Consider the following 72,089-nt stretch of genomic DNA (forward strand, 5'->3'; position numbering starts at 1 on the left):
CTCGATGGGAGCGGAATCGGTCAGTGAGGAGACGGGGTGAAATTCCACCCACTGGGATTCTTGCATCGTCATCATCGTGGGGGGCATGGCAAACAGATCCAGTTCCGTCTTGGAACAAGCGCAAGATTCTCGGTGTATCATTTTTTTTTGGTCTCTTTTCTCAATAATCGAAAACGTCTAAGTCTCGAACGGTTCTTCTTTTCTTGGCCTTTCTCGCTTGAAGTCTGGTGAAAGGGTGTTTTCTTCGTCGTCTCTTTCTGCCTTGTCCTTGCTGAATGCCTGACTCGGTAGCGTGCAGGGCATTTATAGGTGTTTCTCGTTGGCCTAAAATGTCTTTGCCCGTTTGCAGCAAGACATTTTTGCCTGCCCTCATGAAGGCTTCTTTAGGGTTTTGTTTTTCGATGATGACATTTTGGAGAAATTCTTTGCCTTGCGTCAGTGCCGCATCTTTCAAGGCGTGCAATCCGCGTGTCACCATCGGTTTCAACACCGGGGCCACCGAACGAAAGGCCGATTTTAACATATCTCCTAAACCGTGTCCTCGCTGTCGAGCAACCCCTCGGTACACTGGATACATGACTTACTTACAAATCGTGAGAAAACCGTTTTCGAAAATGGAGTTTCACCGTGACTTTTCCTTTGGTGAATGGAATATTTTGTCCCAAATCTCCTTTTATAGTAATGTTGACCGTGTCCAAATACGACTTACTGACAGGCAAATAGTGAGGATGTACAAATTCGCGGTGGACGTGGTAAGTGTTTCCACCTTCCTCGTCAGTGTTCGTGGCAGAATCCACTTTGAAAGGAATGACACGCAGTAACGGTACGGAGGTGTGTCCCACCACGTTATACTCCACCACATCGGAGTACACAAACATCAAATTCAGTCCTTGGTTCAGTTCTACCGGGGCACGAAATAACTTGCTAAAGACTCGTTGTCGTAAACGATGGGTAATTCGCTTTTCTTCATCATGCTCATTCTCAGGTTCATGTCTCCGCCCAACATGTCATACAATTCAGGACAAAATAAAATGGACAGGATTTTACTCCGTTCAAATTTCATCAAGAAGCGACGAGCTGTTTTGTGGTACTCCATGGTGACACTTTTGTTAACATGCTCCAAAGCTTTCAGAAACACGGCATTAAACCTGGAGGCTATGGTGCTGACCAAATGTTGACCACTAAAATAATAGCCTGGGGAAATGAACAAGTGATAGGTGGTGTACTTTTGTGTACGGGTTTTCTTGTCATATTTGACATTGCTATCCATCCACTGTTGCAATTGTTCGTCATGAACTTCCACATCAAAAAAGTTTTGATTGGGAAGGACATTGAGGACTTGGGTCGGGTGAATCATTTCTACTAAAGCCACTTCCCAATGGGCTTCGTGATCTAAGGGGATGGCTTGAGGTAATTTGGCCGTGTAACAACACAACGTGTTCTTGGGAAACACCTCCATGGAACTGTCACTGGGTAAGGTTAAGTAAAATTGGTTTTGGTGACTCATAATTCCAGAGTTCTGTGGCTGTCCGAGGGGTTATTGGACGTCAGAGGCGTGTCTCCTTCTAAAATGGGGTTCTGGTTGTGATTGAAGTGGTGACTGGCACTGGCACTGGACACAAGGTTCCCGCGGTTCCCGTTCGAGGTGAATTTCAGGGAGGGATTAGGAAGCAGGTAACCGATGCAACTGCTCAATAAAATGGTCCACAATTGCTTGTCTCCTTGTTGCAAACTCAAATTGGCGATGGCTGCCCCGATGACACAATACACCACGAAGATTTGGCAGAAAAAGACGATTTGCGTTTTAGGCACACGTTCTCCACACCACACCCACAAGGGTTGTTTTTGTAAATCTTGCACAGAAGAACTAGGGGAAGGAGGAGTGGTCGACGTAGCTGCGTCTGCTGTGTGAAAGGGCATGATGGTCACTTCTTTTTATAGTCGATGACTTGCGAAGCGTCGATCCAAGAATCGAAACTGGGGTGGATATCCTTTCCAACGTACTTTGACTTCTTTGACACGTCGTTTGCCCACTTTACGGGTTCTGCGTTCGAGAATGCTTTCGATGTCGTACACGTCGTCTTCTTTTTTGGTGACACGTTGTAACTCGGGTAAATAAAACGTTCCTTTGAGCACTTCTCCGTTCATGTCTTCCAATTTATAGACGGCAGGATGACGGCCATGCACTCGTCCAGTGACGCGAAACAATTCGGTCGTCCAGTTAGGTAAGTAACCTTTGTCGAAAGTGCGTTTGGTTTTGCCAATGCGCACCCAATCTCCTACGGCCAACATTCCACTTTTCTCGGGGACAGCCCTCGTCGGGGACGTACCAAACAGGCGCTCAAACACCAACACTTCGTTGTCGGGAGTCACGTCTTGCGGGGCACATCCGATGCTTCGATGGTAAGATTGGTTGTACGCTTGCACCAGGTGCGGTGAGATGTCGATGTACTTCAGAGTGTGGTGATGCGTAAAATATTTCCACATGCGTTCTTTCAAAGTGCGTTGAAAACGTTCCACGATGCTGGCTTGGTTTCGGGATTCTCGGTGGTAAAAAAATGAATGTCACGTTTCTTTAATTCTTTTTGGAAAGCTTGGTTCAGAAATTCGGTGCCTTTGTCCGTTTGCCATCGAGGAGGGTGACGACCGCTTTGTTTCAACACCCGTTGCAGGGCTCGCACTAACTCGCTGCTCGATTTGGAAGTCAAGGGTACGACCCAGGCAAATTTGGAAAAGACGTCGATGACACAAAACAAATATTTGTAGCCACGATTGTAGCTGACCAAATGAGAGACATCGGCTAAATCGGCTTGCCATTGATGATCGATGCCTTCCACTCGGGTGCGACTTCTGGCAAACTTGCGTCGAATGGGTTTGTGTAAAGTGTAGGTAGCTTGTTCTTGTAACCATCGTTGCACTTGAGGTAAACGGAGACTTTTCAGTCGCGTTTTGGCAGCACGATACAATTTTTGAACTCCTGCGTAACCTGCAGGATGGGAGGGATCGTAGTAAATGCTGGCTAAGACTTTTTCCATTTTTTGTGTTGGTTGGTGTGTTAATAAGACACCCACTCTTGGAGGATGCTACTCTTTTTCTCTTGGGGTATTTTCTTGGATTGCAATGCTTTGCGTGTGCGGCCAGAAATAGGTGTCGAAGAGGAGAAGGATGTCTGAGCGGGGGATATCGGTTCTTGTTTCACTTCTGTCTTCACTTCTGTCTTCACTTTCTTTTTCTCTTGTGATGAAGAAGGGGTGGCCATCATCTTTTTAATCCATCCAATTCTTTAGGTAGGTGGTGTCATTAACTTGCGTACTTTTTCTGGTGGAGTTTGAAACCCTTCCTCTTCTTCTCCTTTTTCTGTCTTGGTCAAGGGTACTGGTGGTACTGGTACTGGTACTGGTACTGGTGATGGTGCTGGACTTTTCATCAAGGTCTTAAAATCTTTCAGAGTGGGTAGAGCTGTTTCGTCTAAAGCTTTCTGGTGAAAGAGTTGCAGTCGTTGCAAGAGTTGACCGTACTTTTGCGATTTTTCTGTTTCGGACAAATCTTGGCGATCCATTAAGGACTGCAATTCGTGTTGTACCTGGGACATCTCGCTCAAATGGGGATTGGGAGGTAAATGCGGGGTGTGTTGTTCTTGCCACCGATGGTATTCCATCCATCGTTTGTAAGGCACTAAAGCTAGTTTTCGTCCTTCCATGGGGTTGTCAGGGGTCGATTCTGAGATCTTGGAACTTCCGAGGCCTTTTTATCTTGCTCCCACCAGTCCTCCCAACATGGTTCCCAAGACTCCTTTCAGTATGGGGCCTAACAAGAGAGGTAAAATACCTCCACGTTGCACTAACATCTTCTTTTTTTGACGAATGGGAATTTTCTTTTGAACCATTTGGCGAAGAACGTGACGATGTTTGCCTAAGCATTGTTTCTGGTGTTTGGACAAAGGGATCGTGCCTTTCAAAACGTTCAAACAACATTCGCACACGGTATCGATGACCTCTTTGGAGGCTGTTTGAATGAGTTTTTTTCGTAGGGGTGGAGAAGCTTTGGACAGGACAGATAACATGTCCCCATGTTTGGCTAAACGTGGTGGCAGTCCTTTCCTTTTCTTTCCTTGGGGTTTTCTGGAGGGTGACATCTTTGAGTCTTCAGGAGTACCAAAAAAACACTGATTCCCGACTTGGTCACAGGCCTTTTTTATACTGGAACGCGTCGCCACTGATTGTCTTTACGTCGTATCAGTTTGAGGACAGGCATGACACGTCGTGCAGGGGTACGTAACGGACTAAATCGAGCCAGTTCTTGCTTGGACAAATCCAGCAAACTTTGTAACATGCCCGATCTTTCTTGAACTTTGATTTTGGGAGAAGGTACTTTGTGAGCAGCAGCCACTGCCACTAAATTGGAAGGTCCTGCCACTGGGGAAGTTCTTTTGGGGGTCATCAACGGAGAAGTTCTTGGTGTGATCAACGTCTCCAAGTACTCTTGAGTTCTGGGTGTCATTAACGGAGAAGTGGACAAACGTGAAGCTGCCGGAGACGCAGTCACCGCCGTGGCAGGTCGTGGATTGCAAGTGTAAGGTTGCGTCCTGGCCGAAGTGCCTCTCTTGCGACTAGTTTTCTGTGGACTTTTCTTTTTCTGGGGGCTTCTTTTCTTTTTCCGGGGTGGTGGTGGTGTCTGGTCAGAGGAGGGTCCTGCCACTGGAGAAGTTCTCCTTGGGGACCTGGTCTTTTTCTTCTTGGGGCTTCGTTGGACTTTTGTCTTGGGGATAACTTTGGGGGCATTAGGATCCCATCTTAAGAGTGAGCGAATGATGACCCCTCCTAGAGTACCGCTCCCTCCAGGTTTCAAAATGATTTGTTTTTTGGTTTGAGTGTCGATGCGGGGATCGGCCAGTTGGACCAAAGCGACTTTGTTTCGATCGAAAAAGCGTTTGGTTTGATGAGGAATCTGAATGATTCCTTGGAGTAATTGACGTGCCGTCACCGTGAACCATCGTAAGACTTCTTTGAGACTAGCTTCTAAGACACGAGCTCGTGTTTGTGGATCTTTTTCTCGACTGATGCCATACAAGGCACGAATCAATTTGACGGGAAGATGCGACTGAAGGGACGTCATGTTCGCACTGAGAGTGAGACAGACGATAAAGGGTCTGAGGTTTTTATAGATTTTTTTATGGGGAGTGAAATGAAGTCGAGGACGGAGACGTGTACAGGACAGGCCCTCCGTCTTGGCACCAGTGGTGAAACAAGTGGGTACGAAATCGCAAATCCTCGGGAGTCGTAGGTTTCAAATCGACGAGTAAATAGGCGTGTGGCGTTTGAGTGGCATCGTCGTACGCCTGAGCCAGCCAAGGCGTTCCTAACTGTTTGGCTAAGACTTGCACTTGCGATTTATCTCGAGGGCTTTTAAACAAGACCACGTAATGCACATTGAGACTGATGGTGCGATGGGCTTTACTTTGTTGAAACAAATTTTGGGTGATGTAAACGACACTGGCATTACGGTGATGCCCTTTGCGCGTGAACCACAGTTTAATTTCTTCTTCGTCTTCTCCTAACATGTCGTCGAAAATGACCAAATGGGTTTGACGGGAGTCAGAGACGATGCCATCGTCTTCTTTAGGAATGCCTTCCACAAACACGATGGAATAGCCTTGACTTTCTCGTAAGAGGCTGTACGCCGATTGCCACTCTTTGTAACACCACACGATTCGTTGAGGGGGTCGATCGATCAAATGATGTTTATGTTCGATCAAACGTTTGACGAATTCGGTTTTGCCTGAACCGCTAGGTCCAGCAATGAGCATGTTAAAGGGATGGCGAAGATACAAAGCCTCCCAACTGGCACGATCTAAGTGTTCGTCGATGACTTTGACAGTAGAGGAAGAGGGAGCAGAGACAGCAGAGGTAGCCATGGTGTGAGAAATGTCACTTGTGACACGAAAAACAAACAAGACAAGAGTTTATATACTTTTTCAGAACACGTTTATTGAATGTTTCAAACATGAATACGAAAGACAAAAGTGCATAAAAGCCAAAGGCTTAAGTACAAGAATAAAAGGCACATGATAACCATGAACGTGGAATAAACACAAGTGTCTGTACAACATGTTTTGGGTAAAGTTCTAACCAGTTCTATAGTAGGGGTAAGGTCACACAAGTGTCCTCCCGAAAGGGTCTTTCAGGCCTGTCCACGACAGTCCTGTCCTGGGTGACGGGTTCTTCTGGCACCGTCACTAACACAGGTTGAAAAGTAACTTTTTTCCTTGAATAACTCTCGTGCATACTGGGCCACCTCTTGTGTCCAAGCCTCAAAACCCTGGTCTCGGTGATGTCCAACATTTGACTCCTAACCAATCTGGTTTCTTCTTCGTCAACGACATGGTAAGTTACTTCAATGAACAATGAACTATCGATCTTGCCTAGGGTTCCTTTTCATATACAGACCAATACCAACGTGAACGTACGGTAAGGTGAAGTGATTGGGAAGTCGCACTCGCTTCTGGTATACAATTTGATGGACTTTTTCCAAGGGTCGACTGACGATGTGGTGAGTGGGTAAACGTACAATCTTGTTCGGTTGATAGGTGGTCACTTTAAAGTTTCCATCCTCTCCCGATTGCAAGGCTTCTTTCAATACCCCAAAGTTGACCACTCGACTGGTACGATGATTCAGAGTCAGTCCTTTCACTTTGCACGTCGTGTGCACTTCTCCTTGTTTGTCCCGGTATTCGTAGCCGTAATTTTTGGGACCACCACTGACGAAACTTAGAATCTTGTCGTCCGGATGCTCGTCTGTCCAGGCTCCTAAACGGTCTCCTTCGATGTCAGTGTGCTGTTGAATCGGGTGATGGATGTAAATGCAACTGTCCGTGTCAAAGTACAGGACGCGTTCTTCTAACAGTTCTAAAGCTTCGTACAATTTTAAGCGAGCATGGGCTGTCACGTAAGCCGCAATGATGACGTTTCCAAAAGGGTCGTCTTGTACAAAGTCCAGATCTTCTTCGTAATTGACCAAGATCAAATCCTCTCGAACGACGTCCACGTGTTTCATGTATTTGGTTTTGTCGTCAATCATCTGGAAGTAGCGGGAAGGTTCTGTCAAATATTCCGTCTTGGGTAAACACGGTCGTTGTGCCATTTTACCCCACAAGCAATTTAACATCACTTTGGCAAACGATCGCCTACCTTCGTTTTTTTCGATGTGGTCTAAAGAGATGCCTTCTTGTGCGTAGTATTTCTCTTTGAATTGTATTTGGTCTTCGGGAGTGTGACACCAGGAAGGATAGCCGCTGGCTTCTTGTTTCAGTTTCAAAAAGGCATCCACGTAGTCAGCGAAAATGCCTTTCTGAGTAGGGTCACCCTTGTGGTACTGTTGTGTCTTGGGAAAGTGGCAAATTTCGTACACTTCTAACAGTTGGTATCCCATGTCCAGAGCTTTGAACAATTCCACGCTGACCCAGGTTCCCGTCAAGGCACGTTCTTCCTGGCTGTGATGGCAAGGTTGGTCCTGGTTGCACGTTTCGGCACAAGTACGGCACAAGGGAAACATCAGTTTGCCTTGACAATGGTGAGGTAAGACGGGATGGTATAGGTTCGTGGGAGGCAAAACTTTACACTTGATCAAGCCTTCATATTGTCGAATGTTTTTCAGGTCGATGTGTTCCGTGAACAATTGCGGGTGCCCTACAGGAAAGCGACAATATTTGCACACGTAGGGATACAGCGAACACACGTCCAAGTATTTGATTTCTTCTCCTTTCTCTTCGTCGGCTTGGTACAGCAAACAGGTGGCATTGGTCCTTCCTCCGTACAAACTATCCCTCGGGTTCAGCGGGTCCATGAACTGGTAACTTTCCACGAGGCGTTTAAACTCGGGATCGGTTTTCAAACGGTGATCGTACTCGTGTTCCCACATTTCCACCACTTGGTATCCTTGCTGTTCTAACTTTAGGCGTCGCTGACAAGTGTCCTGGTACAAGTCTTCCATGGTTCGTTGCAAAAACTGATTTTTAGTGCCACGGTCAGGGTAACAGACGGGACATCCGTGAAATAAGCAACCGTTAAACTCGTACACGATCTTGGGGTTTTCTAAGTCCCAGCCATCGACCGAATACGTTCCGATGGTCTTTGCGCCTCCTCCGTTGCGGGCATGCTGAATCCATTTGTCTTCCTTGTCGCACAAGTAATGTAACCAACGTAGGGCTTTGACCGAGTATTGACGCTTGACATAGTGGGTCGTTTGAGGGCTGATGACAGCCACGGTGTTTTCAGGCATGAATCGTTGGCGGTACACTAAGGAACACGCTTTGGCAATGGTGCAAGCTTCTTTCAAAGGATCAACCCCTCCGTGTTCCATGAACAGTTCTCGAAATTTTCCACAGCAACGCCGTAAAATGTCCACGTCGGAACGACAATACTTTAACATTTCTTCCTGAAAGTCGAAAGGGTCCGAGGCGTGAGCCTGGTACCAAGCGTAGAAAGCTTCTCGTTGTTCGGTACGCATGTTGTCGGGGTCGTAATAGTGAGCCTCAGGCAAATGGGGTAGAACAGCATGTTGATTGGCTTCTGTATTGAAAAAGTGTGGAAAGTACCCTTTAGCCATTTCTGTCATTCCAAACGTTTTAGGCATTCGGCTCAAAGGCATGGCCAAGTAACTCATCGAATCTTTAAACTGTACTTATCCCACTTGCATGAAAATGATTTTGGCTCCGTTCAAAATCACTTTAGGACGTTCGGTGCCATGTTCCGTATAGTACCTCAAAAGAAACTGTCCATCGTATCCGGAGAGATTGTGAGCCATCACCGTGGCATGACGATGACAATCTCCGTAACGTTCGATGTCCTCTTGGCTCCACGTCTTGTCGATGGGGTCTAAGACCCATTGGGCAAAATCGGCTAACGTGTTTGGTCCCCGAAAGATTTTTTCACGCCCCCCAGGAATCTTGCTGCAGTGAGGGCAATGACTGAAGATAGGTTCTTGAATGCACTTCTCGCACGCTCGATGAGCCACGCAGAAATTAGGGATGTGAATGCCAGTCTCTTGCATGCATTCGAAATCGAAAAAGATGAAATTGCCTTTCTTCTTGTGACCGTCCTCTTTCTCTGGTGGGGGTTGGTATTTTTGCACGTAGCATTCGTGTTCCAAGTCCACGATGTGGTGACAAATGTGACATTTTTTCTTTCCTCGACATACGTGTACCTTGGCATTGTTGGTAAGTATGCCTTGTCCACAGGTAGGGCACAATCTCAAGAGTTGACAAGCACATTTCTGCTGTGAACCTTGCGTCTTCAGATGTTGCTGGTAACAGGCAGGGCTGACAAACGTACGCAGACAAGTTGAACAAGGCACTGGTTCTTCGCTCAGACAGGGTGGAGAGGCCAAACATCCTGGGCATTTCAATCCACAATGCTTGTGTTGCTCTCGATTGTTATAACCATAATCACATTTCTCACAATAATAACCGTATCCCAGGAATCCAGTGATAGTGGTAATGGTATCGAAATGGTCATCGTGATGATAGACATGAATGTATTTTCCGTCCTTAAAGTCTTGGCCTCGAAACAACAGAGACCCGCGCATTTCTTGAGGGTGCACTTTCAAGGTGTAGCGTGGAGCTAGGGCATCTTGCAATTTTTGCATCTCAGGAATGCCACAGGGTGTGTCTTTGGACAGGCCAGCTTGTTGCAACAGGAGTTCTGCTTCGTTTCGTTGTTTGGTTCGGTTCGATTTTCGAATGTTCTCCCAGGTTCTTTTCCATTCTACCGTGTCGTTCTTGTTGGCATAGGTTCGTCCCACCACGATGGCACGGGCTAAGCACATCTGGTCTTGAGGGTTGTTAATTCGGACAAGACTACGCTTAATGTTGCGATGGTCGTCCACCAATAACATCTTTTTGCGTCCTGTCCCTTGAGGAAGAGAGACGTGAGCCATTTTCAGTGTGGCTTTACCATCGGTGATGTCAAACTGGTCATTAGATTGTTGTACGTGTTGAATCAAGTCCATGACTTTGGAAGGGGTTAGTTCTGCGGGTCTGCTAAACTCGATCCAAACAGGGGATTTCAAACCGTCGTGATCTATGGATAGTGTCAAGCGATCGTCTTCTTTGGGTTGACATTGTCGCTTGAGTGCAGTGAGCAAAGAATCCCACATCTCGGTGATAAACCCTTCTGCTTTCTCCAAGGGTACGTCAGCCTTGAAATCTTTAAACTTCACCGTGTAGGTGTAAGCCGTGGTTCTAAATTTTCTAGAGGAGCGCTTTTCCGTCTCTCGAATGGAATAGTACTTTTCAGGGTTGACTAAGGGTGGTGAACTTGGTTTAGAGGGTTCGGATTCTGGTTCACTCATGTCCTCTTCAAAATCACTGGCATGAATTTGTGCCAAGATTTCAGCCCTGGTACGAGGCGATAGATAACGTTTCTGCCTCTTACTTTCTTCTTCTTCTTTCTTCTCAAATGAATGGGATCGTTTCATCTTGAGTGCAAAACGTCAAATGACTCAAGTTTAAACACCACAGACTAATTTATAGTCTTGGCAAACCAGCGTATATAAGAAGGGTGTGTGTTTTGTCCTTTCACTATTCATTTCACTCTCAAGCTGAGCACAACGATGGAAGAGACTACCCAGATGGAACGTTTCGTCAGAGCTTTGCGAGGGGTCATTAGAAAATTCTCTTCAGACCAGCCGACGGACTACTCTCCTTCCTTTCGAGATAAAAGTCAAGATACTTGCTATATCTGTCAGAAGAAAGGGCATTGGTCTTCAGAGTGTCCAGACCGTCAAAAAAGAACAAAAACAGGGACTAAAAGAGACAAAAGTCAAGATACCTGTTATTATTGTAAAGAAAAAGGACATTGGTCTCCAGATTGCCCAGAAAAGAAACAAGAGGAGTCAGAAGAAAAGAAGGATTCTTCAAAAGAAGAGAGGGATTCTTCGGAAGAAGAGAGGGATTCTTCAGAGGAAGAAGAGGAAGAAAGAAGACAATTCTATTTAAAAGAAGCAAAGAAACAGGAGAAGAAAAGAAGAAGGGAAGAAAATGAGGTAAAAACGGTGAAGAAATTCAAAAAACAGAGAGTCTAAACAAGGAGAAAGAAGAAGTCAATGAACTTTTAATTAAAGTGTTCTGTGGTGAATTGTGAATTGGATTGTAAAAAAATGGATAAAAGAATACATGAATGATATAAGGTAAGTGTCTTTGAGTTTTGATTTTAAAATAAGAAGCTACACTCACGCACTCATACACAGACACGTACTATAAGGGTAAAATGGGTGGGGTTTATTTTTGAGTTATTGGCAAATTGAAATTGTATTTCTTTTCGAGAAATGTGGGTGGCCCTGAAAAGGGCCTTTTTATTTTGGTGTAGGAGTGAGTTTAACCAATCAACTTTAACTGCCTTAAGCCTTTGCCACGGCCAAGGCCTACTTCTGATGACTGGGTTGAAATCACTAAGGGTGGTACGACAGGCTTAGTCACAGGGTTGGCGTGTTTAGCTCGGGAAGGTCGTATTCTCTTCGGTCGTGATAAAGAAGTCTGATACATTTGTTTCAGACTTCTTAACTCCGCTAAAATGTCCAACAGTACCGTAGCCGTTTGATTTTCACCCTCTTGTTTCTTTGCTGCTACTTCTTCTTGCTGTTGTTGCTGTTGTTTTTTTCTTACCTCTTCTTGTTGCTGTTGCTGTTGCTGTAGGAGAAAAGCTTGTTCCGCTTCCTTTTGTCGTTGCATAAATTTCTCCAATTCTTCTTTCTGTCTCTGTCTAAAATTCTCCACTTGCGGTAATGAAGAAGGTAACGAAGGTTCTGGAACAAATTCTTGCGAGGTAAGAAAATCCACAAAATCCCAGTGTACCTCTTCTGAAAGTAAGTCCGGGTTCCCTTGGGCAGTCTCCCCTGCTGGTGCACCCCAATGGATCGTTTTCTGAGTTTCCGTCATGTTGAATCACTGTCGCATAGATTGACTGCACACAAGCGCTAACGAATCTATATAGACCACGTGACGTCACAGACTGCTCTCTTCGGATTGGATGCGAGCTGACTGAATTTTGTAACGCGTGTTCGGATTGGTGAATGAATTCAATCCGTTTCAATCCTTCCTGTACCTATAAATAAGCACAGCTCACTGCATTGATTCACCTATTCTCGTCGCTTCAAGATGTGGACCACAGTTGAGTCATCCACCCTTGTGTCTTCCATTATGTTTAGGACGGACATGCTCATGTATGTCAGGTCCAAGTGGACTGTTGTTGATAGGACAGATACTAGTCAATGGATGAGGAGAGTTTACATAGAAAGACAAGGATGTCTCAAGAGGGTATTTGTGTATGGACCGGTAGTTAGAAGGAGTTTAAGAAGAAGAAGAAGAAGATGTGACAGATGCCATCTATGTTAATATTAATATTAACATAAACCCAAAGGCCCTTTTCAGGGCCAGCCATATTTCTCGAAAAGAGATAGCCTTTCCATTGCTTACCCCTTTTCTAAATTTAAATTTAAATTTAAATTTAAAAAAAACTTTTAAAAAAAAAAAAAATCCCATATTCAATTCCCCTTGTCCCTAGACAAACCCAAACTCTATTCCCATGTTAATTTCCCTTGTCCCTAGACAGACCCAAACTCTATGTTAAATTCCCATTGTCCCTAAAGTGACCCACGATTTTTCTCCATGTTAAATTTCCATTGTCCCTAAAGTGTCCCAGGGGTCTTTTTAATGCTAAGTCCCATTGTCCCTATAGTATCCCACTTAACTACTTGCACCCCTCTATGCCTTGGATAGTAGCCTCAACTTCATTTGGGCAGGTAGATTTGTATATTTGACAGTCACCAGTTTACAAATTTGGGCTTCCCCAGAAATCAATTCATGACCCTTGCGAGCGGATGAGTGTACAGGATGAAGAGAACAGGGCCGAGAAAGAAAGTCTTGTGGAATACCAAAACAGATCAAGTGGGCTGGAATGTTTTCCATACATGGACACAAACTATGTCCTGCTGACTAATTAGGACATGAGCCATAGTAAGGCTGTGGTGTGAATACATGCTGCAGGTGGCGAAGTAATATAACATAGTCTATTGTGCTGCAGACAATTCAAGGAGGATGAGGGCAGTAATTTTTCCACTATCCAGAACAGAGAGAAGGTCATTAACTACTATCACAGGTGAAGTGTCAGTACTATCGTGAGAGCAATATGCAGACTGATCATTGATAAAAAGACTGTCTGCAGTCAGAAGAGATACAAGTTGGGATGAAACAAATAGGACATTGACCTGGCAATAATATTTAAAAAAAAAGCTTTCTGCAAAAGTTTGAATTGAATGACTTGGTCTAAAATTCTTCAAAATGACAAGAATACATTAATCTCAAGTACTGTCCGAGTCAATCTGGTTTAATGATAATATCATAATTGATTATGCTAATTCAAATGAGATGCATGCTGGGATAGAATACCTTTTTCTGTGATTTTTTACATGAATGACAGGTTAAAAACCGGGTGGTTGTTCTTTAAATCATAAGGGTCAAGTGTTATTTTAACAGATGTTTTACAATGGGAGTTCTGAAAAGGAATGAGAATTTCCTGGATGCGAGAGAAGTATTGTTAGCAGCCGTTAGTGAAGGCAATTTTGAAATCTAAGCACTCAAACATCAGTGATGTCTGATTAAGTTCACATGACTTTGGGTCACTCTTCATCACAACGATTTGGGGTGCTCCTCATCGCAAGTCAAGAAATAAATATATGTGTTTTCTGTCGGTTGACTGTCTCTGTTAGTCATTGCTGACACTAGCGCTTCCATCCTCACATCCACTAGGGTCAAAAGAAAGTTTCCCGAAATTGATTTGTGCATCTAATTAAGCTGGTTTGTCCCAATACATGAAGTACTTAGAATATTATATATAGTAATCATTATATTAGAAACAAACTTATAAAAAGATAAATTCGCAAAACTGAATTGTGTATCTAATTGAAGTGGGTTAGCCCAATACTTGATGTGCTTAGTACATTATATATACTAATCATTACACACACACACACACACACACATACATACATATATATATATATATATATATATATATATATATATATATATATATATATATATATATATATATATATATATATATATATATAATGAAATGAACTTTGTCAAGAATGAAATGTGCTAACATGTCCCGAAGGTCGACCAGAGAGAAGGTTGATGAAAGTGGTGTACATTTATTCATTGACATAATCTCGATGCATACAACGCATTTGTTTATAACTTCATTTTGATAAGTATTGTTAATAATAAGCTTCAATAATTTGTTAAGGCACGTTTTTGGTGGTTTTGGATAAGGGATGTTGTGGGGTTCATTGTTTCAGTGTCATATAAGGTGTAAAACCTGATTCTAATTTTTCTGGTATTTTTCACTGAAAACAGAGCATTATTACAAAGAAGTTTTGAGATTAACAATGTAGAAATGCTACCAAGTAATATTATGGCATAGCAGTAAATTTTGGACTTGTAGTAATACATGTAGTAAAAACTTATGGTTTTGAAGATCAAAACAACAGTACTGAACTATTACGTTGGAAATAGGGTAATATTACTGCAAGTGTTTGATATTAATAAAGTAATAAAGCATTATCAGCAAGAAATATCACTACCAGATGGGTTTTATGAGTAATGATGTGATCATGTTACTATATTAAGAAAAAAATATTAATGCATACTATTAAACTTCATCCTTGTAGCAAACTTACACCATCAGGTTTTTGAGAAGACAAAATAAGTGACCTGCTCTCGCATGGAAAATTATTGGATCATGCTACTATATGGATTTGTGGTAGTATTGTTACATCAAGTTTTGGAGATCACGAAACCTCTGTGATTGGAAAAAGGATAATGTTACTACATGGGTTTTGAATTACCAATGTAGCATCGTTACAAGTACAATTCCTTTAAAAGGACAATTAAAGCAAGCAATTCACTTTCTATTCTGACAGCCATTTAATGTAGTTGCGATATCGCCACTGACATCTTGTTAAACCGGACTCTGCACCTGAGCTTACTGGAAAGAAGCAATGTACCGTTGAACGATGGAATCCATTTGTAAAATCATTTAATTCATCAGCGAACGGAAGAAGGCCTAACTGTACGGAGAAAATATTTTGCACTGTACACTCCTTAACCAGTGATGCAATTAAAAATCTGCAACGTGTGCAACAGGAACAACAAATAAATTGCAAAAACAACACTCAGCAGGTGTTCCACAAATATCTGCACCCACACAGCCAAAGAAAACCAAAGAATTACGAAAACAGCCAAAACAAAGATGTGCTGCACCCATACCAGAGTAACAACAACGTAAAGTAAATGGTCTAACTAAATCTACAAAGGAAAAACAACTGAAAAGAAAGAAATTCATCGCCATTGCCAGATGAAGAAGAACCAAATAGGTGGTATCAGCAACATCCAATACGTATCCCAACTCCATCCTCGCTGAAAGATGAACATTACACGGGGTAGGAGATACGCCAATTCGAATTTAAAGAGTAGCTGGAGTGATGAGAACGTTTATCATCTGCATTCAGGCTGAAGGAAATATCCAAATAGTATAAAGATCAAATAAAAATGTTGCGTCAGCAAGACAAACAAAGGCAGGAGTGGATTGAGAGATTAACAAACGAAGGAAAATTCCTTGGTGGACTGTGTGGCCCTAACGACTTTAATGATCGATTGGAAATACTTGTTCGTGCGGGCAACAGCCCACTCAGAGTCATTAATGAGGCCACATCGATTTGTCGGCGGCTTGTCACCAATGATATCATGGACAGAAAAGGATATTGCGCGCTCATGCATGAACGTGTTCAAGATATAAATGATGTATACGGCAAATTCGTACTCCGAAGATGGTTTCTGAAAGAACTGAGACGCTCCGCGTCATACGTTACATCTATTCTGCCATGCAACAAGCTGTTGTTGCAAACACAGCCCAGAGTGTTACCTTGATGATTACAATCTCAAGAACGAAACCTTTGACCTTTTCTGCACCTGTTACAGCTGGCTCATCACGAACTCTCGCAATCGTACTTGCATCGCTGCAAGTTCATTACATTTGGCCTAACATTCCATCAAAATTGACCGGAAATGTCCATGTGTAGTTGATTTAAAGACAGCTCAGCTTATTGCGGTCAAACAAAACAATACTTCGGAGACATTAAACTTATTCAAATGTGAAATGACACAAATACAAAATACCGGTGACATATTTATGTTTCTCGCAGCGATTCCAGCATTGATCGCTGCACAGTCACCAGCGGTATGCAGAAGTTGACACAATAACGACTGTCGGAACTGTAACAGGAATGCCGCTGAAAAGGCAGTTGGCGGTCGTATAAAAAGGAAAAGACCTTCGATTACCAGGAATAAGTTGTCGAGTAACATAGGGCAGAAGTCTTCAATTACCCGGTTGCAGAAGATCTCGCCGTTGATCCGTCCACTGACCCATCTTGATTTACCTGCGAAGGAAAAATCAGTCAAATATTTTCGTGGTGCCGTTTTGCGAAATGAACTAGAATATATGGTGCCGAGAACATATTGTCATCCTGGATTTGATAACGTGGGAACACCTAGACATCTCGTGTATTTGGGCTCGTATAGACTTGTGCCACAAAGTGAAGGTTTAATTATTTAGCGAAGAACGATAAACAACCACTGTTTTATTTAATTGTCCCATGAAAAACACGGCTGGACAGACCAATATGCGGCCATCTTGTTGTTGAAGCGTTGCGTGGTCTTGAGCGTTCACCAACTCCGCAAACACTAATTGATTTCACATTAAAGTACGTTCATTACTATATAAAATGTCTACTAATATGTATGTACGCTGCTAGTCTCGACGACACCGTGATGATGTGGATCTGAGCAGATTTGTCACCAAAACGGGTTTGTCTGAGCTTACTGTTCATGTAGTTTTTAGTGTTGATTCAGGTGAGCTTGTGATTTTTTGAAGATTAAACTGGGAAGCTTAAAACATCTAATGGTGACATTCAATATTAGTACTGTTAAGCTCAAAGCCGTGTTTGTAGCAAAGAACGTTGTTGAAGTCGTTGAAAAGGCGGGGATCAAAGACTCTGGTGCGTTTATATAACAATTATATTGATATAGCCGAGGCTGTGGTAAAACAACATATTGGCGTGAAGATCGCTGAGTTGCCCCTGCCACCGTGCGTAATAACTTCATAGTACCAAAGTCGAGGAATAACAGCAAATCAGGAGAGAATACAGTTGAAAAGTCCTATCAAATGGCCGATATCTTTCACTTCTGATGCAAATGGCTTGATAGACCTAAACCTCATGTTTTAAGATTGCGCCAGTCTTGATAATACTTGTTTCTCATAACTGGAACTCAAAGTGCGTGGGGCCAAATGGCCATGTTGATAAATGATAAGCATCATCATGGTTTGAGTTTTGCACCATTAATATCAACATTTAACAGACCGAGTAGTACTGGTATCGAATCATACACAGTTGTATTAACAGTATCATTACTAACCTGAGATAAAATTCAGTTCGAAGGACACAGCGTTTATCTGTACGGATACTTAACCGTCTTTGGCATTTGGGTTAAATATTCTGAACGCGGTGATGAGGTTGTGGAGTATACCGACGGGGTATTGGATCAACTAGCAGCGGATGCTAACATCGATAATAATTTCGTTCCATTTGTCGACGAATATCTGCTTTCAAGGTGGTGTTACTACACCTTCGTATGAACTGTCATACAATTGTGTCAATGGTAAAGTGAAAATTGGTGGTTGGAACCACCATGATGCGCTACAACCAAGCTGTAATATTTTTAAACGAAAATCTAAGTATCTTTGTCTAATGTATGACTAATATCTTCATTTTATAGCAAAGAATATGATATTAATATTCTATCAATAAGCAACACGTATTTATTGGGTGCAGGTTATACACGACTCAAGAAGAATAATTACCCAATGGGAGATGGAAACAGCATTTTAAAGCTTATATTATTTAACATATGTTTATAGATGTTGCAAGTGCAAAGTTAAATGAAACATTTCACAAAATCCTCAAAGTCGTTTTCCACATTTCGTGCGCGGCTTGTCACCCTGTGATTTGGAAGTTCTGACTTTCGAAATATTTTGAAAGAGTGATCTAATCCAGTAACTCGCTTTATTGTCCGCCAATGTGGATATTTATACTTGTCTATTTAAGGATAATGACTATCTCAAATTGTAATCTCCTGAGTTTCTTTATCGGTGATTGGTCTTGATAGTTTTGTATCGTTGAGTTTTTCGGCTCTACCGTGGCCTTAGTGGCTAGAGCGTCCGCCTCAGATGCAGAAGAGAATGTTAAAAATGGTATTAGCAATGGCCTAACTTGGCTATCTGCATTCAGAGATTAAAGCTAGGACTGATCGGCCTGGTGTCAGGATAACGTGTCAGGGTGGGACATGATGATACATGTCTGCGGCATGATGCCCCAGTACTAGACATCGCTATAAACTGCCACACTGCAGACATGGTAGCACTTTTTACTGAAGAAATGGTATAGCTACGTTACAAATCCAAATCACACACACACACACACACACACACACACTTCAAGCTTTTGAATGAATTCATATACAGAAGGACCAAATTGTGAAGACCGGAGCGGTGGCCTAGCGGTTAAAGATTCCGCCTCGGATACGGGAGGTCGTGGGTTCGATCCCTAACCGAGTTATACCAAAGACTGATAAAATGGTACTAACAATTGCTTCGCTTGGCGCTCAGCAATAAGAGGTTAGTGTTATGACTGGTCGGCCTCGTGTCAGGATAATGTGCCTGGGTTGGACGTCATGCTACATGTCTGCGGCATGATGTCCCAGTGTTAGACATCACTATAAACTGTCACAATGCAGAAGTCGTAGCGATATGACCGAATTGTGTTAAAGCGACGTCAAAAATCCAAATCACACGCACACACACACACACCACTTGTGAAGTTGACTGCTTTCTTTACTCTAGTTCATCTTTATTTGTGGTTCTGAGTTTCGCTTGTTTTTCTACAGGTAATTCCTCCAGACCGACGTCATTAGGATCCTCTTTCCACTAGTTGTCATACATAAAGTAATTAATGGTGATCCTGATATAGTAAATATGAATATTTTAAACCTATTTAGAGGTGATCAGACTTGCAGCATGATATGCTAAGCACAGTCCAAAAGAGAATATGCAGAATTATATTCCCGAGTGGAAACGTTGAAATTGATCTTTCAGCGTATCTTGCTCTTCCAACATACGCTATATGGACTTCCCAAGTTCTGCGAACGAATCATCCAATGCATTTCATATACTACATTACAGATTGGGCAGTTGTATGACTCATGACGTTTAAGTTTCATTGTGTTAGAATACCATGACAAATTTCAACAGTAGATAAAGGGTTCTGTCCGCTTTGAACATGACGAGCTTTCTTTTGTCTTGTACTTTTGTCATAACAATGTATTGCGAACAGTCTAAAATATATATTGTCTAGTCATTATTTAGGCCTCGGGTGTAGCATATTAGATGGTTTTGAACCACTAAAGTTTTTCTAAATTTATTAAGCACCACAATCTAGCGCGGTAAGCTAAAATATCCTTTTCTTTTAATTTGTGACGGAACTGTCTCATTCCTCCAACTATAATCATAATTTGTGACACCACACTAGGGTTTTTGGAGGACTGCTTTTCTAGATGATCGCAACTGCACAGAACAGATAAGCTGCTTTTTCTTTGCTTTGTTGATTTTAACGACACTTGTAACACGGTATTGTTTATATCATTCGGAGGGAATGAGACGTAAATGCCTTGAGCAAAGACACATTCAGGTAGCCACCCTGACTAGACTTGACAGGTAACGATCCCGCTATCCTAGGATTACGAGACCGACGTTCTAACGTCTGAGCAGCAGCGGCTCCCTTGAATAGATGGAAAGATACTTGGTCTGTACTGAAGACAATAAGAAACATTTGTATATGACTGTATATGACATGGTGATTTTATCTTGCAAATTGATATATGGTATAAAACAGTCAAGGATTTGATCTTTGCTTCTCTCTCATTCTCTTGTTTGCTATCGGTCAGACTCAATTTCCCGGTGTTCATTATATTCTGAGTAATTTGCGACTAACTTATGTAGAATGACGTTTGTATTTCCTGGTCCAATCAGTAGGATTGACACATGACAAGACAATGCCAGAGATCGAGCAAGCAAGTCCAAATATATTAAATTAGCTCTTCTGTACTTTTAAATCCATTCGGAAGAGTATCTGCATGTATGCCTTGGTGATTTTGGAGGTGTATCTGTTCTTTATACAATTTCTGGGTCTCAGATATGACAAACAGTCTAAATGAGATCCATCATTTTTGTAAATATGCAAAGTTGTGCGAAAGTTTGCAGAAAGAAAATGACTCAGATTCATATGGAGAGGCAGGTGCTATGTTATATTCTGCACATGAAGTATTAAAATGCAGCGTGCCGTGCATCCTACTTGCTGATTATATTTGGCCATATATTTGCTAGGTTACTATTTATATCGTTGTTGCCCACATATAACCATTTGCTATGAAACTGTCATCTCTACGAATAATTGCAGTTTTATGGGTGTGCTTTGATCTCATAAAATTGACTGAAATCGAATACCTTTCCACTGTATTTAATACTTTAACCTCAGTCTAAAGCTATATAACGAGTGAAAACTGTTATTTTCGTGCTAGTGTTCATACTTTAAGTAGGCATTAAATAAACTATAAAAAGATTATCTCATTATGACTAGATTATCTAGTGCAAAAATCTAATCTTTAACTATAGCTATATTCAAGCATTTAAGACATACAGACATGAAAGGACGGGTAATGCCGAAACCAGTTATGAACACTGTAAGCAGATACCTTCATTGGCCTCAATACAATTACTCCTGACAATGTATGAACTATACATGTACACAACGATAATGTTAACTTACCGTGTAACCCTGGCACATTGCCAAATACGCTGTTTGAAAAACAGTTCTAGTAATCGTTTCGATTGATAATATGTGCATATACTTTAAACTAGTTCTGATACCCATAAAATCGTTTTCGTTTGGATTATGAAATGTTTAAGATGAGATACATGGTAAGTAATGTCACCGGAAATATATATTTGAAGAACATTTTAACATACATATGCATTAGACATTGGAATTTTCAAGTGTTTGACGAATAGCATACATGTGACGTAAGCTCTCTGTCGGTTCATGAACTTCAAGCATAAGTTTTAGTCATGTATACCTGATACTTATTTTGGGACTGAGTCGCATTTAGAATCAAGTTATCATCATAGATGTAAATATAAACGAATTAAAATAAGCTCTATACAGACATATTGGAATAACCTTTCTACATCAAGTAAATGTCTTAGTAATCATGAAAATTTTGAAGTATTGGCTTCATTATTATCTAACTAGTTTATTATGTGTAAAGCTTTATTAATTTTGATTTTGGACTTTTGCTTGCTTTTCCTGAAATACTCACAAGTACATTTCACAGCGAATTTAGTTGCAATGTGCTGATCGAATCGTTATTTAATGTAAATTACATATCAGCAAAGTACTTAACAATACAGTGACAGAGGAAACGTTTGGTAGGAACTACTCGTGCGATATACATGTCGAACAGTTTTACAATATTTTTGACGGCTGAGACTTACGTTGATATGGAAAAGTACATGTAGGTAAACCAAGGACTGAGCGATGCGGGATCGTCAAATTCATTATTGCTACCTAATTATATAGATAAATAAATATAAGGACGGATCCAGCTCTGTATGAGATACATACCAGTTTACCAGAAAGCAAATAACTTATAGATGACACTTTAAAAATACTTGTCATATACAAGTTTGAAACGTTTCAATAAAAACTTAAGCAAAAACATTAGCGCCGTTTGCTCATGCCATATGCATGTCCCAACACCACTTGACCGCACCCAGAAGTAATTGCCCCATATCCGGTACACATATGATGTTTCCCCCGATATGTGTCCTCGTATAAAGTTGATCAAACGAGTTTAAAGTGATATTAAGTAAACATTTGAGTTTAGTTCACCTTTAGCTCCCTCTCACAGATCAAATATTCATTCACACGCCGTAAATACCTAACGAACACATTGCATTATACTGTATTTATAAAAATAAATAATTCAGACACTTTCGTTTAACTAACATCCGTAAAAACATACTAACATGTTATGCCAATTGCAGAAATTATATACTCCGATATATAAGATTAAAATATGATTGTTACGTTTTATCTTCATTAAAAATACAGAGCCTTAATTCCAGTTATTTAGGTTAAATAAAAATGATAAAGCTCTATTAGTTTGATTTTCATGTAGATTCCTGCCCTTAAAACATTGTTGTTGTTGTTGGGTTTAACGCCACTTTTCAGCACACAATAGGCCATACATGGCGGCCAGTATTAATGGTGGAGGAAGAACCCGGGAAAACCCCGGAAAGAACCACCGACCCACGAGAAGCTACTGGCAAGTTTTCTCACATACCCACATTGGCCGAATCCGAGACTCGAACCCACGCAGACAGAGGTGAGATGGCAGTGATCCGTAACGGAGAGCGCTTTAGACCACTCGGCCACTCGGGGCCCCTTAAAACATTGTGTTTACATCTTCTAAGAAGACTTAAAACTGAGCTTTTAAGTTTATATTTGTAGTCGACAATAAAAAATAAATGCATATACGTTTTAATTGTTTAGACATTTGTATTGCAAGTAATAAACTCCAAAATAAACAGATATTAAGTTCATTAATTAAATTATAAAGTTCAGAATAAAGGGGATATTTTTTTTTTATATTAAAAAACGATTTGGAGTGAGACTTTAAATTATGCAAGATAGTTCTGAAGGTCTTCCATAATAAGATAATACAGAATTATGACACCATAAAGAAGCATATTTAGGTAATACTTCAAGTAGAATTATATAGCAAGTGAGACTTACATGCGTGTATAATTTCATACATTACTCCAATTCAGGTGTTTGCATCTGTCTGACGCTGAAAAACGTTTTGACAGATGCTTTTTTCATGAAGTTAAAACATACTAGTCTAGTTATTTAGTTTCATGTTCAAACATATCTTCGGAAATAGACACATAGCTCCTAAATCATTTTCTGAGTAGCTCAACTGTATCAATTTTCAAAACTAGTAATTAATATAACTATGGTCCCAAATGCATGAAACGAAATATACATCTTGCATTGATTTTTCAGGGTTTGAAATGAAGAGAAAGGTAGGTTTATATATATATATATATATATATATATACATATATATATATATATATATATATATATATATATATATATATATATATATATATATATATATATATATGGGTGTGTGTGTGTGTAGCATGTGTTGTTAAATTAGTTGTTATCTGACTGTTTACTTTTTGTAGTATCACACAATATTTTATACTAAGTGATGTGTGTTCTAACACTGACAACATAATGGGCTACTTTAATGTTGGACCATATGTTACCTGTACTTGTCCTTTTGGTTTACCATACACATTTCAACGAGAATAGCTACCCAGCATAATTCGACCAGAATAAGTCATCACTCTCAGACAACTGGGGACATTTACATTGCTTCTTAATCTATCAGTTGATCCATCCATCCGTCCATCCCCATGGATTTGGTCTTAGGGTCTTACCTTAGAAACTATTGAGATTCCCACCCCAAAATTGTGTACATATATAATAAGCAACTGGTATTGATCCTGGAGTCAATCTTAGTCACAACAGACTTAGCCCCTGGGTAATGTATTAGACCTTCTCCAGATACCCACCATGTAACTATTTACATATTTAATGATCACGAAAAGACGTATTCAATTGTCATTTTCCCTGGAGCAGTCTTTGCCCCCAGAGACCTTTACAAAGACCTCCGAAAGGGAACCAAGAGGCGGAAACTTTATAGGTGTGATCAGAATGGTTAAGCAGGTGTATGCGTTTTCTTGAAAACATATTAATCGCTCTTTTGATAAATTGATGAATATAGAGGGACCACGTGGATGGGAATGGAATGGTTTGATGGAAATAGGTGTCCCAGTTATACCCTCATTTTCATTACAGAGAACAAGCTTGATGAAATAATTTAGAAACAAATTGTGAAAAAGTTAGGAACAAATTTGTCAAGATATTAGTCTTTATACCAAACAAAATCTAGGGGTACGTTTGTTGTTCAACCATCGCTACTTTAGCGAGGAAGATCAGGCTTCAAAGCCTACCTAGTAAACGTAGTAGCATTAGTTGCTGTTGCTGTTCTTTTACTACTTCTGCCACAACCAGTATCTCAACTACTACTCTTACTGGTATAATTGTTGTTATTGTAGCTGCTTTATATGCTTGTACCAGTTACTAGATGAGGATAGTTTAGTTGTGTTTTTTATGCGTACAAAACAAGACACATAATAAACATATTCCTGTTTTACGAAAAATTTGATCTGTTCTAGTATGTTAATACTATATTTTGTTGTCAGGGATCGTATTTGTCTGAAGTGTCACAGGTATAATGTAAAATGTGCAGACTACCTTGCTGATAGGTAAGTGTGTGCAGGTTTTACCTGTGTGAGATCTATTTATAAATAACTGATTTAGTTTCGTCGGATCATCGTGATGCATAACTGTATTCAATTACAATAACTTACAAGTGCAAAGTGTTGGGAGTAAGAATTATCTTATCGCGTGTTTCCGTCCATAGTTTCACCCACTTGAACACACACACACACACACACACACACACACACATTTATACCGGTCTAGGTACATTGTTGCCTTGACACGACGTATCTCGTTTACGATAATTCTCCTGGAGATGTGTTTCTTTCCTTCTGTTACTCCATAGCGTCAAAATTCACGTCCGTTACATAGCACACTAAAATGACTTCATGTCCGTTATTTTAAAGGCGTTGTTCCATATCCTCATTAATGCTATTTGAAAAGTAAAATATCGTAAGTTCATATCTGCATATAATTTATATGAACAGTACAATATCATAATTTTATATCTTTGGAATTGCTTCGAACGGGCTGAACTTTCTGCAATGGGTATAATCGGTTACGTGATAATCGATATGAAATTGTTCACACATTGGTAGTTTATATTTTATTTTAGGTCTAGCTTTGTCCATGACAGCGCTTTGTACCTTAATAATAACAGATCACAAACCTCTCCTACGTGACAAGAGATCCCCATTTGCAATTCCAGACAAAACAGTTGTTTGGACATTCAAACAATGTTATCGCACAGTTCTTTTTGTCTGGAACACTCACCGCATTAGCCAAACAAAGCATACGCCAGACATTATGAGTCACTCTACATGCATAAATTACCTCAGTTTAGCTTCGACTGTATGTTTCACCAGCTGGTTTTGAAGGTCACGGCCATACCAAGTATGAGCAGGGGATCGCACCTAAAATGAACACGGTTTTGGTTCTAAAACATTGACATGAGTAGAAATCATGAACGACAAAATGCTACTGGAAGCGCACATAGTATCGAAAAGAAGTAATAGCCTGGTAAGCAACGAAATATCATAACGGCGTGACAGAATTTCCTCAGATCGCTGCTCTTATTCGCTAGGACACCTTAATATCAAATGCTATATAAAACTTGACAACCGTTAGCTAGCCAAGACGAGGCTAGATATTCTGACACGTTGTGAAGAGGATGTGTTAGCAAACTTTTGTAATATGTCGAATGTTTTGTTGATCAGATCAATTGCCTTTACGACAGAGAGGATGAAAATTGGAATAATAAGAATTCAGTCATATAGTGAGAAGTTATTGAAATTTAATATTTTACCCAATTGCTCACACAGTTGACATAAAATCCTTCAGATTTTATTTATTTTATGATCTACTTTATTGAGCGAAAAACAATAAGTTTTGTAAAATTCAAAATTCGATTTATTTCTATAAAATTCAAAGTGGAAAATTTAAAAAACTTACATTATAATGAATAAAATCCTAAATAGATCTAAAATTCTATCACAAGTCCAAATTGCCGCTCAATCCTAAGGAGTTCTAGTTTTGTCAGAATGAAGTTCATTCTATTGTGCTGACATAGTCTTGATGAATCACACTGGTATTATCTAATTTTTATAATCAATTCACAGTAATTCGAATAGGGTACTAAATCCTAACGTCTGAGCACACTCCAATGGATAATTTAAATAAAAATTACCTCTTTTTAAATTTCATACCCTAAATCATAGCGAAAATTAGTATTTAATATGTTATTTGCGGAATGACCCTTAACAATCTCTAATCTGGGAAATTAACAAACATAATATAAATATACATTACATGATTTTTACAAAATATTATATGAAATGTAACCTGCCGTAGCAGACAGCTCATATAGAAGGCACCGTCGCATATTATACGTAGCTAATGCCAAAATTGATAGATCTTCTCATTCACCAATACTTCAGTTGATGAAGGTTCTTGACGCGTCAGGTTTCTACTAATTCTCATGAGATCCCGCTCCTTTAGGTCTCTCCTCCGCTTCATATGGTACTTGACCCCAAATCGATAGAAAAGGTCTCTCTGCATAAGTTCCCTAATGTGGGGATATGTTTTCTTCTCCTTCTCCTTGCAAGGAAAGACCGACTATCTGCCACTTTTCTTCTTGTTTCATGGATGATACCTGTTTTAAAGAGCATTTTTGTCTCAACATATGCTCTGTTATCCTCATGGTAAAACATATTGATTTTTCACCCAATTTTAGATCCGTATGATCAGTTATCTAAAGAGGAGTTGTTGCGGGGTTGTTCTGGTTCTTAACGGTTATATTTCTTTCTCCAGAGCACTACTTGACACAAGATACATTTTCGCCCATCTCTTTAGAAGGAACCATATCTTCGTGAATGGGAATTAGCTAGTAATCATCATAATGACAGCGTTTTTCCTACAACTGAAAAAAGTCCATGAGTCCCAGATATCCTTATATACGTCCCTCTTGTTTTAAAAGTACTATACAAATAGTATTAGATCTAATTATTTTACTTGCGTTGTCAAAAATAAAACACATACCAAATAGAATGATAACAATACTAATTTCAAGATTTTTATGCTTTAAAATAGTAAGATACCTTATCACAAATGTCGAAATGTGTGTCGACTGTTGCAAAATGATTTATACCTAATACAAAGTTTTCATTACGTATACAGATGATCTCAAATGGGTAATGATTTAATATTGAATCAATGAAACACCTTTTCCGAGCCTTAATATAATATTAAATCATTATCCATTTGAGATTATGCTATCGCATGGAGTTTATATTGTAACTGAAATAGGTACTAAGAAGAAATAATTTCATTCAGTCTCATTCAGACGATGTACCTTTCATTTGTTGCATGTAAAAAAAAATCCCAATCTATTGTCAATTTTTGGCAGTTTTATAACCAATAACATTTTTAAACATATTTTCTTTTACAAATTAAAATTAAAGGAGTAATTGTCCACCAGAACGAATAGAACAAATGACTCAGAGAGCATCGTTTCTCAACACAGAATGTGTATGGAAGTTCCGTGTGATGTCACTTAGTTTGATTCATTGAGGTTAGACGATCAATGTACCAATGTTGATACCTAAGGTATGTCACTTTCAGTACTGGAAGTTGTTTGATTTTCATGTGAAAGGAGTATTACTTGATGAAGTAATTCTATATTTTCTGTAATGTATCTGTGACCGGATATATGCACTAGCTGATTTGGAACAGGAGACAGCGGGAATTAATTCACATAATAGACATTAGATCGTTTGAGCTATTCTATTACGTAAAACTACTGTAGTTTGATGGGCCTAAAGTTCTGTCAGTTGAGCGACCGGCATATGTCTACATTCTTCAATGAATGAAGGCGAGCATATTTGCTTTTGGAAGATAACATTTAAACCACTCTTTTATGTAGTGCTAATTTCTTGTTACAGGAATACGGCCCACAGCTCTCCTTGTATACGTTATCAAAGGACCAATACCCTTAATTTTATTTGTTGTCGTTGTTGTTCGGGGTTTAACGTCATTTTTTCAGAGCATGATAATACCCATAATTCAATGAAAGTGACCTTTTTCACAATATCCCTTGGTCAGTCGATTCGAAACATGGCCGCCAAAATATTCATATTATTAGTAAAAGGAGAAAATTCCATAAGACGGGGTAAAGAAAATTGTCTCACGATCGCAGCCAATCAGTAAAGAGAATACTGTGCAAGAATTTCATGGGCTTATTTGGACCAATCAGAATCACATAAAGTGATATGATAACCTATGGTAATTGTATAGACTAGGTCATATATATATATATATATATATATATATATATATATATATATATATATATATATATTTCAATGCCTTGATGTCCAAGTAGAGATATAATGTGCAAGCAATATATGAAAGTATTTCTGTGCTGGTTTAGGGTGTAGGGAGTAAAAAGGTACAATATCTCTCCTTGTTTGTTTCTCAGTAACCTCCTCCACTATGGATATTGTGATCCAAAGCAGGTAGCTCATTCCTGTTCACAGGAGGACTGTGTAAAAATCTCTTGGCATAGTACATCAGAATGTGCAGATTGAAAAAACAAAGCCCATCAGTGTTTTTGTAATTATCAAGAACATTTATCTTGATATCATGTGTTATTAGTAAACTGCTAACGTATTAATACAACCATTACATAATCATTTCTGTTCGTAAAATTGGCATACATAATATCTTTCTGTGGTGTTTATTGATACAGAGTGTCATGGAATTGTTTACGCTTAATGTGTATGTATTCTACCTGAACTTACCAAAGTCTTGAGAAGGATAATCATTGCTTCATATATCGTGCACACACATCTACTGAATGCATACTTATTCAGAGCTTGAAAAGGTACAAATATGCAGTAAATTATGGGTAATTTAAGAAGTAATACATTTAAAGCAGTGGATTAATGTTTTCGTTTTAAATACCATACAATTGTTAAATCCTGAAGTGGCTTACCTGAATTTCAAATTATGCTCTGTTATGCTTAGGAGCCTTTTGTCCAACAGAACCTGTGCCAAGGTTTTCAGCACTTTGGCATCGTTTTGGGGATCAAGCCAGGGCTTTGTCTGCTCTTCATTCTTAGACACGGGTTCAATGACGCATTTAATAATGCATTGGCCATGTGAGATGATCCATTCAGGTATGTTTGCAACGTGACGTAAGACACTACTCCAGATAATCTCAAAGAATACTACAATCTGTTTTTTCTGTCACAGTGACTTTGAAATGTCCTTTCAATACATGTAAGACAGCTAATTTTACATCATGAAGGCAAAGCTACATAGCTACATTCTAAAACTGGCTAATGAAACATGGAGTGGATTACAATTTTGCACAGGACCAATGTTTCTGTCAATATTCTACATTACTGTGATATTTCAAGTAAATACCTTCTTATACACAAAGTACCTACAAGATAGGGTGATGGATAATGGTGATGCCTATTCATGGAATACTTGGATATTAACATAAATCAGAAAATACGTATTATGCATTATAACTTAGATTTAAAAAAAATATTACATCATTGTACAGAAGCAAACGTTTAAATATATATGTTCAAAATACAAGGACAGAAATATCACCACAAATTGCACATAGCTGCTGGCAGTTTTGCATGAAAATCAAAATCGATTGTTGATGTCTTTTGAACATTATAACATTTTCATTTTTGGCAACCTTGTAATGAAGGTAGATCAGATTAAACAAACGGATCTTGAATAGAAATCATGTAAACAGAAACCGTCTTCCAGTTACAAAAGCTTTGCAACAGGAATGACTACTTGCCATTCTATAAAACTACTCTTTTATTGTGTTTATCAAAGCCTACAATAGTTGCCAGATATGATCGTAAGGTTGATAAGGATAAAAGAAAGATAATATTCAACTAAGAATGCTCTTTCTTGTGTTTAGTCTCCTTGATCTCGTTTATTGTATTTCTTCTTTGCACTGACATAATGCTATGTACTGCTACTGAGTAATAGATGGAATTGACATGATTGTTAAATTCACTGTTTTATAAGTTGGTTTTGCAACATGTCATATATCACGGGAGTGTTGATGGTGGTTTAGGAAATTTCTGAGATAAAATATATGAACACAATAAGAAAATGCAATGACTAGGGATGAACACAAGTATTTTTTATTTTTATTTGCTTGTCCATAGTTTGCAGTGTATTTTCACAACACTTTCAGCACTTTATTGGCTCTGTCATCCCGAACAAATCAAATTTAAGTGATTTCCACAAGGAGACACAAATGCGGCTGATCATGGCTGGCCATGGGTGGGTGGGGTATCAAACCTACAGCCCTTTTAACATGAGTTAAATTTACTTGCTCTTAAAAGATGTTAAGGACTTAGTTCGAAACGTTTAAAAACTGTACAAGTTTACATTGTATTCTAAGTGATAAACGGACATACAATAATTTCCAGGTATACTGAACACCTATTCATTCCAAGAACAGAATTTATATGAACAAGGATATAACACTCGTGACAGTGAGGCATAACATTCACAATGACATCCATTTTTATGTCCATTGAAATAAATTAATGGATTTTAAAAATTGTTAAAAATTTATATTTAATTATACTTAACGATTGTCATCGAAATTACTACTATCAGTTCTCATCATTTCTATATCAGACAAACGGAGCCCACTGCAAACATACAATACATATCCTTTTAATAGATACAGTTAATATTATTTATAATAAAATGACAATTCTTTGTTACATTAATATTTTTTAAAAACAATATTGTTTCTTATATTTTTCATCATTAGCTGAGTGGATAGATGAGAGGAGAGTGTTAACAGGAATTACATGTGCCACATAGCTATAAACGGAAAACTACGTAGATAAAGCATATGGGGTACGTAAAAGCAATTTTATTATATACTGTCATCACTGTTCCTCTAAGTATTGATTTACTAGTAGATACACATGTGGGTTAATTAGAGGGTGAGGTAAAAGAGAGCCTCGAAGACCAGTTTAGCCTGCACATTATACTTGAACTTATTTGCCTAAGCAAAATAATTCAGTAAAACTTACACCTTTTGTCCATGCAGCAGGTAGCATACTTGAGGTCCCCTACCCCACTTTCGAAAAAACAAATTTCGTGGTAGTTTTGGTCTTCTTCTAACCCAAACAATAAAAAGGAAAATATATAGTGACTTACATTTTACTAGCATTATTTGTTTTAAAAATATACCTTATCAGCAACATATTTATTACATGAAACTTTTCAGTGGAATAACAGTGTTAGAAAACCACACCCAATGAAATGTTACAAGACACTACAATGTAACAAGTCAGGAAGACTGCTATACCCCACACTTCAGATGCTAATGGTGTCTTCTTTTTCTCTGCATATCGAAAAAGGACTGATCCAGGTGTTGATGTGAAGCATATTAATGTACTGGCCATTGGTTCTGCACGTTTATAAACATCTTTTGCTACCTTCTTTGTAACTTCGTAACTGAAGAAAATGTAAAACAATTCAATTTGTATCATTATTTATATTTTAAATCTGCTTATTTTGATGAATAAGGCAAGTGAAAACGTAGAACTGAAATACTTAGTTTAAGCATGAGTACATTTTGGAAACAGATCTGAAATTTTGTCTCATAAATAAAACTACATTGAATGGCAGCTTAAAACAATAGCTAATAACATAAAAATGGTAACCTGCCAGCCATTATACAATGTAAGTCAATGGGGTTATGTATGCGTATTTATTCAAATTGAATTAAAGATTATCTATCACTCAAAAAGTTAATGCTAAAATAGTTTAACCATCAATTCAGTCTGATCATGAAATGCTCTGCTTTATAAATGCGATCCAGAAAGAAACTTCAAGAAAATTATTGATCGCTATGAACTTTTACAACGGTAGCCAGAGACTAAACTGCGTTAGCCAGAGACTAAACTGGGTCATGGAAAGAGGACATCGACTTTTCGTGATAGATAACATGACAGTGTGAATTTGATTTGAACACACGCTGCTTTCATTGTGACATTACAGCAGACGAGATTCAGTCTGGTTTGTGTTGGATACTCCTTTAGGCAGACCTCGTTCAAAAATGTCCAAGCAATCTAACTTTGATTTTGCTGTATGTCTTTCTCGGGGAGGGTAAACAATTATTTTCTAAATGAATATGGGCAAAGTAAATAACTACCATTTAAAGGTATATGTAATGAAATTCTAAAAGATGACACACATTATTGATATAGCTGGTTCTGAACGCCTACATGACATATGTTATTTCTTTTTCCTATCATGACGAGTGATCCTTTTGTGATTATCGTCATTTCAATGCTTTATAATGAATTTCCTAGTAGATGAAATGTGTTCAATAAATTGTAGAAACCAGTCCATCATAAGTATGAGAGATGAGTCATTTACTGGACAGTTCCAGTGTCAGATCTAGAACAAAAGCCATATGAATGTTCAACATCATATATTTGTTATTTGTTCTACACAATTATATTCAAATGTTATTAAGCTTATGTGCAAGTAATGTACTTGTGAGATAGAGTCCATAGTGAGAACTGTTGTATGTATATCTATGTTCTCTATCGTAATATAAAGAACTTGTTTCACGAAGGTAATGGTTAAGTATACAAATGATCTTTCTGAGGACGCTGTTAGATACCCCCTCCACCCCTTCTCCAACACACAATGAAATCACTGCGTGAAATATCAACCAGCTGATCATATATAATTTTGGAATCCTAGGAAGCAAATCTGTTCCTTGCCCAATGATAATAACAATAGAACAACATGCTTTCAAACATGGCAACAAAACATATGACAAGTGGAGAACATCTTTACGTAGACATTGTCCTACCAGTCCAACAAAATCTTCGCCATTTCAGTGTCCGATGGCAGGTCGAACTCCTCCAGCAATGGTCGCCATCGACGAAATTTGTCTCCCATGATAAGCTCTGTTAGGTTCTTCGACAGATCTACGACGTTTCTTCTAGGAAAAGGTCTAAAGCTGTCGATCTTTATATTTTGTTTTTGTTCTCTTGTGAGTCCTCCATTTATATTTATAGCAGATATTTTAATTATAACCACCTAACTCATAACCCGCCCATTGGACAAAGATGACACAGCCGTTTATGTGGTAACGTGAGGGTTTCTCAGCAGTTCGTGACCTATAAGTTTCAATGATAGCTACCCATTAAATGTATTTCCTCTTGTTTATTTAAGAAAATAACTGATTGAATCATCACAAACCATAGGGTATGGTGCATTTTTTCAATTTATAATTTCACACGTTATATAAGATTCATGATCTTTAGAACACATATAATTAAAGAGACTCTTCACTAGTATGCCTTTAAAATATTATAGCTTCCGACGTTAAATAATTCTCTAAATTAGCGAGCTTTGAACTTAATACAGATAAAACTGTGATGGATATTACATATTCAGCATGAAACGTTATCATAGGTGATAGAAACTCAGAGCAGGTAGGTGTAAAAAATTACTTGTGCAATACATATGCTTCAAGTATAGTATTCAAAAGAATCCAAGTATTGATTTATAATTAACTTACTCATGTTCGTAAGTCATGAATTGTCTATTGTCTTGTTTTCATGTATGTTATTGCATTTCATTAAAATGGAGAATCAAAGAATGTTAATTATAATCTCTCTCTCTCTCTCTCTCTCTCTCTCTCTCTCTCTCTCTATATATATATATATATATATATATATATATATATATATATATATATATATATATATATATATATATATATATATATATATATATACACATATCGATTATCTCCTTCATATAAAATGATGTCCAAGGTATCCCCCGTACCCCGCCAATCATAAAACACAAACACACACACATATCATATCGTTATATCAAAATTTTGGTACAGCCGAGTTAAAGTATTATAACAAAAGGTTTAAAGTAACCATGCATGGTGATTCGTAATACCGGGAGTAGTACCTATCTATCAGCAGCAGTTGAGTACTCACCTTAACGAATGTGAATAACTTTGTACACTTATGAATTTCATACTGAAACCTTGTGTTATCATATTTCTGATACCATAACCATAAAAGTATTCTTTATGTACTGTTATACATGTACACACAAGCACGTACACACACACGCACACACATATAAAGCTTTCACTTGAGTTGCATATATAAACTGAAACTCAACTTTGACAAAATGTATCGATACATCTTAATTATACTACCAGTTCCTTGACGGACTCTGTAATTAATATTGATCAGTATATACGTATGATGACTGTAAAATAATTATATGCAGCATCATACATTTAAGACCAGTTAGCACAATATTGCTTAGCGAATGACCAACCTGATTATCAGTTCGATTCATGGTAAATTGTTTCAGATCATTTGGAGAATATTCCCATTATACTGAAGTTTGTATGTAACACAACAATTATCATTGTTTGTTTTATTTTTAACTCAACAAAATAATCTCCGTCAAGATCAAGCTAATGTTTACTAAGTCACCGCGTCGGTAGGACGACAATTAATTTTTGTGATTGACATGCTCACTCGCAGTACTCGATTTTGTTTTGTTTGAATACTAGTAAAAATAAAACTGCTCTGGACAATTGGGACATATATTCAACTTGTGATACAACTAAATATGTTAAATTTGAACGTTCTACACGATCGTCAACGAAATAGACTTTCTTTAGATGTGATATTCTGCACCACAGTGACTAATGGATCGTGATTGCATATCCAAGCATCCAGCAAAATGGTTTTCCATCGCGCAGTGCTAGAGTTCGTTCAGTTTTACTGATAGATTTGTTGGGTATCAATATTTGCTTTCCAGCTGTTGCAAAACAATTCTTGATTATATTGCTAATAACCGACGAATCGGCGGTGTATTTATCAGCGATCGATCTTAACTGATCATGAAACTCCTCACTTCGATAGCAATCTCCAGACAGTAACACAAACTAATCAAAATCAGACTTTCCGGTGCTGCTGAATAACCACTTTCTACTGGATCGTGTTTTACAATATCGTATATTGCCCGATAAATGTTACCGCGATAAAATCTATCATTTCGTTGAGCTCGAAATTTTAAGTCCCCCTACCACGCATGAGCGTTATGTTCGATGAATTTAGTAATACCTTATTTGTCAGGCTCATTTAACACATAAAGCACATACATGACCGCGAGTACCTTTTATGAATTATCATAATAAGATTTAACTATTCCAGTTAACATACCTGGTAACGGTGTTTTTAAGAGCACAACGATGTGCTGACCTCGTCGCCGCTCCTCGCGTATTGGATCAAATTTACCTTGGATCAACCACTCTTCAAACTAACATTATTCTGTGATGAATGTAATACAAGATCTATCTTTTCGGTCAAGCAAACTATTTGTCATATTTTCCTCACGAGTATCGATCATGGACGTATCAATGGACTAGCCATATGGAATGAATGTGTGCAGCACCAGCATCAGAAATTCATACTTGTTGTCGTTGATATCTCTTTGTACCAATAATCTATGTGAAAGATTAACATCCACCTGAACTAGCTGATCAAGACCAAACAGCACAATTTCGGGTTCAATTGTTCCCAAACGAGCACGTTCTTCAATTAAATCAATTTCGGCAGTCAACCATTTTATCTGCTTGTCAGACCACGTCCAATCAATAGTGACACCAGTCAACGCAGTATATCATTCAATACTTTCTTTCCCTGGCGTGCCGTTGCCGTTCGCGTATCATCATGATGTGAATATATATAAACTGAAACTCAACTGAAACACACAAACGGCGACCTATGCAGATGCAGTAAAAAATGGGGCGAAGAAAACTACACAAGAATCCAACAGAACGGTTATAGCAACAATACAAAGTCTAATGGAAACCCTCAAGGATCTGTTGAAAACTACACAAACAGAAGAAAGAATAGGAGATTCATTAGAATACAAAACAAGAACAGATGGAGGAAAGAAAAGAAAAGAATAAAGGAAATCGAAAGAGGAAAAGAAACTGTGTTAAACCTTTCTAAACGAATTCTAACTAATAGTGATTACATTCTTCTAGGTAAGGGATTATCATATTGTCCTAGAACCAAAGTGCATGATAATATTAATTTAGCAGAAGCATTTTTTAAATACACAAGATCGTTAAAATTAAAAGAATTTTTCTCACAATCATGTACATCTTCACAGTATGAAAATAGTTTCCATCTACAAAATAAGCCCTTTTACAATAAAAAAGAATCAACATTTACACCTTCTAGTGGACGTGATATTTATCTCGATTTTTATATTGAAGCAACTAAACAAGAAATTTTAAATAGCAATCCTAAAAGAAAACTTTTTACAAACATATCTAAAGAAGAATTAAATTCTTTACGTAGCTTATCGCAAGATGAAAGCATTATTATTAAAAAAGCGGATAAGTCTAGCACCATAGTAATTATGAATAAGGAGGATTATATTAAAGAAGTGGAAAGACAATTAAATGATGAAGAATATTACACAAAACTTTCCTATATTTCTTCTGAAGAAACGAAAGAAAAAATAAGCCAATGTATTAATTTAATCTCTGTACACAACTGTTCTATATATGACGAACTAGATATCTTCCCAAATAAAATACGCACACCTCAGTTTTATATTTTACCAAAAATACATAAAGCTGTTGATAAGTCACTACCTTTAGGATATCCAGGTAGACCCATTATTTCTACATACAACTCAGTTACAAATAATATATCGCAATATATTGATCACATTTTACAACCACTAATGAAATCACTACCTTCATACGTCAAAGATACTTTTGATTTCATTACCAAATTGAAATTTTTACCGAAACTAACGGAAAATTCATTCCTTGTTACACTTGATGTGGTTTCACTCTACACGAATATACCACACAATGATGGTGTCGAAGCGTGTAAATATTATCTTGAAGATAACGAATTTACGTATAAACTATCCAAAGAACATATTTGTGATTTGATAAAACTTGTGCTCGAAAATAACTTTTTTCAATTTGGTAATACAAACTATCTCCAAAAAATGGGAACAGCAATGGGTAGTCCTATGGCACCTGCTTATGCATCTTTATTTATGGGAAAATTAGAAAATGATTTTCTAAATAAATGCCTCTTAAAACCGGATGTATGGTTAAGGTTTTTAGACGATATTTTTATGATTTGGAGTTATTCATTAGAAGACCTTTATTACTTTATAGACAGTTTAAACAAATTACATCCAACAATAAAATTTACATTCAATGTCTCTAAAACTAAAGTTTCATTCTTGGACGTTGATGTCATGAAAAATGAAAATAATGAAATTACTACCATGGTTCATGTTAAAAACACGAATATTCATCAGTATGTTGAATATTCTTCATGCCATCCTAAATCATGTAAAAATGGGATACCATATAGTCAAGCAAAAAGATACAGAAGAATTATTTCGGATGATGCTGTTTTTAAATCATCCTTGACAGAGCTAGGTCAGCATTTTTTAAATAGAAATTACCCTATTGACATCATTAATACTGCTTTCCAAAAGGTATCTTCTCTTACACAGCTTGAATCTTTACAATATAAAATCAAAAATAGAAATGAAGATATCATTCCTTTTGTTATTGAATATAATCCAAGTTTGCCTAATATAGGTAAGATTATCAATAAATATTGGGATTTATTAAACTTATCATGTAAAGCAAGTGTTAAATCGCTACACGAAAGCAAACCCACACTTGCTTATAAAAGGACTAAAAATCTGAAAGATTTCCTAACTAATTCCAAATTAGAAAAACCATCATATAAAATAGGATCATCAACTAAATGTAATAGACCTAGATGTTCACACTGTTCATTTATTAATGAAAATACTTCTTTCAATAGTAATAATACGAAAGAAACTTTTAATATGCGTTGTGACATTAATTGTGCAACATCAAATGTTATTTATTTGATAACGTGCAAAAAATGTGGCATCCAATATGTTGGACAAACCAGTCAACAAATATCTAAACGTATGAACCAACATAGATCAGATATAAAAAATTATATCGATCAACCATTTTCATCTCATGTTGCCGCACATTTTAACAAAAATTCCCATACATTGCAAGATTTCTCCTTCCAACCTATTGTTAAAGCTGATTCTGAAATGGAACGTCTACTAAAGGAAACCTATTGGATTCACCGTCTTAACACGGTATATCCAAAAGGTCTAAATTCAAAAACACTATATGACATTTAGTAATTTTTTATTAATTTTTATTTTTTTATTTTTTTTTTATTTTTTTTTATTTTTTCTGAATTATGTCCCCTGTTAACAATTAGATATGAATATTTCATATTATTTTACTTTGCAGAAAATCTTAATTGGTAAAAGTATAATCTAATAACATAAAAATAAGTTTACTAATTCTTTAAAAAATGAAATTGAATTTTTAATTAATTATCAATATAATATGATTAATTATTTATAAAATACTTGATTAATTATTTATAAAATACTTGATAGTAACCGTAATGCACACCATATTTTTATCATATTTTTATTAAATAAATTGAGTTCTGATAACCACTTTAACAGCTATAAAGATTATACTAGTATATATGTTGATTACATTTATTTTTGTAATTTTTTTTTTTTTTTGTAATTTATTTTCTTTTCTTCTAATAAGCGTGTATTATACATAATACTAATATTACTAAAACTGTTTATCTCTATTTGTTAATAAATCGTATATATATATATATATAAAGAATACAAATCATATGGAGAATAACAATCCTTTCGAGTCCACTGGATCCATCAAGGGATCACGTGTGTCAGGGATTGTTTAAGATACATGCAATAAACTGACAACGAACAGCGCGAAAATAGTATCTAGCTAGCATGAGCGCTTTCGACCCTTTAATGAGTCTTTTATCAAAAGCAAATACAAAACATAGACAAGACAAACAAATAAAACAGAAAAACAGTTATGTTTGCGAAACTTTACATGGCTGTTTCTACAGGAATTCCACCTTTTGACTCTATTATGTGTCAGCTAGCTTTTTCCAGCTTGTTGCTGATACTGGAAAATATTTGTATTGACCTAGAAATTATCGTTTGCAGCCGACACATTTTCTTTTAAGTAATTCCCTAAATTTGCTTAATAGCCTATGACTACTATAACAATGAAATATCCGGGATATTATCTGCGCCTACATAAATTTACATAAAATGATAGATGTCGTTATGGCTCCTCAATTTCTAGGTCAATACAAATTTCATTTTTTAAAATCGAATATCAGATGGTTGTGGTTGTTCTAGGGCTTAACGCCATTTTTCAGCACAAGATAGGCTATACATGGCGGCAGTATAACTCGTGGAGGAAGAACCATGGAAAACCCAGGGAAGAACCACCGACCCACGAGAAGCTACTGGCAGGCGTTCCCACGTATCCACGCTTGCCGAGCCTTGGACTTGAACCCACGCAGACAGAGGTGAGATGGCAGTGATCCGGGACGCTGAGCGCTTTAGACCACTCGGCCACTCGGGGCCCCCAATATCAGACGGTCTTTACATTTCTGTCTGCTTTCCATCCTTCACGATGGAATAATCTGCGGAAATTTCGCCATGCCGTTATCAGACTTATTAGTAAAGCGCGGTATATATTGACGACTTTTCACGCAATATCATCTTCGATATCGCTGTGGTAAATCAGTAGCAGCGAAATAAATATCTGTACACACCAGTCAAGCTAATTCCAGTCGAAGATTATCTTGATCCATTTGAAAAATACGATATAATATATCTACACAACGATTTATCATCGAACGGTGCAGAACGAAAGTCTGACGAATCAATAAAACATAGTTGCGATTATTGATATAGTTGAACACTTGCAGGTTAATAATTATCTTTTACATCTAGGCATGAACGTTGATAAAATCGACGATGACGTCTACAAGTTGTAAGCTAAAAGAGAATCAGGTAGTTGTTGTTGTTGTTGAGTTTAATTATAGTAGCGTTCGCACAATTGTGCATGTGCCACTTTTTTCTGACTGCACCGCAGCCTGCTAGTTGTTCCTGGGGAAGGGGATGGTGCCACCTCCCCAAGACTTTTATGGATTCAAGGAACCCTGATAGTTTGGCCTCAATCTGTGGGTCCATAAAGGTCCCTACAGTTGAATGGTTGGCTGTCATTAGTGGGAAGGAGAGCTCGGGAACGATCCTGCTTGCTTTACATCGCTAGTTTCTTGTTGCATTTGCCTGGTGTTTTTTTGTTTGTTTTTTTTCGAGATTTTTTTTTTTTTTCTTCAAAATGTTCTAAAAGGAGGGGGATGTTCTATGCTGTTTATAGAGGTTCTTAGTAGATTTCATGTATAAAGAGAGATTTTCAAGGTTATTATGGTATTACTAGTCGAGGTGTTTAGGATGTGTTTCCTACGTTATGTTATTTATAAGTTTTTATATATTACCTCTTTAAGTTATTTATTAATTGATGTTTTTAGAGATTGAATGTTATTTATACTTTATTTAGCAAGAGACCGGAGTCCTAGCCGATTACACGGTTCGTTAAGGACATCTAGGACAGGAATCCTAGCTGATTACTCAGTTCGTTAAGGACATCTAGGACATCCGATTTTGCGGTTTCCTTAGTTTTTTTATAGGTGCTTCGTAAGTGAATTATTTATTAATACATTTATAAAATTGAATAATATGTTATGGCTGTTTATGTGGTGGCTTCTAAATTTATTTAGCTAGTTACTGGGTCTTTTGGTTTTGTGAGGATAGTAATTATATTTTGTTCCTAAGTCCTGCTGAGTCTATGAATTGATTTATATTTTTATATGCTGATTGTTTATTTTTATTAGAGTCCATAAGTAACTCTGGGTATGTGTGTGGTGATCCAATCTCTTTTTGGTTTTTGATAAATATTTTCCGAGCGGGTTGATATTTTGGGCATATATTGAATACGTGGTGTAGATCTTTGGTGGTGTGGCAGTTAAAGCAGTTAATGGTTGCTGGTTTGGGTCCTATAAACCTTCCAAAACTGCTTGCTAGTTTAGTTTTTCCAGTTATTATCCTGTTTATGGTTTTCTGTTCTAAATAGGTACACTTAGGTAGCTGTATGTTCCTATCTACGTTTTTTTGGGTTTCATGGTGCTTTTTACCTTTTGTGGAGGAGTTCCAAAAATCTTGCCATGTTTGGCCTATATATGTTTGTGCGAAGCTTATTGCTTCTGTAGAGCTATAGTTAAGCTTGATAGAGTTTTGATCTCCTAGTTTGGTTTTTACAACTTTGTCTGCTGTTTCGTTGCCAGAGATTCCAATGTGCGACGGTATCCACATGAGCTCGACTAATTGATGTGCTGTGGTGATATCGTCGATTAATTGGCATGCTCTGTCGTGGAATTGTTCCCTAGAGTGTGTATTGCGATTTTGGATCGATTTGATAACGCTTAGGGAATCGCTTATAATGACTGCTTTAGGTATTTGGTTGTCTTTGATCCATTTTAGTGTTTCAAGTATAGCCCAGAATTCAGTGGTGTAAATGGAGCATTAGTCAGGTAATCTGGATCCCGTTTGTATATTGAATTCAGGGATGACTATTGCTGCTGCTGTTCTTGGTGGGTTGTTTGTGTTTGATCCATCGGTATATATTTTAACATAGTCCCGGTATTTTTGGTTGATTTCGTTTACCAGTACAGGTTTTAGTAAGTTTTCTTGTCCTTCTTTATTCCCTAATTTGGTAGCTTCAATGTTAATCCTTGGTGGTTTTTGTAACCATGGTGATTTGTTCTGGTCTGTATTGTTTGTTACCTGTTTTTTTAGTAGAGGTATTTTTTCTCTTAGTTCAAGGATTACTTTGCCACTTGGTTTGATAGGTATGATTTTGGGTTTGAAGACAACTTTACACTTATTTATAGCTATTTTGGTGGGATGGTTTTCTGGGTGGGTATCTAATCGAATGGAGAAAGGAGGAGCAGTTCTTGCCTACGTAATTTTAAGGGTAGTTCTCCTGTTAGTGTTTGTAGTTCTTCTAATGATGTTGAGGGGAGTGTTCCTGTGCATAATAGCAAGGCTTTTCTCTGGATAGTGTCAAGCTTTTGTAGTACAGGCTGCTTAGCCGAGTTATATGCCTGGCAACCGTAAGCCAGTTTTGATCTAATTAGGCTTTTATATATCGTGAGGAGGGTTTCCTGGTTGGATCCCCAGTCAGTCCCTGTGATGTTCCTGAGTAAATTGAGATCTTTGTTACAATTCTGGGTGAGTTGTTCAATGTGCTGTTTCCATGTGAGGTGGTTGTCGAAGAACATTCCTAGGAATTTTACTACTGTTACGTATTTGATTAATTGATTTTGTATATAGAAGTTTGGATAGACTAGGTTGTTATTTCGTTTGGGGGTGAATATGATTGCCACAGTTTTTTCATGAGATATTTTGAAACCTCATTTGTCCGCCCATCTCCCTATGTTGTCTAGGCTCTGCTGGATTTCTTTAACTACCGTGTTATTGGCAGGATTTCCATTCCTCCATATGCCACTATCATCTGCAAATTGTGACAAGTTTATTTTTGTGGAGGCTACATTGAGGTCAAGGTCGTTTACCATTAGGTTAAATAGTAACGGTCTTATTACACTGCCTTGCGGTGTTCCATTTTCAAGTGAAAATTCTTCCGAATGGGTGTTGCCTATTCTTGTGGTAATTTTCCGGCCTGTGAGGAAATCGCCAATCCAGTTGAACAAGCGTCCATTTATTCCAAATTGGTTTCATTTGGCCATTAGTCCATTGGTCCATACTAGGTCGAACGCTTTTTCTAGGTCTAAAAAAACCGCTATGAGGTTGCGATCGGTTTTCCTATGTGCGTTAAAAGCGAGTTTGATGTCTGTTTCCAATCTGAGAAGTTGGTCAGTTGTGGACCGTTTGTTCCGAAAGCCACATTGATTTATGGAGAGTAGGTTATTGGTTTCTAGGTGGTGTTTTAACCTATTTGCGATTATTGTCTCCATTATTTTGCAAATAATGTTTGTAAGGGAGATGGGTTGGTACGAATTTATGTTGTTGGGATCTTTGCCTAGCTTGGGGATTGGTATTACTATGGCCTGTTTCCATTTGGTGGGTAGTTGGCCTTTATCCCATATCCTATTAAAGAGTTTGATTATGGCTATTGTTATATTGATAGGTAGTTTTTTGTAGATAATGTAACCTAACTGATCCTTACCAGGGGATGTTTCGTTTTTGGATCGTAGGGCTATCTTCCATTCATGTACTGTGATGTCGCTATTTAGGTGAGATTCTTTTGTTCCTTGGTCTTGAAACATTTGAGGTTGGGTTCCCTCCATTAGTTTTTTGTGTTCTTGAAAGTTTTTGGTGTGATTATTGTTGCTACTCATTTTCGAAAAATGCTTCGCTAGGAGGTCTGCCCTATCTTTATTTGTTATGACATTTTTAATTTTTGGGGCTGTGGTAGTTGCTTTCCCTTTTATGGCTTTTATCTTGTCCCATATTTGTTTTGACTTTGATTTTAGACTCAGTTTAGAGCAAAAGGTTTGCCATAGATTAATTTTAGCAGTTTTTATAGTTTGTTTTAGTGCTTTTTCTTTATCTTTATATTGCTGGAAGTAGATAGAATTTTTGGTGCGTTTATATTTATTTAAGGCTCTTTTTTTTGTCTTTATGTGCTATAGTGCACTGTTTAGTCCACCATGGTACAGGGTTTTTATTTTGGATATTAGCTGTCTTTGGTATGCATCGTCGGTTAGCTGCTTCTATAATTGTGTCTGTTATGTTATCATAATAGATGTCAATACTTGGGTTTTCTAAGTTATCTGGATTTACTCTAGCTAGTAATAATTGGAATTGGTCCCAGTCTGCCTGTTGGTACCTCCATTTAGGTGGGGTTTCGTTAGGAATGTGTGTAGTTTTTGTTTGAATATTGATTGTGATGGGAAAATGGTTACTTCCTAATGTATCTTCCTGATCCACCCACCAATTTGTGATTTGAGCCAAGTTTGGGGTAGTGATAGTTAGGTCTATGGCTGAGAGAGTACCATCCTCAGGGTTTAATCTAGTGTTCGACCCGTCATTTAAGATGACCAGATTGTTCTCAGTTATCCATTTTTCAACCATTTTTCCTCTTTGATCTTTCTTTTTACCTCCCCATAATTCACTGTGTGCGTTGAAGTCGCCACAGATCATTAGATTGTTGTTGTTGTTATTAGTTATTGCCTTTAGTGAGATTAGGTTGGTAGGGCAGAAGGTACCCCCTGGGTCGTATGCATTTATTATTTGAATGTTTGTGGTTCCTATATTTATCATTACTGACATTATTTCGATGCTTTTATTGATGTTTAGGTTAGGGGCTACTTCTATTACTTCATAGTAGATTAGTGTATCTATTAAAAAAATTGCTAGTCCACCCCCTTTCTGCCCCATGGGTCTGTTTTTAAAGATTCCCTGGGTATAGCCTTATAGTTTGGGCAGGCGTTTGTGTTCTTGTGTTATGAGGGTTTCCTGTAGGCAGATTACGTCTGGTTTTATGGCCGTATTATTCAGTTTGTTCTGCAGTTCTGATAGGTTTTTAAAGATTCCTCTGCAGTTCCATTGCCAGATGGTGATTTTATTATTTTTTGTACTATCTTTTTTTTTGACGTTGTCTTTATCTGTTAGTTTTGTGGTCCAATCAGCTAGTATGGTGAAAAAATGGTTTTGAGGGTTCTGATTATGCTACTGAGATCTTGCATTATGGTTCGTGTTGTTAGGTTCATTACTTCCTGTATTAATTCTGTGTTGGGGTGTGTGTTAGATTTGGGGATGTTTGGGGTGACAGTTTTGTTTGTATCTGGAGTGTTATCAGGGTGGTCATGGTTTGTTACAATGTGGGTTGTAGTTTTTGGTTCATTTGTTTCCTGATTCGAGGGTATGTTTTGTGGTGCAATGTTTTCCCTTCTGATTCTGCGTGGAGAGTTTTGGTGTTCATTGATTGTTTCAGAGGTAGATTTTGGTGTGTTGGGGTTGTTTTTACAAATGATGTTTTTGGCAGAATGGTAGGTGAGGTGTTTTTCGTTCATTAAGTCCACTATTTGTTTCTCTTTTATTGCAAATCTGCATTCTGCCGATCTAGGATAATGGTTTTCTTTACAGTTAGCACATTTTTGTTTAATTATGTGGCATTCTCCATTGTGTTGACCTCCGCAGTACTTACATCTTGGTTTGAATCTACATCTGAGGGCATAGTGTCCCCACTGCAGGCATTTGGTGCAAAACCTTGGCCTATTTATGTAGTTTTCCAGCTTATGGTACACTCCTGACTGTCCTAGTTTTATTATTGAGGGTATTGGCTCGGTAGCCTCTATAACTGCTTTGTTTGTTCCTTGTCCCTTGTGATTTTTAAGACGATACACTTTGGTGGTCTGTGTTCCATTTGCTGTGAGTTTATGAAGTAGGAGTTCATTGCTTATGTCCTTGTTGTATCCGTTTAGTGCTATTACTTTTTTAAAGATAGTGGTGTTAGTGGGTTCAGCCAGATTAGTTGTGGTTTCACTGTGGAGTTCGAAGTGACTCGTGGTTTCCTCTGAGTGCTATGGTGTCTCTCTACTTTGATCTTTATTGGGCCTATAGTTTCAATTTGGATAAATTTTTCCACCTGTTGAATTGTGCTGCATTGGACAATGAGGTAGTTTCGCCTTGGTCTTATCAGTTTGAATTGTCCATTGTGAATTTTGGCCAGTGCTGTCATAATCCTATTGGTACTTAGACTAGTAATTCTGTTGCACCTGCTGCTTATGTATATGGTGTGTTCGATGGAATGATAACTGTACATTTTGTTTTGGGGGTTATGTTGTTGTTTTATTTCCTGTTTTGAGTTAACCTTACTTGTGGATTTTTTTGGGTTGTTTTGGGGTTTTAGCGGGCCCTAGCCATTACCTAGGTATATGTTTTGGGTTGTTTGGGGTTTTTGGGTTGCCATATTAATGATGCTGCTGGGTCGTTTTGTAGTGTCTAATTCATTGGATTTGTTCCCATAGGTTGGTGGTTCCCTTGCTGTTATTATCCCAGATGGTCCAGGAGTTTGGCTTGAGTGTCTTGTTTCTTTCCTAATATTTTGATTTATTGTTGTTTGCTTGATTTCCTGTTGTTGGTTTATTTGCATGCTTCTAGAATTGGCTATTTCATTTTTGGTGAATTTTGGGGTGCTGGTCATGGTTATGTGGTCTAATTGTGGGGAGTTTAAGGTATGTAGGTTACCGTCAAATTCATTTGTTAGGTTTGGAATAGTGGTGTCTATATCTTCATTTGTGTTTGGTTTTTCCGCTTCCTTGAAGATGATTGGCGATAGTATTGGCATTGTATTTATATTGTTCCCTGGAGTGTAGTTTTGTATTTCTAGTAGTTTCTGTTGGTGGGGTGGGGGTGTGTTAATTATGTCTGCTGGTTTGTGGTTTGTTTGGTCTGTGTTTGAGACCAGAATTTGGGGTCCCAGTGTGATGTTGGTTGAATTCGAGTTTGCTGTGGTTGGTACTACTTGCGTTAATCTTGCTTGTTTTACATGCTTTATTGGTGCTGTTTGGAGTTGTGATACATCCAATATTTTTACTGATTTATTGATAGGGTTATTTGGTGGTTTGTGTGTTTGCGTGTTTGGATTGAATAGAGCCATTTGTTTGGACCTAGTTTGCATTCTTCTACTTAAATTGCGTATAGCATTGAATGATGACTTGTCTTTTGTTTTTGTCCTAACCCAGTCTGCTCCTCTGCTAGAAGTCTCTCCTTTGTTTTCTGTTACGTGTTCCTATCGTTCCTTTGTTTGCTAGTTCCTTTGTTCTGTTCAATTCCTTTGTTCACGGCTTGGCGGTTTGCTAATCGTTTCCTCTTCTTGGTATTATTTCTTTGCTCTTGTTTTCCTGTTCCTTTATTCTATTTTAATTGGTGATGGTGGTGGCCGCACTCAGTAGAACTTTTAAAATTATACACCAAGCCGGTTTTACACAGTAAACAAATCAAGCAAATTGAGAGATAGTTTTCAAACTTGACGTTATGGAAAGGTAGTTATAATCTTCCGTCCCAATATAGATTTTGTAAAATTGCTACAGCAACGCATGCCTGATACGCTGGCAACTCTTAGCGACATGGTTGTATCTGTCATAATATATACTAATGAAATTATATCCTTTATGGACAGGTATCGTGGATGAAGAGGTCAAATTAAGAGAAGGTATACTAGTATGGTGATGCACATATGTAACGAGATCATCGAGATAGTTCCTTTTTGATACTGTACCCATTTAACAGGATTTAGTGCGCAGACATTGTTGAACCCCTCTCTACATTGTACACTGTAATATTGTTTACCCATTTTGAATGTAATGATTGATTGATTGTTCTATTGTTATTACTGTTTTATTGCTTTTGATCGGGCTTCACGTTTTATTATTTTTATCCAGTTCACTTAAGAGGATTCGTTAATTTTGCATTCTAGTCATCGACTTGATTATAGTAACAATCATAAACACATCATAGCAAAGAATGAGTTTCTTTTCAGAATTAGTAAGAAAACAAAGATAAAGCCATTGGTTCGGAAGGTAGTTTCTCATGTACAATAATTTGTGCTTTCATATTTTGATTATTCGTAATTCGTTTAGACGCTTTATGTATCCCATATATATATATATATATATATATATATATATATATATATATATATATATATATATATATATTAAATACAGTACTAATGATGCTTCTAGTCATTTATCTGATAAAAGTGGGTAGCACTGATATTGAATAGCACAATAATTACATATAATTAAATAAAAAAACGTGCTTGATAAAAATGTCAAACGTTGCTTGGCCTCTAATGAGATAAAATAATCAAATTCCGATTTTTTGAAGGTTGATGGTAGATAATACTAAAAGGGCAGATGATATCTTTTTTTTTTTTAAAAAAGACAAACGATGCTTGGTATACACGGATGTTATGGAGAGGTACTTGCTATTTTCAAACTCCCACCTAGCTTCATCAACAACAGTATACATTTAAGTAAGTAAATAGAAAAATTAAATATCATAAAATCAACAACAGGAAATTGGCCATAAGAGTAAAATCATCTACCGATTTGCAGACCTGAAATAACAATACCAACACACACTAAGCCTTGATCCACCACTACTTGTCACTGACTGTAGAAATATAGTTAGACACATGCAACCAAGATTGACCCTGAATTAGTTTATAAAAGGAAATTGACTGCTATCGATCAGAGAACAAAACTCTCGTCCAACTCTAACTGCTGGAACTTTAAACATGTGATAAAAATATTGATATAACCACGTTAAACCAAGAGAATGATAAGAACAAATTATTTACTAGACATAAAGTGGTCATGTGCTCTGAACTAAATGGAATATTGGAAAAAGACAAAAGATTCATCATTTCTATGAAATAATCCAAAATTAGCCTTCAAATCATTGGTCCATCAATTTCCATCATGCTTTTTGACATACACATGTACACACAATTTCATAAATAAAGAATAAAAATAGAAAACTGGTATTGACATGCCCTATATTGGACAAATTAGACATTCAAAGCGTTTTCCTTTTTTCAGAGCATTGAAAAAAATCCATGGCTGGGCTAAAAGACCTTCCTGTTGATACGAGACTAAACGATGACATATTTTACACTGCCATTGAAGTTCAATTTGAATCGTACCCAAGAATCAAACACTTTCAAACTGAGCTGAGGGACCTGTTTTCTAGATTCCTGGGACTTTATGGTACACATCTAGAAATATTTTGTATATGTGCGTCAAACATTATTTTATGTATGCTACTATACATCTTGTAAATACTGAAATATTTTGGAATACTATTAAACCTCCGTTGCTTGATAGGCATCGCCTGCTATTATATTCACAATTAAAGGAATACCTAGCATCTGTTTAGGACTGACGTGAACGAAACACATAACTATGTACGGTGTCGAGAACATACGTTAAAGCATTCCTAGTCGTTTATATTGAAAACTTTTCTACAAGCATTTTGTAGTGGATCAAAATTGTATATAAGTTTTCAAGATTACATGACATTGTTACATATTAAAAAATATTCAATGCCGAAACAAAACATGCTGATTCAAACAATTGAATATTTTACAATGCTCACATGAAATAAAAAAATGAAGACGTAAAGGAAATACGTCATTTCGCCATCTTGCATATGCTCTGTAGATCTATCTTTTCCAATATTTAGTGTGTGTGACAAATTTATAAACATTTTAAGTTAAGCTACTGATTTCACGAAGTAAATTCTGCAAAATATGCGATTGATTTTACATTATTTTGTAGAACAGCTACCATGGTGTTTAAAGCTTTCAGGAGATATGTTGAGGTCACTTAAGGATGCCGTGCATCTATTGACAAATTCCAGCCCCGAGCTGTTCCTATTCGGTTCGACACATTCCAAAATTCCCAAAGTGGACTTGATCAAGAAATGCAAGGTCTCTAAACATAACACTCACTCATTGGAAGATATGCATGCCATTGACGACAAAGAGAGGAACCACAAGCTAGTCGTAGCAATTTGCATCCTGAGAATGATGGATACAAAGAAGGTATTATTCCCACTATAATTTGTTCTATCTTAATACAAGATGACCTTGACAGTTGAAAACTCGAATTGAGTTTTCCATGGTGAAAAGAAAACACCTTTACATGTGTTAGTAATGTGATCAATACATATCTGTATGGGATTGATATTACTGGTGTTTTAACTAAAATGAAAGCTAGATATGTCAGTATATCTTGAAAACGGCAATTGTTTTATGCTGCTACCATTTGTTATTTTATCAAACGTTCATGATAAGAAGCGATAATATTGGACAGAATTAGATCAGCTTTTAAACGCTTAAAATATGTACAAGTTAATCAAATGTTGGATATTTGTTTTATTCATTTATGGGTTATCTGCATTAGATATAGAATAATTACATCTTTTGAGGCTTCAAAAAAGGTGCTTTTAAATAACCATCTTCCACTGAATTTTCTCCACTTTTTTCTTTGAAACTAATTATTACCTTTTCTGCAAATCTGATGAAAAGGTAAACCCTTTATTTATTGACCTAAGAATCTGAACGTCAGATCTGAATTTCTCTGAAAAATTTATATTATCTTCTAAACCAATCTATTTAGCAATAGATGATGTCATATTTTATCGCTTTATAGCATAAGGTACTTACCTTTTGTTCTAGGGAAGGGATACTTTGCTGAAAGTGAGAGACTGCTTCGGAGTGGACAATATGATATTCTTTGTAGACGAAGAGAACGAATGCAACAAGGACCAGGTTATAAACAATTTGAAAGGCTTGGAGAATTTACTCAAATTAAACACAGAGAGTAGGAACGTTGTCTTTCAAAGTAAAATGGAGATTTCTGATGCCATTAGCAACCATATGGAGCATAAGTTTGTCGATGCCTTCAAGTCGCTCAATATGTTCCTGCTCGAAATTACCAAGAAAAGAAGTCATACACATGGATCTACATTCGGAACAAAAGATACAGGCGGACGATTTTACAAAGAGATTAAAAGATTTTGTGAGCATTCATTGACAATAATAGACATACTGATAACTTCAAAGGGCCGTTCTGCTGAACAGAAACTAGCAATAGCAATTGTCTGTTTAGCAAAAACGATATTAATCAGAGAGATAGCACGAACATATGAAATCCAAGATGCAAAAGTATTTGATTACTTGCAGGAAGAGAACTTCGAGGACAATTGCATAGAACGTTTGGAAAAACATCTTTCTACAGTTTCTTTGGTCACGAAATTTTACAAGGTCATCTCAAATCCTAATGATGAGTTAGCAAAAGGCGTCGTACAAACAAATTACACATTAAATGATGCTAAGACCATTGGCAAGGAAGTGACAAAAGTCTTAATTGGATACTTCATTCAAATAGGGACCAGTGTAAGGAACATCAGAATTAATTTAGACCTTCTGATACTACTCAGAAAGGAGCTTATGAGACTTATGGAGGACACGATCAGTGGGAAGAAATACGACGAGGGTATTCCTAAGTTAGAGAAATGGAGAAAACAGCTAGTGAGGTGCGATTTGTTATTAACATCTTTTCCAAAGCATAATAAGTGTGCTGGCCCATATTTCAACTCAAATGAAAATAAGAATTAATCAACTTATGTCTCACTTGCATATTGCCTATTTACTGAAATTTATTTCTTATATAAATATATGTTTACTGATTTCTTCTTATTGTTTCACGTAGTAGTTTCCATTGATATTTCCCATTCAATTTCTATCATTGTTCTGCATATACTGATCGATGTATGTTTCACAAAGCCTGTTTAAATTAATAAACTGCATAAAATACATTTCGGATAAATATTGCCTACAAGTTATATTTGAGAGAGGCAACATCGATATATTAAGTATAGAATTTTATCAACTGATCATTTATCATTGCTTAGAAAGAAAAAAAGAAACACATGTGAACAAATTAACCTGTTTCACAAGGCAATAAAACATAGACTTTAAATGTTTCAAAGAGTACATATAAAGTTAATAAGAGTAAGTTTTTAAACCAAACTTTTAAGTATTGAACATATTTTGACGAAAAGTATTTCAGAAGCGTTTTTTTTTATTTCTAAATAAAAATACAAACTTCAATGTCTGTAATACCAAATATATGAATAGGTACAAACGTGTCGTCGTATTGAACCGAAAACAAAATAACTCATCGGGATTGAACGCTTGCGTGTTGTTATGTTGAAACGGACACATATGGCGAGTGAAATGAATATTTTCTGTAACATATTCTTTTTTCATTGCAGGATTAAAGAAGTTGAATCACTCAGTTGTGTCTTCGGAAAACTCTGTGTATTTTTGAAAATGCCAGAGCATACAGAGAGGGAAAAAGAAGTCCGATTGCAGATAAGAAAGTGTTTGATCGACTATCCAGGTGAGGTTGTTGTTGAAGTTGTTTCATACGCTTCCTTTGCGGGAAGACATGGAACAGAAAACAATTCAGAAATAGCCATGGGTGATGCATTTCTTACTAACTCTGGAAAGCGTGGTACAATCGGCCTTTTCATGTACGAAGATGGGAATGAGAGCACGGGCCTTCATTTCGTCACAAGCAGTCATATTGTTTTAGGTTCAGACGTTGTCAGAACCATTGACGCCAGACGTCTTGGCACAAGGAGACATGGATTGGTAAACGAGGACAGTTTACTTGATATTGCTGCCATTAAAATTGAAAAAAATATGCAAAATCGTTGCAACGTGTTCTTTCAAGAAAACGGGAAAACGCACGAGAGCATAATATTAGATATGGCCGGAACCATGGGCCTAAAAGCAGGACAACATGTATATAAAAGAGGTTCAACAACTGGCGAAACTAAAGGGTGCATCATCTCGGAGGATTTCAGAACTTTTGGGGTAGAAAACCACAATTTTCTCGTTGGCTTGCCAGCAAGTCATGATGAATCTCCACCTCAAAGTGCATTTGCTAAAGAGGGTGATAGTGGCGCCGCGTTGTACACTAAAACACCAGATGGGGAAGTTCAATATATAGCTATAATAATAGGAAAATTTTGTCTAAGAGAAACAGGGGACTCATCTAAGTTAGGTTTCAAAGACTTAATAAGACGGGCTGGGTCTCCAATCTTGACCACTTGCCTTCGCGTAGGACTGGACAAAATTGAACAGAGGCTTGGATTAAAATTGACCTTACCAACAATATAGATGTAAAGAGTAAAACAAAAGGTGTAGTGGGATGTGTTGAATAAGGTTTAATTAAATACACTTTAGACACTAAGTAATAGTTGTTAGAAACAAATACGGCACCGTAGCCTTTACAGGAGAAATTAGATGACCGTATCTACATAAGACTGCGAAATTTGTTAAACATAACACATACATTTAAGTGAAAATTATTGTATTTAATAACTGAAACGAAATATAGGATAACAAATTATCACCCTGCACAGGCTGATATATATTGCATTACAATATATATATATATATATATATATATATATATATATATATATATATATATATATATATATATTTCTTTTTTCAATTTAAACTTTCCTCTGAAATAATTTTAGGTAATGTGACATTGTGGTACATGATTACAATGTAGCACATATTTCTAGAGTTTCATGAAATATATTGTTGCTATAGGTTGATACTATTCTAAAACAACGGCCTAATAGCGAAAGTAAGTTATCATAGGATTTATGAGATAGTACGAATGAGATGAGATAAAATTGAGAATAGAAAGGGTACAATCTATGTTCATCATGCTACTATGATTTTTTTGTGTTGCTTTGAAGATCAGTAGGATAATACACGTGTTTACCATATGAACTCTTGGTGAGAATGAAGAAGTCCCATTATTGAGCTTTTGAATCAATTTTTTGTAGAAAAAGTCATATCGTTGTCAATTATTTTATTGTTCAGTTATATTATTTTGAGTTAGATTGTTTTTAAACAATATAATTGTAGCAAGAACTCAGAAAATTACACGGATAAAATATGACGGCCGTTTATTGATTTCTAAATGCATCGGATAATTTTGTATTTTAGTAATAGAAGAAATATGGATGTTTTTTATGATAATCTGTGGAATGATGCATTGTTTTCCAGCACATATAAAAAGTTTTATCAACAATGTTCATGGTGAATTTTATACGTGCATGTATAGCAACTGTTAGAAAAAGAATAGTAAGATATACATTAAGGAAGACTCCGTATGTTAATATGAGACATACGCACCGATATTGTCTTAAACTGGTTTAACGTCCAACCTTAAGGAAGGTGTTACATGCACACAAATGGATTAACAGACACAAAACTTACGGAGGTACAGACAAAAGGTTTAATATTTGTACTGCCACTGTTGTGTTTAGATATCGTGGTAAATTTTTCAAATAAGTTACTTTCCTTTGCAGCCGTTTGAACCCGCTTTCTCAAAGTATGTTTGTAATTCATAATTTGCACCACAGTTTGCAATTTTATTTATCATGCTATCGTGAAAACAAAAAAAAATGTAGTTTTACATTGATATCTCTCATTAATAATGCAGGAGTAAATACAATTTGAATGTCCATCCGTTTGTCCGTCTAACAAACAATGCTGTGAATGTTAATACTCTCAGTCTTTGACTTAATACTGTTAAACGTGCGCATTGGTTGTTTATATGTTATATCTAGTAATTAATAGTCAGTGGTATATGCGATTGTTACTATTCGTCCGTTGGTGCGACCGAAAAACTACATTGCGGACGCAGTGTCCCAGGTTTTAATTGATAACCGTTTAACTTGGAAATAATCTAATTGCCATCAACGGAAGACGTGCTTAGTGACCACTTAGATAACTTCAGAATTTGACTATTTTCATTTAAATTTAAAACTGGATGAAATATAAGACAGTGCTGTGACCGTCATGTGTTTCGTCTTGCGCGTGGAGAACACTAGCTTCGCGGTTTCCTTTGATGGTGATAGTCTCTGGATCTCTTGTTCCTTCAGGGGCTTTGTGGTAACATGCTCACCATTCATCCAATCACGTTACTGGTCAGAACAGTTATGGATGATGTCACGTAGATTTCATATAGGTTTTGAAATCCTGACATGATATAGAATTAGTTTGTAGATATTTTCTTCTATAAAATCTACACAAATATGTATATTGTTTATAAAGGACCTTCTGGCATAAACGATTCGCTAGCATCAAACGTTTATGAAAATTTGCTGTAACCATACGTTTTGAATGAAATATACTATATGAATCTCAATATTGTATACTTTATATATGTGCTACAAGGTTTTCCGACTGCATTATTTCCATTGCGTCAGTTCGTATTCCTTTAAAGTCTCATATCAATTTCGCTTTTTAAAAAAAAGAAAGAATATTGAATCAGTATGATAACCTAAAATACGACAACATTTCAATTCTAGAAGTGAATCAGGTTCTACACATTGCTGAGAACAATATAATGGCGAAATGGTGTTAATCGTTCTTCATGGCAATACATTAAATATTTAAGTTAATTGTCCCTAACCAAAATTTGTGTTATGCATTTTCTATATACATACAAAACAAATTGTGAAGAAAAATAACCAACATACAAAAGCAATAGTAATTTTGATCAATTATTATTATTACCACTTACAATTATTATTATTATTATTATTATTATTATTACTTACAAAACTTTAGTCATTTTAGAATAGTCACACACAAATAGATTTACTTTATCTATCATAATGTTATCAACTGTGCTCTTTGGTCTAAAACTAAATATCAGAAAAGAGCGAAAACTACAAGTTTTGTAAAATTAAACAAAAATTGCATTTCTAAGGAATCCAGAGTTAAAATTTAAAACGAACTTATAATATTGTGAATTAAATCAAAGTAATCTTAAACTTTCACAAATCCAAAAGTATAGCGTATTCCGAATAAATTCATGTGGTATTCCGAATGAATTCCAACTTGAAAGTTCTGATGTGACAATATCCTGGAATAGTGTTTATATTCTACCACTTTTGATGTCTCACATGATATATTTAAGAACGTCCTTGAATGAATTTAATAGTAAATCCAAACTAATGATTTAGTTCGAAAGTATTGAGCACTTTGTAATTCTGATGAATTCTTTTAAGAAATAAATCCTCTCAAATAAAGACTAATAAGATTGAAACAATTTTGGTTGCTAAGATAGAAGTGGGTAATACTAACATAATTAACCCTAATATCAAAACTCAAGACGCAATTTGAGAAGAAGGATGAAGGTCAAAAGTTCATTTTGAAAACATGGTCAGTTATAAAAAAAAGCATATTCATATACCCACTACTATATCGGCTTATTGGAATTTCCATCAGTTAGTAAGCAGAATTCGTTTGTAGGAAAATCTAAGGTCAAAATCAAAGCTGTATCTAAACTCAAACTTAGTAAAATATTTACCCTACAGAAGTAGCTACAATATGTGAAACTTTAATAAATAAACATCTTATAAATCTATGTATCAAAAGATGTATACATGTCTAGCTATTTGAACTGAACAACATTCTTTAAACTGATTTAGTACTGAAATATACTTCTCAATTTAGAATTACCTACGTACAGGTTTGAGCCAGAACATAGCTTTCTCTCATTTTAAACATGAGCGGACTGTCACATATATGTATATCGATATTACTGTTTTCTGCCAGTATTTTGTTTTTAAAAACGCTGTTGTGACTCTACTATATCTGAATTATTGGTGAAAAGAAAACATTTTCAATTGTATGAGTTTTCTCCCTCTAATTTAATTCATGCCATGATTCTAAAACATGTTTTCAGATACTGTTAGTAAAAGTTTGAAGCAGTAAACGATAAATGTGTTATTCGTAAGTAAACATCTTCATAAAGTAGATACACAGTACACAAAAAAGACATCCGTACAATTTGTATTTAATGTTTTCTTCTAAATTATGATATCGTCCTTGTTGAAAACAAAATGTTTGCTTTTAACCATTTGGTATCTCCGTGCTTACAATGTTGATAAATCAGCCGTAGTTTAGCATGATCTGGCTCTGAATTCTAAATAAATATAAAAAACAACTTTCACAATTTTCTGCGAGACGTAATGGTGGATCGGGAAAGGTTCGAATAGATGTATACATTTAGATATCGCTACGGATTTATTACATAATTTTTCCACGCAGGATATGTTTCCTCCTTTTTGAACAAACCAGATTTGACTATCGTTTTCATTATCTCAACTGAGATTAAATCACATACATTGTACACTTGAACTGTCATTAACGAATAAAACGACCTTGATTCAATGTACATTAAAATAACGATACTTTCTAACAGTTGATATCGACAATGCCGAGAGTCAAATATCCATAGTCTTTTCTACATTCACTTTATATCCTGAATTCTTTACAAGTTCTAATGTAGCTGAAAACACGTCGTAGTCTCATGCAGTTTAATCATTTCACATTCCATTTTAGGCATTTGTTTAAATCTATTACAATGAACTGCGGTCACCTGTATTTCGTAATCCATATTTTTCATTGTATTATGTCTAACATATTATCATACCTTATCAAGGCAAACTTATTGCAATACAAATTAAAGACTAAATTACTTCGCTGTTATTTTCCAATTTCATATAGTTGGCTTGGTTTTCACGAATTCTTGCTTGCGTAGTTTGATATATACTTTTAATCGGTTTAAATCATATGTCATGTTTAAAACATGTAAATACTGAATTATTATTGCTGTGCAGCATAAATACTGCAGCCTAATTTAAAGATAGTGGAAATTAATTTCTTATGTATATTGTCAATTTTATCTTAAGGCATTTTAACGACAAGATGTTTTGGAGGATAGGCACTGCATTCAATTTTTAAATGTCTTGTTTAATATATTAAGTTGCTTTGTACGTATCAGATAGGTGTCTAGCGATTTAGAGTCATTAAGGTCTGTTTATGTCTATCGTGAACGATGATATCTAGATATAAGTATTATGAAACAGATGTTAAAGTAAAGTCATTAAAGCAGTCTTAATTAATATTTTATTGGACGTCATAATTAGAGTTCCATGGCCATGTATTTTATCAAAAGAAAATAAAAATCCGGCGACGGAAGATCAATAATTTATACGTAAAATGAAGATTGTACGTAATTACCGTTTCCATTGTTTATTCGCTACTACTACTAATACTACTAATACTGCTACTAAGAAGAAGAAAAACAAGAACAATAAGAAGGAGGAGAAGTAGAAATAAAAGAAGACAAACAACAATAATGATAATGACAGTAACGTTAACAATACCACTACTACAACCACTACCACCACTAATAGAACTTCTACAACAACAACTACTACTACTAACATTTTACGGCTTGGTCATCACATAATGTTTAGTATGGGAGATGCCTTAGCTATAGGAGTTTTTTGGAACCTGTTTGGCATTCTCCTTCCTATTATTCAGTTATGACTCAATAAGATGGTCACTTTTCTAACGAAAATCAACGGTGTTGTCAATTTGTCATCTGCACAAAATATTAACAGATAATATATTGATTTTAAAAAATATAAATTATATAATTAAATTGACAACGCACTCTTTCTCTCCCTCTGTCTCTATCTGTCTGTCACTCTTTGAACCAGCCTGTCTTCTATGTCTTCTTTGCTGGCGTTAATTGAAATAAACAGGAAATAGTGCATATATGGCAGAGTTATCCAATTAAAAGGTTTGATTGGAAGTAGAACGTATATCTAAGATAAAAGAGAAACACTTATGGTATCTTAAAATGAGATGTAAAAATATTTTTTTCACATACAAAAATGTACCTTTACAATTTGTACATCGATATATTTCTACAGTTCGAAAAAGTACTGGCTGAAATGAAAAACCTCCAACGTCTTCGCGGCAAGTTTTGGAGTCGAGGCGTCAGCGACCTAACACAAGTTAATTTATTTATTTTCAGACAGTGAAAATCGAGGCACGTTAGTCAGCAGATTTTGATCTTCCATCCGTTTGCATGCCTTTGTATTATTTAAATCACTCTGACAATATTGTTTGCCAAGAATTATCTCACAGATTGATGACTTCAATACATCTATTACAAATGATAAACTTATGAGAAGTTTTCTTAAAAAATCAAAAACAAAACTCCTTGTTCTGCTATGATACCTACTCGTTTTTATCAGTGCACGAATGAAATGATCTTGCCATACCTTAACGCTCTTTTCAACAAAGTCTTTGTATCCGGCCATTTTACTAAACAGTGGGGAAGAGTAATATCTGTCCTAAAGAAGTGCGGTGACATGAACGATCTAAACAATGACAGAGGTCTCTCTCTAACTGATACTTCATCTAACTTAGTTACTGATATATTGAATACTTGTATATACACATGGGCGGAAGACAATGGTTGTAAATGAATCTCAAGAAGGCTTTATGAAAAAACACTAGGCATGCGACAATATCTTCATTATTCAGGCTTTAGCTCAGAAATTAATATAAAAAGGCAGATTTTATTGCCATTTTGTCGATTTTCAAAAAGCATTTGATAAAGTACAGCATATTAAATTATGTCCGTTAATAATCGCAGGGCATGAATGGTAAAATAATAAATATTTTAATAGATATGTCTAGAAATCTGAAAAGCTGTGTTCGAACACCAAAAAGCTTAACTACGTACTTCGAATGTAAATTAGGTACAAGGCAAAGTTTTGATTGAAGCTCTATCATGTTTCCCCTCTAATTAATGATATGATTTCACAGTTGAAGATCGAATGTAACACAGGTGTATTTATCCCAGAAAATATTGATGATATATTTGTAATACTTTACGCTGATGATGTTGCTAATTGCGCAAAACATTAAACATACTTGATAACCAAATAACTGTTATCAAACTTTTCTATGATAAAACCGATATGATGGTCAATTTCGATAAAATTAACATCATTGTTTTCAGAAATAAGCAAATCATATATGGTTTTTGAATAAACGTCGTGTTGAGTGTGCGCTTTATCACAAATGTATGGGTCTGTTTATGACCACAAAGCTGATTTGGACGAAAGCTAAGCACATAGTAGGGGCGTGGGCAAAGAAAGCAACTTCAAAGATTTTGTGCTATCAAACATGATTCAGCTGTTTTGGTGTAGAGGATGCTTGGAAAATGTTGGGTTCGGTAATAAAACCAATTGCTTGCTATGGGTCAGAAATTGGTGGATATGAATGTAGTAGAGATATTAAAAGTTGTGCCATGCAACTTCGGAAAAATAGTATTCAGGTGTTCCTAAAAGTATAAATAATGCAATTGTGTTAGGTGAGTGTGAAAGATACTCACTTTGTACCTCATATTGTTTACGTTGCATTACATACTGGTTGAAGGTTGTAAGAATGCATTTAACTCGATATCCACATCAAATTTATTTAATGTTTTAAAGATTAGATGAAACCAACCGTGTTACCTGGGCTACCGAAGTTAAAGACGTGTTATTTCGCTTCGGATTTGGGTACGTTTGGCTAAATCAAGATATTGGAGACTAAAAACAATGTTTCTCACTGTTTGTGTAAAAAATTAAGGATTCGACACTAATAAACTGGCAAAGTGATATTAACAATTTACATAAAGTTCTGTATTATAGCATGTGTAAAACTGAATTCGTAAAGGAAAATACCTCTCATTATCAGTTTCTTAGAAAGTTACTACCTAAATTTAGATGCTCAGCGCATACGCTGAAAATATAGACAAGTAGGCATAGCAGGACTGAGAGCAATAATAGGTATTGTGAATTGTGCCGGAAATATAATGTTTATTTAGTAGAAGATGAATTTTTTTGTTTATGTTTGTCCAGCTGATGACCATTTAAAAGAGAAATACTTTAATGAAGTTTGTTATCTCTATCCGTCTGTACAAAAAATTTGTATCCCTAATGAGCCATAGTACTATATTAATTATAATAAATCTTTCTACTATATCAATTCGGCTTTTCGTCCTAGACAATCTTTGATAATTCAAACGAATGGTGATTAGTATACTTAGAGGTAGTAACATCTTTACTATGTAATGCACCGATTAAAGTAAATTGTGTATGTATACTCATGACACCTACATATTTAACTCTACACATGGCGCACATTATATTACTTGTATTTTGTAATATGTGTCAGTGGCCACAATTACTGAATAAAATATAATATCTTTCATAAATATGTTTCTGCATTTCAAAATGAAACTGTTTGTAATGGAAAAACCCCAACGTCTTCGCGCACAGATATGGAACCATGGTGTTAGATACCAAACAAAAAGTAATTGATTTTCTGACAGTGAACATCGAGTAAATGTTAGTCAGCAGATTTTGATCTTCCAGTCGGTTATGTGACCAAAGGGTACAGTCAACACATTATTGATTTTTGCTCCAGTTGTTTGTAAAGAGTATCTTGCTAGAATTGCAAAAGGCGAAGATATTGGCAACGTAAACCCAATGATGAAATTGGCTGCCACACAAGTGACAGTGTTTTGATAGTGTCGCCGTTGTCGATGTTTACGCGACCAAAGAATGTAGTATTTATATTTCCAAAAAGTAGTTATTATTGTTTCATAAAAACCCAGCTACATAGTTTAACTCATTTTAAGTTTTGCTATTCAAAATAATGTTTAACACTAGCGTTAGAGCTATTTTTCCTAACCCATCAATATTTACATGTGATACACCAAATGCATTCGAGGTTAATGCTCCGCCTCTTCTTTGTATATTCCATTATCTGCCATCAGAAAACTTAATCCAGAGTTTTTTCTGACCGTCTGGTGCTGATAGCCACGACCTTGATACCACTGATTTGTATATTCCACATATTGCTTCGTTGCATCGTGATCATCTTATATTGGCTCTTCCATCGGCTAAGTTCGGTTTCCATTCATTATGAGGTCTCCAACTTTGACAGAGGCAAGCGACACACCAGCATCTCTAATTTACCCGATTTCATTGATTTCAGCGAGCTTTAAAATGTCTACGTTGGGTGTTTTCAATTTTCCCAGTTATATCTTGGAATATCTGACGCTCGCTTGGGTCGATGTTAACAAGAACCAGTTCGGTTAATTCAGTCAAATTCGTATTGGTTGCAAACTGGCAAAACTGCATAGATCCACATCGTCATCGCGTAGGGCCGAATAATGTCCGTAAATGTTAATAATATGCATTTCTGTACTACTAAGTGTACTTTCTAAGTGACAAGGTAAAATAAATGAGAACGTGCGATTTTGATATTTAAGAAGCTTTTGTTCCCACTAGTGCACGCAACACTTCAACAACAAGACCAAATATTGTCCCGTCCAGCTGTGCTTGTAACGGCTTAGTCGAATAAATCTGGTGGTCGACTTTTTAAGCCTCGAGGTAAGTAATCACGTTTCAAGTGGATTTTTCCACAAAAAGCATTCCCAAAAGCCACCCCAGTTGCGATTCCGACAGCCTCTAACACAAACGCAGTTGTAACCACTGGAACTGCAATTATTTGCAGATGTTTAACCTCTGATTTAGATAACTTTAATGTCACTGAGGTTCTATTTAATTTGGCTGCATTATTCTGACTAATTTGTGTTTGGATCAGCTGTAAGGTGACTTTTCTAGATACCTGTGTCAGAGAAAGCCTCACTGTGACCGCGCAATCAGTTCATACTGCGTTCGTTACTTGCTCAAGCTGCTTATGGTTAAGGTCAACCTTAACTTTGTGCTGTACATTAGTTTACACAATGCTGTGCAATTTGTACAACTAAAACAATTACGAGTTTTCCACTTGTGCATCATTAAGGTTCTTTGCCTACCTACGCCCTCCAATAATTGACATCTTATCAGAGAGAATTAAAGCAGTACATCTATAACCAAGGTGTGCACCTGAGTATAACGTTTATGCCAGTGCATATAGACCGTAGACTGCCAATTTTAAGTGTTCCATTTTATCATAACTCTTTTTATTGCTCCTTAAATAACCCTATGTTCATCTCTACAAGGCCCAAATATGTTACTGATATGAAGCGAACACCTCGATGAGGGTTCACGAAATTGTGATCGACGCGTCGCGGTTCCATTGTGGTAATTGAAATCATAAGACGTTAAATTATTTATAGCACTTGGAGTATTACGGGAGCTGCAGGAGATGTGCGGCCCACAACCTGTTGTGTTCTAACTTGTACATCAGTACTATAATTGCTTGCGTCCTTGTAAACATCACATACGGTCTGTCAGACCTCGCAAAATCATCACCGTATCTTGTCGTACCAATATCAACAATGTGCAAGCATACTGGAGTCTTCTCTCAGTCAATAAAATATTATTTACTCTTAAACAACGAATGATACCATTGTTAACAAATTCAATATTAGTACATTCGATGTAATTGTTACTGGCGGTGTCATTTTGTACAAATGTTTCATCAATTTCCGAAATATTTACACACAGGAAAAGATACAGAGTGGTGCAATGCACTTGTAATTCTATTATAAATTTTTATTGCAAGCACTAATGTGCAGTTATATTGTCATGGTCTCCTTGGAGAGATCAACCATGCGTCCGTCCTTGGTACCAGCTCATGACGCGTCCTAAGTTTACGCATAGAATTTCCGCAAGTCTGAAGTGTAAAATAAAAATTTATGCTATTTCATGAATCTGTTTTACAAAGAAAGCAGTTCTAACATTTCGCAAGTTGAATTAAAACTTATGCGCACACTACCCTTTTGTAAGGGAGGTAGACAACAAATCGGTAAAATATAACAGGGCACATGCAAAATACTTACAAAGGGTGGCGACGAAGATGCGATGATAAGAACAACAATAGCAATACAATGACCAGAAACAGATCGTGCAAATATGCATTCACCTATTGGTCATATTGAATGAAATATATGTATTGTTTCTGATTTAAGAAGCTATAGTGCATGTCTGTGCGTGCGTGTGTGTGTGTGCAGTGACGAAAGTATAATTTTGTCCTCCCCACAGGCACTGTCAGTGGTTCAGCACCCCCTCTACTCTTTCCGAAAATAATACCTTAAAATAAGATCATTTAAAGACATTTACGCCTTTAAATAACAAAAAATTATGTATGTTTTTCTTCTGTGGAACTAAATGCATTTTATTAACAAATCCAAATTTTCATACTTTAATATCTGCTACTGCCTGATTTTTCCCGCCCTAATAAGCGGCTTTGTCTGCTTAATAGGGTTAGGCTACGTTAGTGTCCATATCTAAGTAATATTATATGTTTCCAATTAGTAGACGAGATTCATATAAACAATAAATAGATTTTCTTCTTATCTGTTGTCTCCACTCTGCTCTACAAGTTGTGAAAAGTTTCCAACATGACTTTTAGTACTTGAAGCTTCCAAAGATCATTCTCATTCACATTCTAATAATTCTTGTATTTTATGAAAATATGCTGTATGCATAATTACCAATGAAGACATTGCCAAAGAGTTAAAGAAATCTTTTATTTCTATTGCTGATAATACTAGAGACCGAAATACTCCGTTTAGTCATCAGGAACTTTAACAGCACTGTAATCAAACACTTTCTGAAAGTACTTTCTATGAAACACCCTACATAACGGATGCTAAAGTGCTGAAATATCTGCAAAACTTAAAAGTTACAAATTCCAGACCTGCTGACTTACTTGGACCAAGATTATTAATACAAGCAGCGAATTTAATTTCCAAATGTTTAACATCTATATATAATCTTAGTATACAATCAAATGCTTTTCATGACAAAACTGAATGAGGTTAAAGTGAAACCTATTCATAAACCTGTTCCTTGTGAAGAAATAAATAATGTTTGGTCCATATCAACCCTTCCTGTTTTATCAAACATTTTTGAAAAACATTATAATGACTAATTTTTCTTGATGTCTGGGGTTGCATGTGGTCCACACTCCCTATGGTGCTCTGATTATCGTTATCTAGTTGATGATCTACAACGGTGTTATTGACCAAATTCAGCAAACAATAAAATAAAATATGAAATTCAATGGATGGAATAAGAGAGGTCTGAGCAAAGATATAGAAGAGAACAATACGAGTCCCAGTATGTAAAATATAACAATTTAATCAATTACATAAACACAATCAACGAAATTAAAAATGACAGTTGAATGATACATCTTCTCTTAGAAATGGAAATAAAAAATATATGCGAAATTCAGTCAGCCATTCTCTTATACCGATAAAGCAGATTTCATTATAAAACCGAGTGAATGATCTAATTCCGGCATATCAGCATAACCTACGGCCCTTTCCAGCTCACCTTTAATGACAGGTCAAAATTGCCTTATTACTTTTTCTTCTCTCTCTCTCTCTCTCTCTCTCTCTCTCTCTCTCTCTCTCTGTGTTTCTCTGTCTGTCTCTCTCTCTCGAACCTCCTCAGGTCTTCAACCATAACTTGGCTGCAGTCTGCACTCCATCCCACAGTGTAGCACATGTATGGAGCTGTTTCCCAATCACATAAATATAATATGCAACCTAAGTATTTTGCAGTTTTTTTCTCTAATGTCACATATCGTCTTATCGTAATTCACCAGAACTAAGTTTATTTGGTCAGTTCGCAACATGATAAACAAACAATCTATTACCTCCAAAGTAATGTCTTTCTAGCAGCTACTCGCATTTCCTAACTTTAACCCTGACATAAATAGATCTCTGAGATTAGCTATTACATTCTATTGTGCGATTTACATTATTACCTGAACAACGTCGATCCTTCTCGGTTAAGATAAATACTTTAACTACACATATGAATTAATGGAATGCATGTCTTATCTTCGGCTACATTACTTGCCAACTAGTGATTCATTGACATCGAAAATTACTTCTTAGCATACATGATACATATCATTTAAGACAGATACAATAATTCTCACAATTCGTATCAGATTAATGCCTGAAATTCCAACAATACACGATTTTTATTACATACAAACTACTAAATCCGAACACATTCATAGCAATGAAATATTGTGTAACATTCTTACATTACATGAATCTTATGACATTCAAGACCATGAATGCACGAATAACTTCTAAACTTAAGGAGAACTGAAGTGTGAATTAAAAACAAATTCAACAAATAATTACTATCTTACATTAATGAATATAGTTTTGCATAGTTTTGCAATTGAGACAATAACGTTGTGCCTTCTCGAGACTCGCTCTTTCTAAGTACCAGAATCTCTTCTGTCACCATCTCTCTCAACTTTTCCAGACTCCTGTCCCTTGCAACACTTTCCACTCCCCCGGAGTCAAGACTTCCCATTTCAAAGAAAACTTGGACGGACGAATTTCGCAAAGGACATTATTTACAACATTGAATTCCGTCTGCAAAACACAACCTCTAGTTTATCTTAGCCAATCAAATTTATCTTTCTCTCATCGCCAAAACTTTAACACTACCAAAAAGTTAGGAAAATTCTCTCTAGTCCGTCTTTACTAAAAACTATTTCTTAACAACTTCATTTTACGACGCCTATTTCAAATGGCATTAGATTTCCCTAAATGTTCTCTGGATTGTCTCAACTTTGTTATTTTCCGCTACTTGACCTTCCGTTAACATCGCTTTTTCATCGTTATCCAAACAAATTCTAATTAAAATTCAACCGTTCAATTCAAACAGAGCATATTCCATTCTTTGCAGAGAGCAATTTATTGCTAGCCCACCCATAGTTAAAAGTTAACTATTAAAGTTAACAATTACGTGTCACGCTTAACACGGGAAAAAGTGCTATAAAAAAAAAAAAAAAAAAAAAAAAAAAAAGAAGTTTGCACCATTGCATTTGACAAACACAATTTATTGTATAATATGTAATTGGCCAAGCCATTCATATGAATCTGCTCTTGCTAGCATGGCTGAAACTTGGCTCCACGTTTTAGATAATGAATAATTAAGGGGATTTTTGCTGTTCGATTGACGCTCAGCATTAAGAGGTTAGTGTTAGGTCTGGTCGGCCTAGTATCAGGATAATGCGACTGGGTAGGACATCATGCTACATGTCTGCGGCATGATGTCCCAGTGCTCGACAGCACTATAAACTGCCACACTGCAGGCATCGTAGCGATATGACTGAAAAATTGTTTAAGCTACGTTAAAAATCCAAATCACACATACACACACTGGTCGATTTTCGGAGAGCTTTAGATCAAGTTGATCATGATAGTTTACTTCAAAATTAAAATTTTACAAGCTCTACAACTCTTTAAATTTGATTAAACCTTATTTGAAAGGAAGATAAAAAAAAGCTTTATATATATATATATATATATATATATATATATATATATATATATATATATATATATATATATATATATATACAGTGTCATTTCGTAAGAACAAAAACGTGGAGTAAGTCAAGGATCAGTTGTAGGGCCACTACTGTTTATTATGTTTAGAAATAATCTATATCTGCATAAGTAAATATTGAAACTGACCACTATGCTGATGACACCACTTTATATATCATCAACTCGTCTAAACCTGCTGTCGAAAGAAACGTACATAATATTCTTGTAAGTCTCTCTGACTGTTGTAAACATAATGGAATGGTCATTAATATTGACAAAACCAAAGTGGTGCTGATAACAACCCATCAGAGACATAACAGAATTAAATATAATATTCTCCGTGTCAATTTTAATGGTGTAAAACTTAAAAAAGTTATTGAAGATGAATTTTAAGGAGTTCAAGTTTATAGCAAGATGCTATGATCAGAGCATTTCAAAAGTATGATCCAAAATATGGCAAGGAATACTTGGTTTCTGTCCAAAATTAAACAATTTCTGACCTTAATATACAGAGAGTAGCCATTTGGTAGTAATTATTTCATCTAAGTTTTGTTTTCGTGCACTGTACACCCTATGGTCAAATTTTACCTGATGTGTACAAAGACAGCTTATAATTTTCTATTATAATAATTGGTGATGTTTACATAGATGCATTATGTTTCTTAATCAAAATATTTGTAGCTCTGAGGAATCACTATACAAATATGCAATTGCAATGCAAATAGGAACTAAGTGCGAAAAGTTTACTAATCTCACTACAGAATCGATTTGTCGAAATGAAATTTCGTTCAACTTCCAAGTGGAAATAAATACTGAACAAATGTTGTGGATAATACCAACCAAACGTTTTTAAACTTTCCATTGAAAATCGTCTTCAATACAGATGCCCCTTTGTACATTTACTAGTGTCAGTCCTTAGTTGACACTTATTCTCTTGATCTAAGGTGGACAAGTTCAGCATGAAAGAAATCCTAGTATTAGCAGTTATTAAAACAGTTATTAGTTCAGTTTCCCGAGGCTACGACTATGTGATTATGGTGGTAATGCAGATGTAGACGACGATGATTGTTGTCGTTCATAGTACGGTGAAGATTTATTCGATATGACAGCTAAGTGTGGGGGTCGTGTTCGTGTATGAAATCGTGGAGTCATTGCCTGTCTTCACCAAAATCCTCCGTCGAATGTCTTCACTGATTGATTCCAAGTCGTACATGCCCCGGGGAAATAAATTTACATCATTCATCGAAAACACAAATGAAATATTCGCTGGAAAACGACGGAAATTTTGCGATCGTATATTAGGTCAACTGTAATACAAAGGCAAAGGTGCCAATGCAATCCCAAGTGTGAGCGATTTCCCTGCGATGATAAGCCTAGAGCAAGCCAAGTCAAATTCTTGTTTATTGATGATATTTTAATCATCGAGCTGACGCACGTGGTTGTATTTACAGCGACACCTTGCATCGCGATATAAAGTTTGTGGAAAACACGAGTGTTTCAATGGAAATTGCTACAGAAGCCATCACCAGTGCCGTAATATACATCACATACGATGTTGTTGGTGAGTGACCACTGACAAACCAATGTGATCAAACCGGTCCACGAGTTCATTAATCTATTGTTGGTCCACAGACATGCAATCAACAATATGCAAACAATGCACATTTCTAATACCCTCACCATACCTTGCTAGTGTACTATGTTGACCGTTATGTCTATCTTTGAAAATCAGACTCACATGTTTCCCCCTCTCTGAGATTATGAATACTGATCCAACCTTTGGTCCAAGGTGTTATGTCTTTCTTGCAGATTCGGTATATTTTGATATGTTGATCACTCTTCGATTTTGTTGGACTATCGCCAGGAAATGCTATATCATTCTTGGCGATCTCTTTTAAGCCTGTCGCATTAAATATTCTAGGCGTTCCTCTCGACTCGGATGCTAGTTGTTCAGGATGTATAATTGTTTCTTTCATGTCCGCAATCTGTTCTGGCAGCGGTTAGATGAGCACCCCATTCTTAATAACCGGACCCGGTTCCTTATCTGTTGGCATCATCGCCGCTGTGGTTTCCGGTACATTCGTTACCTCTTCAGCGGATTCATGTGTAAGTGTAATGAATGATGCAAATTATTTGTTGTGTCCTCTTTGAGGACTTTTCATGTGTATTGTCACGATTGTGACATCTTTTACACGTTTGCGTGCATCCATGGACACGTGAAGAAGATACAATTGATCACAAGCGGCTTTGTGATGTCAGTCAGCAGCCTCTGATATAGCTTCACATGCTGATTGTGCAATTTTATATGCTCATTACAGTTGTTTGGGCTCGATAATTTTCCCCGGACGCCGGTGTATTGGTTACGTCAAAAGTGAGGAACTATACGGGTCATGGGTGACGTCAGTAAACATGTTCAGAGATTTATCCTACTAGTGGTCTGCGGCAATCCAGGTCCATTCAATTGTTGCAAGGTCATGTGCTTTAATACCTAATCTTTTACGCACGTGTGCGTTGTGTGACATATATCACGCCTGTACTTTAGTGTCGGTCTCAAAACAATATTCTTGCGAGGTTGTCTTGGTGATCAAGCATCTCATTTTCGTACAGAACAATAGTATCCTTCCTCAGATGAAGGTGGCCAATGGTTGTATTTGCTGTGGAAAAGAAATCAATAGTGGATGATTTGCTTCTTGGTCACCGCTGTAAAATAATTCAGTACATTATAATATAGTTGATTGTCAGATGACTGCGAAATTATGTATAAGCGGGCCAACGTTAACTCTCTCAGAATCATATTCAGCAACAGTTGGGTTTTCCCTGACCCAGCCGGACCAATAATCAACGCACAAACTAAGTTTGGAAACATGTCAAGGTGCTTGGGTAATTTAGTCTTTGTCTGTGCAGAAATGTCAGACACTCAGAACAGAACTTCTCCATTTCTGTGATTCCATTTTGAATGTCAGTTGCTGTATAGCAATGCTATATAGCACCTTTGTGTCTACATAAAGTGCGCGATTCCGCATGAAAGCGCGTACTGCGAATCCAACTCGAATTCTAACACATAATGGTCAAGTCGCGATTGCTTGGTTTATGCTCGAAGTGTTGCAAAGAAGTTCACCTTTATTAGCAAGCTTCGCCAGTAGGGATATCGCTCCTGTATAAGCGAAGCGATCAGCAAATCGTGGAGTAAATACCCTGGCGAAACGCACAATACTGTACACAACCATGTGGGACTGGAACAGACTGGATGTTCGAAATATTTCTAACAACCAAACGAATCATGGGTAACCACCTCTAAAGCGTGTTAATTCTTTAAGTTACCGACATGATCCTGCTCATAATGCAAAAGATATCCGTGCATACCAAGGTGCTGATACAGATTTCATCAATGATTTGAATGCTATTATTCAAGTGCTTTGGGAAAGAATTGCCGGATGAATTATCAAGGAGGTATGAAAGCTAGCATTGGTTTATTAGACTACTAGATGGTGGTCACGTTCATTAATTGGAGGTAAAATACATTGAATAAAGAAACAAATACACATTAATAAGGGAATTTAAGAAGGGAATCCGACATTACAAAGGTAGGGATCACGTCACAAAACACCACTGGATTTCTCTAGCATGGTTCGTCAAACACGAACTGTGGCATATTTACCTACCCACACCATGAAAGAGTTCCCTCGACGGCTTGATGTGCGAACGCCCAACGAAGTTTACCACGCTGATCATGTATATCTTCTATATGATCCAGTACGAAGACACACATATAAGTTTGCAGTAATCAATACAGATCTTGTCAGTAGAAAATACAAAGCGGAAACGTTGACGTCCAAATATACAGAATGTGTTGCAGATGCGCTTAAATATATGGATGTATCTTCATCTCTAGCATGGCTGCGGCTTTAACAAAAAATCGATCAAGGTAACGTCTTTTTTTGAGCCATTTCTAGGTTGTTAACGAAATATAAGGTCCTGGTTCATGTTGGACATATTAATTCACATCGTAAAACAAGCCATTTTGGAACGTTTTAACCATGAATTTAAGGAATGTTTACTCGGACATCAGTACGCACAAGAATTATTAATTAGTTCTAGGATCCAGTGTTCTCAATCTCGCGACGTGACTTCCGTCAGTCATACAAACACAAATTAATGAAATCACACGCACTGTTGGGTTAACATAAGACGAGGGCATTCGGCAGAGGATTGCCACCGAATGATATTCCAGGACAGCCATTACGTTACCATCAGGTGCCAAACCTTCTACTCTTAAGGCGAGCGAGCAGCAAAGCGTCCCATCAGTTAAGCATTTGTACGAGAGAAATTGCATGTTATTCCTGCAGATATAGAAATGCTAACAAAATCTGTATTAATGCGCTAACGCATAGTTTTATTCACAATTACTATCAATCGTCTAGGTGTCAAACACCGAAATCTCACTTTGATGCAACTATGCACACAAATACGACATTTCTTTGATTGGATCTGATTCGCTGGATGTGCGAATTCGAGTGGCTCATGGAACCATTTCACATACTTGTTGTGTTTGAGATCTTTTGCAACAACAACTCGTGGAAATCATTTCGCTTTGCTTGATCTTCTTATTGATGATCGACTATATTTTAGGACGCAGTATGACACGTGCTCCGATTGGTTTTCTCGCTCATTCATACTTGAACTTGTCAACAAAATTTGTGTGGTTTTACTAAAAATTGACTGATCCTTTGGATAATCACCTGTTTCAAATTCAGTCAGTGGTGATATGCGTAAGATGTGAATCGGTTTCCGTGTGGAGCATCTTACCACCATCCTGGAAAGAAAGTTTGATCTTATTATAGGAAAACATGCACATGAGCAATTTTGACAAGTCCAAAACGTGCGCCGTCTAATAGCATACCTGACTGAAATGCTGGGTGAGGCAAGTATGTCGTGTTCATCAGGTTGAAATGGATATATTTGTAGACCCATACAGAATATTTCCGGACCAAATCCTATGTTTGACAGGTTGTAAATGAACGTGGAATAATACAACCCTAACTACTATGGCCATTTCGAATATTCGTGTATATGCTGGACGTTCACTTGGAGAAAGCC

At 36.8% G+C, this 72,089-nt stretch overlaps 1 protein-coding gene across 1 annotated transcript; it reads left to right on the forward strand.

The window, feature by feature from the left end:
* The first annotated feature begins 29,172 nt into the window (after nucleotides 1–29,172).
* On the forward strand, nucleotides 29,173–57,295 carry LOC149775810 (uncharacterized). The gene is made up of 6 exons (XM_089943713.1): nucleotides 29,173–29,261; nucleotides 30,908–30,996; nucleotides 48,741–48,908; nucleotides 49,479–49,744; nucleotides 50,381–51,240; nucleotides 51,982–57,295. The coding sequence occupies exons 3-6, from the start codon at nucleotides 48,758–48,760 to the stop codon at nucleotides 52,892–52,894; spliced, it is 2,190 nt and encodes a 729-aa protein (XP_089799839.1). The 5' UTR covers nucleotides 29,173–29,261; nucleotides 30,908–30,996; nucleotides 48,741–48,757; the 3' UTR covers nucleotides 52,895–57,295.
* The last annotated feature ends 14,794 nt before the right edge of the window (nucleotides 57,296–72,089 follow it).

The sequence above is a fragment of the Sinohyriopsis cumingii genome, chromosome 19 (assembly GCF_028554795.1).
Source record: "Sinohyriopsis cumingii isolate HCF-2022 chromosome 19, ASM2855479v2, whole genome shotgun sequence".
Classification (NCBI taxonomy): Eukaryota; Metazoa; Mollusca; class Bivalvia; order Unionida; family Unionidae; genus Sinohyriopsis; species Sinohyriopsis cumingii.

Excerpts from the sequence above, each read along its gene's own strand:
- LOC149775810 (XM_089943713.1), top strand. The coding sequence starts at position 48,758 with ATGGCTGGGCTAAAAGACCTTCCTGTTGATACGAGACTAAACGATGAC. Across the intron at positions 49,745-50,380 it reads GAATGATGGATACAAAGAAG|GGAAGGGATACTTTGCTGAA; the intron begins GTATTATTCCCA and ends CTTTTGTTCTAG. Across the intron at positions 51,241-51,981 it reads TGGAGAAAACAGCTAGTGAG|GATTAAAGAAGTTGAATCAC; the intron begins GTGCGATTTGTT and ends TTTTCATTGCAG.